At 46.2% G+C, this 72,089-nt stretch overlaps 1 protein-coding gene and 1 long non-coding RNA gene across 5 annotated transcripts; one reads left to right on the top strand and one right to left on the bottom strand.

Annotated features, from left to right (window-relative positions):
• The first annotated feature begins 19,338 nt into the window (after positions 1 to 19,338).
• LOC115150141 (uncharacterized) lies at positions 19,339 to 23,755 on the top strand. The gene is made up of 3 exons (XR_003867052.1): positions 19,339 to 19,506; positions 23,467 to 23,566; positions 23,668 to 23,755. It is a non-coding gene; the product is annotated as an uncharacterized LOC115150141 (long non-coding RNA).
• Positions 23,756 to 25,375: 1,620 nt separating this feature from the next.
• LOC115150138 (histone-lysine N-methyltransferase SETD5) lies at positions 25,376 to 50,655 on the bottom strand. 4 transcript variants are annotated; one of them, XM_029693099.1, is made up of 23 exons: positions 50,531 to 50,655; positions 48,471 to 48,573; positions 47,177 to 47,445; positions 46,928 to 46,986; positions 43,990 to 44,177; positions 42,308 to 42,346; positions 38,577 to 39,001; positions 38,281 to 38,398; positions 37,786 to 37,895; positions 37,322 to 37,625; positions 36,923 to 36,997; positions 36,655 to 36,801; positions 36,197 to 36,547; positions 35,728 to 35,985; positions 35,365 to 35,488; positions 34,645 to 34,922; positions 33,744 to 33,800; positions 33,014 to 33,496; positions 31,362 to 31,454; positions 28,991 to 29,274; positions 28,613 to 28,740; positions 28,270 to 28,358; positions 25,376 to 27,944 (listed from the first exon to the last, which is right to left on the bottom strand). In XM_029693099.1, exons 1-23 carry the CDS (start codon positions 50,599 to 50,601, stop codon positions 27,312 to 27,314), a joined length of 4,686 nt encoding a protein of 1,561 aa, XP_029548959.1. In that variant the 5' UTR covers positions 50,602 to 50,655; the 3' UTR covers positions 25,376 to 27,311. The 4 variants fall into 4 exon arrangements, with proteins under 4 accessions (XP_029548959.1, XP_029548960.1, XP_029548961.1 ...); XM_029693100.1 differs by having other exon boundaries at positions 25,376 to 27,938; XM_029693101.1 differs by having other exon boundaries at positions 47,177 to 47,415.
• Positions 50,656 to 72,089: the final 21,434 nt, after the last annotated feature.

Raw genomic sequence — 72,089 nt, 5'->3', positions numbered from 1 at the left:
TATCTCTTGACACAATGATGAAAATAATCATGGCCTCCAAACCCTCAAGCTGCATACTGGACCCTATTCCAACTAAACTACTGAAAGAGCTGCTTCCTGTGCTTGGCCCTCCTATGTTGAACATAATAAACGTCTCTCTATCCACCGGATGTGTACCAAGCTCACTAAAAGTGGCAGTAATAAAGCCTCTCTTGAAAAAGCCGAATCTTGACCCAGAAATTATAAAAAACTATCGGCCTATATCGAATCTTCCATTCCTCTCAAAAGATTTTGAAAAAGCTGTTGCACAGCAACTCACTGCCTTCCTAAAGTCAAACAATGTATACGAAACGCTTCAGTCTGGTTTTAGACCCCATCATAGCACTGAGACTGCACTTGTGAAGGTGGTAAATTACCTTTTAATGGCATCAGACCGAGGCTCTGTATCTGTCCTCGTGCTCCTAGATCTTAGTGCTGCTTTTGATACCATCGATCACCACATTCTTTTGGAGACATTGGAAACCCAAATTGGTCTACACGGACAAGTTCTGGCCTGGTTTAGATCTTATCTGTCGGAAAGATATCAGTTTGTTTCTGTGAATGGTTTGTCCTCTGACAAATCAACTGTAAATTTCGATGTTCCTCAAGGTTCCGTTTTAGGACCACTATTTTTTTCACTATATATTTTACCTCTTGGGGATGTCATTCGAAAACATAATGTTAAATTTCACTGCTATGCGGATGACACACAGCTGTACATTTCAATGAAACATGGTGAAGCCCCAAAATTGCCCTCGCTAAAAGCCTGTTTCAGACATAAGGAAGTGGATGGCTGCAAACTTTCTACTTTTAAACTCGGACAAAACAGAGATGCTTGTCCTAGGTCCCAAGAAACAAAGAGATCTTCTGTTGAATCTGACAATTAATCTGGATGGTTGAACAGTCGTTTCAAATAAAAATGTGAAGGACCTCGGCGTTACTCTGGACCCTGATCTCTCTTTTGAAGAACATATCAAGACTGTTTCAAGGACAGCTTTTTTCCATCTACGTAACATTGCAAAAATCAGAAACTTTCTGTCCAAAAATTATGCAGAAAAATTAATCCATGCTTTTGTTACTTCTAGGTCGGACTACTGCAATGCTCTACTTTCCGGCTACCCGGATAAAGCACTAAATAAACTTCAGTTAGTGCTAAATACGGCTGCTAGAATCCTGACCAGAACCAAAAAATGTGATCATATAACTCCAGTGCTAGCCTCCCTACACTGGCTTCCTGTTTAGGCAAGGGCTGATTTCAAGGTTTTACTGCTAACCTACAAAGCATTACATGGGCTTGCTCCTACCTATCTTTCCGATTTGGTCCTGCCGTACATACCTACACGTACGCTACGGTCACAAGACACAGGCCTCCTAATTGTCCCTAGAATTTCTAAGCAAACAGCTGGAGGCAGGGCTTTCTCCTATAGAGCTCCAATTTTATCGAATGGTCTGCCTACCCATGTGAGAGACGTAGACTCGGTCTCGACCTTTAAGTCTTTACTGAAGACTCATCTCTTCAGTAGGTCCTATGATTGAGTGTAGTCTGGCCCAGGAGTGTGAAGGTGAACGGAAAGGCTCTGGAGCAACGAACCGCCCTTGCCGTCTCTGCCTGGCCGGTTCCCCTCTCTCCACTGGGATTCTCTGCCTCTAACCCTATTACAGTGGCTGAGTCACTGGCTTACTGGTGTTCTTCCATGCCGTTCCTAGGAGGGGTGCGTCACTTGAGTGGGTTGAGTCACTGACGTGGTCTTCCTGTCTGGGTTGGCGCCCCCCCTTGGGTTGTGCCATGGCAGAGATCTTTGTGGGCTATACTCGGCCTTGTCTCAGGATGGTAAGTTGGTGGTTGAAGATATCCCTCTAGTGGTGTGGGGGCTGTGCTTTGGCAAACGTGGGTGGGGTTATATCCTGCCTGTTTGGCCCTGTCCGGGGGTATCATCGGATGGGGCCACAGTGTCTCCTGACCCCTCCTGTCTCAGCCTCCAGTATTTATGCTGCAGTAGTTTATGTGTCGGGGGGCTAGGGTCAGTCTGTTATATCTGGAGTATTTCTCCTGTCTTATCCGGTGTCCTGTGTGAATTTAAGTATGCTCTCTCTAATTCTGTCTTTCTTTCTTTCACTCTTTCTTTCTTTCTCTCTCTCGGAGGACCTGAGCCCTAGGACCATGCCTCAGGACTACCTGGCATGATGACTCCTTACTGTCCCCAGTCCACCTGGCCGTACTGCTGCTCAACTGTTCTGCCTGCAACTATGGAACCCTGACCTGTTCACTGCACGTGCTACCTGTCCCAGACCTGCTGTTTTCAACTCTCTAGAGACAGCAGGAGCGGTAGAGATACTCTCAATGATCGGCAATGAAAAGCCAACTGACATTTACTCTTGAGGTGCTGACTTGTTGCACCCTCGACAACTACTGTGATTATTATTATTTGACCATGCTGGTCAATTATGAACATTTGAACATCTTGGCCATGTTCTGTTATAATCTCCACCCGGCAGAGCCAGAAGTGGACTGGCCACCCCTCATAGCCTGGTTCCTCTCTAGGTTTCTTCCTAGGTTTTGGCCTTTCTAGGGAGTTTTTCCTAGCCACCGTGCTTCTACACCTGCATTACTTGATGTTTGGGGTTTTAGGCTGGGTTTCTGTACAGCACTTTGAGATATCAGCTGATGTAAGAAGGGCTATATAAATAAATTCGATTTTATTTGATTTGGAGAGAAAAAAGAAAAAACGTTATATCGGAGTTGTGCCTGTTATCACATTCCTATCTGCCCTCTCATTGGCTAGAATGGTCCCACCTGCTCTTGCCTCCATCCGACTGCCTTCCATTTTTGAAGACATTTATTTTCATTGTTAGAGCGGCCAATGGAGTATCTGGTCAATATAATGGATAATCTGTGCCTACATACCGGTCTTGAAGAGAATTTAAAAAAACTGTAGGGGTAGGTTCTCTTCTGTATTGTTCGACCAATCCAGTAAATGTGGAGGAGGAGTTATATTGGTGTGTCACCGTGATAACAGGTCATGGCTGGAAGGAAGACAGCTGAAAAAGACATTAACATTGATTGTACTTTTTGTGTTGAGCATCCAGAAACAGTTTCGCATTTATTTTGGCATTGTCTACATATAAAACAATTATGGAAAGATATTCACAGTTTTATCATTGTTAATATTCTTGATGACTTTTGTTTTTTTATGGGAGAATGTGCTGCTCGGTTTCCTTAACCATAATAAAGATAAAGAAAAACAATTTTACCTTATAAATCTAATTGTGCTAATGGAAAAATGTCATATTCATAAATGTAAATTCACTAATAAAAAAACACTCTTCTGTGTTTTCTAGAAGGAATTCGAGCAGTACATTAAGACCATTCTACATTCTTCTAATAACAAAGCTGTTAAAACAATCAATATGTGTGCATCTTTTAAGGTCTTTGTATAATGTGTAATTTGTTGTACCCCCTAGCATATGTTATCATTGTCTGTTTGTATACTTCTTGTATGTATACTGATTTTTCTCCAATAAAATAATAATAAATAAAAAAGGAAGACAGCTTGTGGCAAATTAATGTCAAAAGCTGATTTTTTTTGTCATTTTAGCTAACCCTAACCCTTTTCCTAACCTTAACCTAATTATCCTAACCTGCTAAGTGAATTATTCTAACCTGCTGCATAAATTCTCCTAACCTGCTACAAAAAGTAAAATCTGACGTTAATTTGACAAAAGCTGGACCCTTCTAGCCATGACCTTGCTTTCGTCCCAAAGCGGAAGTCATGTCACAGTCTGTTTCCATTTCCCCTGAAAACTGGAACATCTGGTTGTTAGGGACTCTGCAGAGGCTACAGAGAATGGAACAGCTGGATAGGGGAAACAGCTCTAGTCGCACAAAAGGGAATGTAATGTTGCGGATAACGTTCGGAATGTGTACAACATCTAAAGACCTGCATCAGTATACTGAGAGCTCAAGGATAGAAAGTTTGGAGCGTAGCATAAGGTAACCAGTCCATCCAGTATGCATAATAATACAGTCCACACTCAAAGGCAATTACTCGAATTTGTTTCATTTTGGATTATAGGCTAGACCAATTATGTACCAAAGACATCCTAAATACATTTTTTTAAGTGTTTCTCTGCAATGCGTAATATGCGGTAGGCTATGTATTGTATGATGACTAAATCATTATTTTAATTCAGGGATTTTTTTGGCCTTGGGCTCATATATAGGCATATGCATGAGCTCTAATATGCATATTGGTGTTTTGAATGAATCATCACCTTAGAAAGCGCTGTCCATTTCATTGTGTTTGGCTTTGAAACAACATCCACAACAACCATGTTTTACACTCCGTGTGAACCTGTTGTTGAACCTTTTCTTCAAATTGATCATCACAGTGAGGTGAGTTTTAAAACCACTATACTGTTTTGATGATCAGTGTTTGATGTGATTTTCTATTGCATTTAAGGTTCTAATGTTAGAGGGACAATAGAGCCCTGAGTACCAGGCCATTAGGACCTGATGGAGGGACAATAGAGTCCTGAGTACCAGGCCATTAGGACCTGATGGAGGGACAATAGAGTCCTGAGTACCAGGCCATTAGGACCTGATGGAGGGACTATAGAGCCCTGAGTACCAGGCCATTAGGACCTGATGGAGGGACAATAGAGCCCTGAGTACCAGGCCATTAGAACCTGATGGAGGGACAATAGAGTCCTGAGTACCAGGCCATTAGGACCTGATGGAGGGACAATAGAGCCCTGAGTACCAGGCCATTAGGACCTGATGGAGGGACAATAGAGCCCTGAGTACCAGGCCATTAGGACCTGATGGAGGAACAATAGAGCCCTGAGTACCAGGCCATTAGGACCTGATGGAGGGACAATAGAGCCCTGAGTACCAGGCCATTAGGACCTGATGGAGGGACAATAGAGCCCTGAGTACCAGGCCATTAGGACCTGATCGAGGGACAATAGAGCCCTGAGTACCAGGCCATTAGGACCTGATGGAGGGACAATAGAGCCCTGAGTACCAGGCCATTAGGACCTGATCGAGGGACAATAGAGCCCTGAGTACCAGGCCATTAGGACCAATGCATGTCCAAAGTGCATAAGGGCAGATTACCATGACTCAACAGTCACGTGGAATTTTACTGCGGTCATGACTCATGACTGCTGGTGTGGTGATGAAACATCTCCTCAACAGCTCTACCCGGATGGCAATGTTAAGTCCACACTCAGCAGTCCTACCACTGGACCAGACTCTAGCACCAAAGTTATTATAGTCTAATTCATTATGATATAACAACTGACCCAACTTTGACTTCACATTTCCTTCCACAATCTTTTACAGGGGTCATTGGTGCTGGAACAAGCAAGCCCCCCTGGGGGCAGGCATTATGACAGCTAGCTAACGGTCTGTGGTGGAGTCCCCTCTGGAGGATAGGGGCTGATGGGCGGGTGGTGCTGGGCGCCGAGTGCCATCCTCTGGTCCCATCTGAAGCGGCGGGGTTAGACAGTGTCAGTGGACTGTAACTGATCAACAATATCAGTCATGACCAAGCTGTGTCCCCAGGGCTCCCTGCATTACTGCGGGGGAGGGGGGCTCATATAGCTAGGACCCTGTTAACCCTGTTGGGAGGATAATACCACAGAGGATTGACTATTGTGCATTTGAAGTCATTGTTCCTGCTAGGACACTTGCACTGAGTGAGGTAGGCGACTGAGGGGTAAAATAGTTGAACAATGAAAATCACTGGCTGCTGATCTGTCTTTTCAGGACTTCTCTTTCCAACAGCTAAAGGTCCCAAAGCTTCTGCACATGTGCAGGATTCTCTAATTTACGCACCTTCATAGAGAACCTCCCGTCAAATTTCTCACTATCAATCGTCAAATTTCTCACTGTCAATCGTGAATGACAATTCTTCAACTTTTACCAGTGAAACGTCCATGAGGCATCTAAACTCAGCAAAAAAAAGAAACGTCCTCTCACTGTCAACTGCGTTTATTTTCAGCAAACTTAACATGTGTAAATATTTGTATGAACATAACAAGATTCAACAACTGAGACATACCGTAATTTCCGGACTATTAAGTGCACCCGAATATAACCCGCACCCACTGAATTAAAAAATATATATTATTTTGAACATAAATAAGCCGCACATGTCTATAAGCCGCAGGTGCCTACCGGTGCATTGAAACAAATTAACTTTACACAGGCTTTAACGAAACACGGCTTGTAACGAAAATAAATAGGCTTTAACGAAAAACGGCTTGTAACAAAAATAAATAGGCTTTAACGAAACACGGCTTGTAACAAAAATAAATAGGCTTTAACGAAACACGGCTTGTAACAAAACATAAAAAATTAGCAGTAAACAGTAGCCTACCAAGAAAGTCATTGGTCACTATCTTCCTCCTCCTGTGCACTGAAACCACTGAAGTCATCTCCTTTCAAAAAAAATTGAAAGCGGGAAAAATCCATATATTAGCCGCGTCATTGTTTAAGCCTCGACGTTCAAAGCCTGGGAAAAAAGTTGCGGCTTATAGTCCGGAAATTACGGTAAACTGAACAAGTCCCACAGACATGTGACTAACAGAAATGGAATAATGTGTCCCTGAACAAAGGGGGGTCAAAATCAAAAGTATCTGGTGGGGCCACCAGCTGCATTAACTTCTAGTGGGTTAGATGTCCCGCTGGGGGGACAAATTCCAGTGAAACTGGAGGGCGCACAATTCAAATAAATAATCATACAAATTATGGATATTAAACAGTTAGGTACATACAAGTGTCTTATATCAGTTGAAAGCTTACATTTTTGTTAATCTAACTGCACTGTCCGATTTACAGAAGCTATTACAGCGAAAGCATGCCATGCGATTGTTTGATATCTTTGAAAGACAGGGTCCTGAAAAAGGGACATTTCTTTTTTTGCTGAGTTTACATACCAACCATTTGTTCTCAATCAGCTTCATGGGGATATGCATTTAGATCTTATTGAGTTACACAGTGTTCTTTAGAAGTAGCCTACAGTGTTGTTTTGAATGATGTACAGTGAGCAGATTAGAGCAGATGGTGTTAACAAACTGTAGCAAAGCTTACCAGTGTTTAGTTTCAATCAAAGTGCATATTTTAGGGAGAGTTGGGAGGTGCAAAAAACACATTTCCAATTCACACATGCATATTAATACAGTTGTACATCTGTGAAATAGGACAAATATAAGCGCCCACCAAATTATTATTAGAAAGAAGAGAGAGGGCCTCCCTAGTGGTGCAGCGGTCTAAGGCACTGCATTGCAGTGCTAGAGGCGTCACTACAGTTCCTGGTTTGATCCCGGTCTGTGTCGCAGCCAGCCGCGACTGGGACCCATGAGACGGCGCACAATTGGCCCAGCGTCGTACGGATTAGAGGAGGGTTTGATCAGCTGGGATGTCCTTGTCCCATCGTGCTCTAGTGACTCCTTGTGGCGGCCGGGCGCATGCACGCTGTCTTCGGTCGCCAGGTGTATGGTGTTTCCTCCGACAGATTGGTGCGGCTGGCTTCCAGGTTAAGTGGGCAGTGTGTCAAGAAGCAGTGCGGCTAGGCAGGGTCGTGTTTCGGAGGACGCACAGCTCTCGACCTTCCCGAGGCCGTATGGGAGTTGCAGTGATGAGACAAGACTATAACTACCAATTGGATCCCACAAAATTGGGCAGAAAAAGGGGTAAAATAAATTATAGAAAAATAAAGAGGAGAGAGACAACTGTAGAGGGAATGAGATTCAGTTGAATTTGACATAGTAACGTGCAAAATGTTGTCCTATTTTGGAAGCATCGACAGTACCTGTCAAGTGTTCTAAATGCTATTTTGTTTTACAGCGACCAAAAACATGTTTACAGTGCATACATACTGCAATGCTGCATTGATTGAATTGTGCCCTCAGTCTTTGTAGAGGTTGTACTATACTGTATGATCTGACTGAAACAGAACTAAGTCTTAACCTATAGGTCAGAGGTCACATATACTCTCAAAGCTAAAGCTCACAGCAAAGAACATGAGGCACAAGATGCCATGCGACTCTCATGCACAGGCCTCAGAGACAAACAATCTCCATTTCAGAGGCGAATGCTTTTGTCGGAACAGTAGGTCTTTCCACCCAGGGAGGGAGTGGATACAGAATCAACAAGCAAAGAGAGGAGTAGGTCTGTACTCTGGACATTCTGCAAAACGCATGAACATTAAAACCCAACCTTGTGGAAACATCTCCTGGCACACCACACAAATCACTCCACCCCACTGAATCGGTTAGGGAGCGCTAGCCCCAGCTATTTTTAGACCTTGGCAGAGCGTCTAAAAGATGGCTGGGGGGAGTGTGCAGCACGTTATGTCAGATGAGATTGGTGTTTTTTTGTACAGCAGGGCTGCCCAGACTGTCAGGATGATAACACTGGTATCCTCTCTCTCTCGCTCTCTCTGTATTCTTAGATTTAAGTGCTGCATTCGACACTGTTGACCATGATGTCCTTCTAGACAGACTGGAGAGGTAGGTTGGGCCTCTCCGGTCCAGTTCTAAATTGGTTTAGCCGATAGAGTTTTTTGTCACCCTTGGTGAATATAACTCAGAGAATATACATATCACCTGTGGTGTTCCACATGGTTCCATTTTGGGTCCAGTACTGTTCAGTTTACATATGTTACCTCTTGGCAGCATGATCAGAAAGCACGGCATTAATTTTCACTGCTACGCAGATGATACATAACTTTACATTTCTGTGTCACCAGAGGATTTTAGCTTTTAGATTTAAAAACTTGTATGGCTCACAATTTCCTCCAGCTAAATCAAGACAAGACTGAGGTACTTATTGTTGATAGAGACAGAGATAGACCTTTTATTTCACGGGCAATAAAGATAAAACACCAGGTAAAAAACCTAGTTGTTATTTTAGATTCTGAACTCAATTTCGAATCACACATTAAGAATGTGACCAAAATAGCTTTTTACCACCTGAGGAACATTGCCAAGGTGCGGACGTTTTTCTCTCAGGCTGATAGAGACTCATCCATGCTTTTATTACAAGCAGGCTTGACTACTGTAATGCTCTCCAGTCTGGTCTACCCAAGAAAGCCATTGGTCAACTGCAAAACATACAGAATGCTGCAGCACGGGTACTGACCAAGACCAGATGGAGAGCACACATTACACCGGTTTTAAGGTCTCTGTACTGGCTGCCTGTGAGTTTTAGAATTCATTTTCAGATTCTTCTATTGGTTTTTAAATCAGTCCATGATTGTGCACCCCAATACATGTCAGACATGCTTTTAAGTTATGTACCCAGTAGGTCCCTCAGGTCCTCTGGCACTGGCCTTTTAACTATCCCAAAGCCTAGGACAAGAGGCATGGAGAGGCAGCCTTTAGTTATTATGCCCTCAGCCTCTGGAATAGCCTGTCAGAGAACCTGAGGGTGGCCGAAACTGTGGACATAGTTAAAAGAGATCTTAAAACTAATATTTTTATCTTTGCTTTTGCATTGGGTGCTTTTTATCCGTTCAGTTGTCATTCCTTATGTTTGTTGTGTAATAAATATTTCAGCTTTTATATTTGTTTTATATTTGTTTTTTCTGTATAGCACATTGCGTTGCGTTCCGTGTCTGAAATGTGCTGTATGAATAAAGCTTCATTTGAATTGACCCACAGAGTCGCCCCTCCCTATGGGGTGTGTGCCCAAAGTGTTCAGGGGGTCAACTGGGTTGAGGACAGGGATGATGACACTACATGAGGTCAGGAGCGGTAGAAAAAAGGGACGACTAAAAAAAAGGACGACTGAAGCTGGAGGTGTAACCCTGGGTCTTTCACTTCCTGTCTGACAGACCAAACTTCCTGTCTTCATGTCCGTACTGCCAAATGTCATTTATCTGTACACACATGTATCTGTTTACAGTAGAAGACCCAGTTAGTGACTCAGGTTATCGTTATCATTTTAAACATAAAAGGTGACTGATGCCCTCAAACTAATACAATAGACTCAAGACCCTTACTACTGTATGATCACAACAATGGACACCGCAGTAAACTATCAATTAAAAAGATCTCCACACAACTATTTACTCTATGACTGAAGCTTGAAATGCTGGAATGACACAGTTAAACATCACATGATAGAGCTATGGCTAGAAAGAGGCATGAAGATAAATAGAAAGATACAGAGAGAAAGGGAGAAAGAGCGCAGAAAATGAATGCAAAACTGGGCAAATTGAAAAAAAAGAAAGATGGGAAGAGAGAGAGAAACAGAGAGGAGAAGACCCAGATGGTCAGCCTGGCACTTGGCTGCAGCGGGCCGTCTTCTGTATGCGGGCTGGGCTAATGGGACGGCAGGATTGAGGGGGCTCCCCATGAGATGGCAAGATGGAGGGGGCACAGGCCTGGGCAGTGCCAACAGGCTGTGAGAGGGGCCAATAGGCTGTGAGAGGAGCCAGCTGCCACAGAGAACCCCTGTGGAGGGCCCTTTCATTTTGATTACGGGGCACTGCCAGAGGATGGCACTGCCAGCACCAGCGCTAGCGCCAGCAGAACCAGCGCCAAGGTGTCCTGCTACACACAGTATCATGCCACACTTGCTGGGTGGTGGACGGGGCCTTTTGGCTAGTCAAGAGATTGAGCTGTTCGAATCCCACCAAGGCAAAGTTTTTGAATACTCTTTCAAATGCGTCCTCCCTTTCAAATCAAATGTTATTTGTCACATGTGCAGACCTTACCGTGAAATGTTTACTTAACCATTTTTTTCTTTAAATTTAAGAACAAATTCTTACAAATTCTTTACAATGACGGCCTACCAGGGAACAGTGGGTTAACTGCCTTGTTCAGGGGCAGAACGACAGATTTTTACCTTGTCAGCTCGAGGATTCAATCCAGCAACCTTTTGGTTACTGGCCCAACGCTCTAACCACTAGGCTACCTGCCGCCCCTGACAACCAACAATGCAGTTTTAAGAAAACATTTAATAAATAAACTAAAAGTAAAGTAAGAAATTAACAATAACGAGGCTATATACAGGGGGTACCGGTACCGAGTCAATGTGCAGGGGTACATGTTAGTCAAGGTATTTGAGGTAATATGTACATGTACTTGGAGCTCCGGTACCGCTTGCCGTAGCAGAGAGAACAGTCTATGACTAGGGTGGCTGGAGTCTTTGACAATTTTCAGGGCCTTCCTCTGACACTGCCTGGTATAGAATCCTGGATGGCAGGAAGCTTGGCCCCAGTGATGTACTGGGCCGTACACACTACCCTCTGTAGCGCCTTACAGTTGGATACCGAGCAGTTGCCACACCAGGTGGTGATGCAACCAGTCAATATGCTCTCGATGGTGCAGCTGTAGAACTTTTTGAGGATCTGGGGACCCATGGCAAATATTTTAAGTCTCCTGAAGGGGAATAGGCGTTGTCGTGCCCTCTTCACAACTGTCTTGGTGTGTTTGGACCATGATAGTTTGTTGGTGATGTGGATACCAAGGAACTTGAAGCTCTTGACCCGCTCCACTGAAGCCCAGTTGATGTGAATGGGGGCGTGCTCTGCCCTTTTTTTCCTGTATTCCATGATCAGATTCGTTGTCTTGCTCACTTTGAGGGAGAGGTTGTTGTCCTGGCACCACACTGCGAGGTCTCTGACCTCCTCCCTATAGACTGTCTCATCATTGTCGGTAATCAGGCCTACCACCGTTGTGTCGTCAGCAAACATAATGATGGTGTTGCAGTTGTGCTTGGCCACGCAATTGTGGGTGAACAGAGAGTACAGGAGGGGACTAAGCATGCACCTCTGAGGGGTCCGTGTTGAGGATCAGCATGGCAGATGTGTTGTTGCCTACCCTTACCACTTGGGGGCAACCCGTCAGGAAGTCCAGGACCTAGTTGCAGAGGGAGGTGTTCAGTCCCAGGGTCCTTAGCTTAGTGATGAGCTTCACTGGACTTTATGCAAACTGGAAACCATAAATCCTGTGGCTGCCTTTATTGTAGCTGGGGATTTCAACAAAGCTAATTTGAGAACAAGGCTACCTAAATTCTATCAGCATATCGATTGCTGTACACGAGCGAGTAACATGCTCGACCATTGCTATTATAACTTCCGCAATGCATACAAGGCCCTTCCCTGCCCTCCTTTTGGCAAATCTGACCACGACTCCATCTTGTTGCTCCCCTCCTATAGGCAGAAACTAAAACAGGAAGCTCCCATGCTTAGGTCTATCCAATGCTGGTCTGACCAATGGATCCACGCTTCAAGATTGCTTCGATCACGTGGACTGGGAAATGTTCCAGGTTGCCTCAGATAATAACATTGACGTATACGCTGACTCGGTGGGTGAGTTTATAAGGAAGTGTATGGGAGATGTTGTACCCACTGTGACTATTTAAACCATCCCTAACCAGAAACCATGGATTGATGGCAGCATTCGCGCAAAGCTGAAAGCACGTACCACTGCATTTAATCATGGCAAGGTGACTGGAAATATGACCAAATACAAACAGTGAAGTTATTCTCTCCGTAAGGCAATCAATTAAGCAAAGTGTCAGTATAAAGACAAAGTGGAGTCGCAATTCAACGGTTCAAACTCGAGACGTATGTTGCAGGGTCAACAGACAATCACAAATTACAAAAAGAAAACCAGCCCTCCAGGACACCTACAACACCCGATGTCACAGGAAGGCCAAAAAGATCATCAAGGACAATAACGACTCGAGCCACTGCCTGTTCACCCCGCTATCATCCAGAAGGTGAGGTCAGTACAGGTGCATCAAAGCTGGGACCGAGAGACTGAAAAACAGCTTCTATCTCAAGGCCATCAGACTGTTAAACAGCCATCACTAGCACAGAGAGGCTGCTGCCTACATACAGACTTGAAATCATTGGCCACTTTAATAAATGGAACACTAATGTCTTTAATAATGCCACTTTAAGAATGTTTACATATTTCGCATTACTCATCTCATATGTATATAATGTATACTATATCCTTCACTATCTATTCTTTACTATCTATTTCATCTTAGCCGCTCTGTCACTGCTCATCCATATAGTTTATACTTATATATTCTTATCCTATTTCTTTACTAGATTGTATATATTAGGTTGTTGTGGAATTTTTTGATATTACCTGTTAGATACTGCTACACTGTCAGATCTAGAAGCAGAAGCATTTTGCTACACTCGCAATAACATCTGCTAACCATGTGTATGTGACCAATAACATTTGATTTGATTTGAGCTTTGAGGGCACTATGGTGTCGAAAGCTGAGCTGTAGTCAATGAACAGTATTCTCACACGTTCCTTTTGTCCAGGTGGGAAAAGGCAGTGTGGAGTGCAATTGGGATTGCGTCATCTGTGGATCTGTTGGGGCGGGTCTAGCGTTTCCGGGATGATGGTGCTGATTTAAGCCATGACCAGGCTTTCAAAGCACTTCATGGCTACAGACGTGAGTGCTACGGGGCAGTAGTCATTTAGGCTGGTTACCTTAGTGTTCTTGGGCACAGGGACTATGGTGGTCTGCTTGAAACATTCCAGTTTGGGAATAGCCAATCTAGAGGCACATTTTTTTCATTTGTATTTTTTGCAAATATTTTCTTTCTTAAAAAACAACTACGTTGTTGGTTAAGGGCTTGTCAGTAAGCATTTCACAGTCAGGTCTACTACACCTGTTGTATTCGGTGCATGTGATTTGATTTATATGCATCTACTGGTTCTCCTTCTGGAGACTGGTTGGATGACACAACAAGATAAAATGAGACAGCGGGTTTCATCAGCTGGTATAATTAACCAGGTATGTAAAGGCTCTGCTGACACAGTGACTGCATGGAGGAGGTTCTCCTCGTTTAAAACTGACACATCTAACATCATCACTGGCGATGCACATACAGTACATAGCCAAGTACCCTCCTGGCTTGGATCATTTCCAAAGATCTTGAGGTCGGGCCAGAAGGTAGGATTGCTGCTAATTATTGGTTAGGATGTTGGGTGGGAAATGGGAATAAACACTACTTAATGTGGCCAAAAAAACAGGTCAGGAGCCACCCATGTCCCAGACTTGAATGGAGGAATTGAAAAAGCGGTTGAGTCATGGTGACTGGGTTAGTTTACGGAGGGGCTGTTCCCATTCCGTCTGTTAGCTCTCCAGAGTTTCCCGTCTGAGTGATTGTTATTCAGAGAGTGGCAGTGACGACAGATAGAGGTACAAGACAGCCTGTTCCCACGTAAGACCCCAGCTGTGGTTGGCTGAGTGTGTGTGTGTGTGTGTGTGTGTGTGTTGCCATGTTTTTCATGTGAAGAAGCCACCCAGCGTGTTACAGTACTATACACTTCACCGGCACAGACACCCAGAGGACATTCCTGAAACGGTCCATATTCCACACTTAGCGTTACGATTCCAGAAGCTGTGCTTTGCTCATATAAACCCAATGAGCCAGAAGAAATATCAAAATATTTAGTGGAACTTTTCCCTTTGCCCAGAGCAAGAGCAAGATGGAGCAAGATGGAGCAAGATGGAGCAATACCCCAGTCGACCCGGAGCCAGAGTACTCCAGAATGGAGATGAGCGAGCCAGACAATGAGGGATGGGGGCATAGTAGCCGGAAGTAGGGGTGCGGAGCGTGCTGCGGCACCCCCTGATTAAAAAATAAATGTGTGCACTAGGCCTTTATTACTCCTGTTTGAGCGGAGAAAAATACTCCTCAGCGCCCCCACAACATCTTCGGGGGTGTGGGGTGCTCCCTGGCACAGACAGGAGTGGAATGGAACAGACAGGAGTGGAATGGAACAGACAGGAGTGGAATGGAACAGACAGGAGCGGAATGGAACAGACAGGAGCGGAATGGAACAGACAGGAGCGGAATGGAACAGACAGGAGCGGAATGGAACAGACAGGAACGGAATGGAACAGACAGGAACGGAATGGAACAGACAGGAGCGGAATGGAACAGACAGGAGCGGAATGGAACAGACAGGAGCGGAATGGAACAGACAGGAGCGGAATGGAACAGACAGGAGCGGAATGGAACAGACAGGAGCGGAATGGCAGACAGGAGCGGAATGGAACAGACAGGAGCGGAATGGAACAGACAGGAGCGGAATGGAACAGACAGGAGCGGAATGGAACAGACAGGAGCGGAATGGAACAGACAGGAGCGGAATGGTAGACAGGAGCGGAATGGAACAGACAGGAGCGGAATGGAACAGACAGGAGTGGAATGGAACAGACAGGAGATGAATGGAACAGACAGGAGCGGAATGAAACAGACAGAAGCGGAATGGAACAGACAGGAGCGGAATGGAACAGACAGGAGCGGAATGGAACAGACAGGAGAGGAATGGAACAGACAGGAGTGGAATGGCAGACAGGAGCGGAATGGCAGACAGGAGTGGAATGGAACAGACAGGAGCGGAATGGAACAGACAGGAGTGGAATGGCAGACAGGAGCGGAATGGAACAGACAGGAGTGGAATGGCAGACAGGAGTGGAATGGCAGACAGGAGTGGAATGGAACAGACAGGAGTGGAATAGAACAGACAGGAGTGGAATAACACTGACAGGAGTGGAATGGAACAGACAGGAGTGGAATGGAACAGACAGGAGCGGAATAACACTGACAGGAGTGGAATGGAACAGACAGGAGTGGAATGGAACAGATAGGAGTGGAATGGAACAGACAGGAGCGGAATGGAACAGACAGGAGCGGAATGGAACAGACAGGAGCGGAATGGAACAGACAGGAGCGGAATGGAACAGACAGGAGCGGAATAACACTGACAGGAGTGGAATGGAACAGACAGGAGTGGATGGAACAGACAGGAGTGGATGGAACAGACAGGAGTGGAATGGAACAGACAGGAGCGGAATGGAACAGACAGGAGCGGAATGGAACAGACAGGAGCGGAATGGAACAGACAGGAGCGGAATGGAACAGACAGGAGCGGAATGGCAGACAGGAGCGGAATGGAACAGACAGGAGCGGAATGGATCAGACAGGAGCGGAATAACACTGACAGGAGCGGAATGGAACAGACAGGAGCGGAATGGAACAGACAGGAACGGAATGGAACAGACAGGAACGGAATGGAACAGACAGGAGCGGAATGGAACAGACAGGAGCGGAATGGAACAGACAGGAGCGGAATGGAACAGACAGGAGCGGAATGGAACAGACAGGAGCGGAATGGAACAGACAGGAGCGGAATGGAACAGACAGGAGCGGAATGGCAGACAGGAGCGGAATGGAACAGACAGGAGCGGAATGGAACAGACAGGAGCGGAATGGAACAGACAGGAGCGGAATGGAACAGACAGGAGCGGAATGGTAGACAGGAGCGGAATGGAACAGACAGGAGCGGAATGGAACAGACAGGAGTGGAATGGAACAGACAGGAGATGAATGGAACAGACAGGAGCGGAATGAAACAGACAGGAGCGGAATGAAACAGACAGAAGCGGAATGGAACAGACAGGAGCGGAATGGAACAGACAGGAGCGGAATGGAACAGACAGGAGCGGAATGGAACAGACAGGAGTGGAATGGCAGACAGGAGCGGAATGGCAGACAGGAGCGGAATGGCAGACAGGAGTGGAATGGAACAGACAGGAGCGGAATGGAACAGACAGGAGTGGAATGGCAGACAGGAGTGGAATGGAACAGACAGGAGCGGAATGGCAGACAGGAGTGGAATGGCAGACAGGAGTGGAATGGAACAGACAGGAGTGGAATGGAACAGACAGGAGTGGAATAACACTGACAGGAGTGGAATGGAACAGATAGGAGTGGAATGGAACAGACAGGAGCGGAATGGAACAGACAGGAGCGGAATGGAACAGACAGGAGCGGAATGGAACAGACAGGAGCGGAATGGAACAGACAGGAGCGGAATGGAACAGACAGGAGCGGAATGGCAGACAGGAGTGGAATGGAACAGACAGGAGCGGAATGGAACAGACAGGAGTGGAATGGAACAGACAGGAACGGAATGGAACAGACAGGAGCGGAATGGAACAGACAGGAACGGAATGGAACAGACAGGAGTGGAATGGAACAGACAGGAGTGGAATGGAACAGACAGGAACGGAATGGAACAGACAGGAGCGGAATGGAACAGACAGGAGCGGAATGGAACAGACAGGAGCGGAATGGCAGACAGGAGTGGAATGGCAGACAGGAGTGGAATGGCAGACAGGAGTGGAATGGCAGACAGGAGTGGAATGGAACAGACAGGAGTGGAATGGAACAGACAGGAGTGGAATAGAACAGACAGGAGTGGAATGGAACAGACAGGAGTGGAATGGAACAGACAGGAGCGGAATAACACTGACAGGAGTGGAATGGAACAGACAGGAGTGGAATGGAACAGACAGGAGTGGAATGGAACAGACAGGAGTGGAATGGAACAGACAGGAGCGGAATGGAACAGACAGGAGCGGAATGGAACAGACAGGAGTGGAATGGAACAGACAGGAGCGGAATGGAACAGACAGGAGCGGAATGGAACAGACAGGAGTGGAATGGAACAGACAGGAGCGGAATAACACTGACAGGAGTGGAATGGAACAGACAGGAGTGGAATGGAACAGACAGGAGTGGAATGGAACAGACAGGAGCGGAATGGAACAGACAGGAGCGGAATAACACTGACAGGAGTGGAATGGAACAGACAGGAGTGGAATGGAACAGACAGGAGTGGAATGGAACAGACAGGAGTGGTATGGAAAAGACAGGAGCGGAATGGAACAGACAGGAGTGGAATGGAACAGACAGGAGCGGAATAACACTGACAGGAGTGGAATGGAACAGACAGGAGTGGAATGGAACAGACAGGAGTGGAATGGAACAGACAGGAGTGGAATGGAACAGACAGGAGTGGAATGGAACAGACAGGAGTGGAATAACACTGACAGGAGTGGAATGGAACAGATAGGAGTGGAATGGAACAGACAGGAGCGGAATGGAACAGACAGGAGCGGAATGGAGCAGACAGGAGCGGAATAACACTGACAGGAGTGGAATGGAACAGACAGGAGTGGAATGGAACAGACAGGAGTGGAATGGAACAGACAGGAGTGGAATGGAACAGACAGGAGCGGAATGGAACAGACAGGAGTGGAATGGAACAGACAGGAGCGGAATAACACTGACAGGAGTGGAATGGAACAGACAGGAGTGGAATGGAACAGACAGGAGTGGAATGGAACAGACAGGAGTGGAATGGAACAGACAGGAGTGGAATAACACTGACAGGAGTGGAATGGAACAGATAGGAGTGGAATGGAACAGACAGGAGCGGAATGGAACAGACAGGAGCGGAATGGAACAGACAGGAGCGGAATGGAACAGACAGGAGCGGAATAACACTGACAGGAGTGGAATGGAACAGACAGGAACGGAATGGAACAGACAGGAGCGGAATGGAACAGACAGGAGCGGAATGGAACAGACAGGAGCGGAATGGAACAGACAGGAGCGGAATGGCAGACAGGAGCGGAATGGAACAGACAGGAGCGGAATGGAACAGACAGGAGTGGAATGGAACAGACAGGAGTGGAATGGAACAGACAGGAGCGGAATGGAACAGACAGGAGCGGAATAACACTGACAGGAGTGGAATGGAACAGACAGGAGTGGAATAACACTGACAGGAGTGGAATGGAACAGACAGGAGCGGAATGGAACAGACAGGAGTGGAATGGAACAGACAGGAGCGGAATGGCAGACAGGAGTGGAATGGAACAGACAGGAGCGGAATGGAACAGACAGGAGCGGAATGGAACAGACAGGAGTGGAATGGAACAGACAGGAGCGGAATGGAACAGACAGGAGCGGAATAACACTGACAGGAGTGGAATGGAACAGACAGGAGTGGAATGGAACAGACAGGAGTGGAATGGAACAGACAGGAGCGGAATGGAATGGATAGGAGCGGAATGGAACAGATTGGAGTGGAAAAGGAGAGAGGGAGGAAAGAAACAAGCACTGAAATGTCTGTTTAGTCCCGCCCTCTCCCCCCGTTCGCTCTCTCCCTCTCTTTTTTCGCTGTGCGGTACCTTGGCTGTCAGAGCAGGTGTTGGACAGAGTATAAAGGCCATCTGGAGTGAGGGATCGCTGAGCAGTGAGAATTAAGACCTCCACACTGTGACAGGGCTCAGACGAACCATCTGGTCCCCCCCTCGCTTAAAAAACCTGTTCCCAGCCTCTTCACACACCGACCTCCGGTGCTCATGCTCTCTCACTAAAACATACATGTTCACTCACCCCCCTCGATTAGCATCTGCTGTCGGGAGGTTAGTGGAGTGTAAAGACCTGCTTCTTCCTCAGAGAGATTTCTTTGTTCCTTTTTCTTGTGACTTTTTGGAGTGGAGTCGGGCCGGCATGGCGTGGATGAGACGTGCATTTGGACCCAGCATGTCAGTCTGTCTCTGGGCTTTGTGTCTGTCCCTCAGTCTCATCTGGACTTATCAAGTGACCCAGGCAGCCATCTACAGACTCGCAGGTGAAGTACAACCTTGATTAAATATTCTCTTAGAAAAAGGGTTAATGGAGGGTTCTTCAGGTGTCGCTGCGGGAGAACCCTTTTTGGTTCCAACTAGAAACATTTTACCCAACAAACAACCCCTTAAGAATCCTTTCATAAAAAGGTTCTACCTGGAACTAAAAACAAGGGTTCTGAATCTGTTATGGTTGTAGGTAGCACATTGGTTTACTACCAGAGAAGGCTGACATGTTTCTGGTAACTTGCCATTCATCCTTTGGTGCACAGCTAAGAGTTGTCTGTTTTTAAGAATCTGAGCAATTGGATGATGCAGTCCGAGATATTAAGCACAACAAATTTGTAACATATTGTACAAATTAGATTCGTAACATATAAAAATGTGCAGGACGTAACATAAACTAAATGGATGACGATGTACACAATTTAATGACGTAGTAGACAAAAAACAGGGACCCGATTTGGCTCATGAGTGCCACTTTCAAAACTACTGGTTGAAATTATACAAAAGTTCTGAAGAGTCACTTTAACACAGTAAGATGTTTAGTAATTTCTCCCCCGAAGACAATAAATTCCTTATTTTAAGTGGCTTCCGTTCTATGTTCCGTTCTACCTTGGTGTGAAAGAAAGTAGAAAACCCTATAAATCTAACCTGTCTTTTGTCAAATAGAAACATTCTAACCCTATTTTCTACATTGTAGAATAATAGTGAAGACATCAACACTATGAAATAACACATATGGAATCATGTAGTAAGCAAAAAAAGTGTTAAACAAATCTAAATATATTTTATATTTGAGATTCTTCAAAGTAGCCACAATCACCCGACCTCAACCCAATTGAGATGGTTTGATGACAATGCCAAGAGTGTGCAAAGCTGTCTCAACCAGCTTCACTTGGAATGCTTTTCCAACAGTCTTGAAGGAGTTCCCACATTCTGAGCACTTGTTGGCTGCTTTTCCTTCACTCTGCGGTCCAACTACTCCCAAACCATCTCAATTGGGTTGAGGTTGGGTGATTGTGGAGACCAGGTCATCTGATGCAGCACTCCATCACTCTCCTTCTTGGTCAAATATCCCTTACACAGCCTGGAGGTGTGTTTTGGGTCATTGTCCTGTTGAAAAACAGATGATAGTCCCACTAAGCCCAAACCAGATGGGATGGCGTATCACTGCAGAATGCTTCACGGTGGGAACCACACATGTGGAGATCATTCGTTCACCTACTCTGCGCCTCACAAAGACACGGCGGTTGGAACCAAAAATCGCAAATTTGGACTCATCAGACCAAAGGACAGATGTCCACCGTTCTAACGTTATGTTTCTTGGCCCAAGCAAGTTTCTTCTTATTATTGGTGTCCTTTCTTATTATTGGTGTCCTTTAGTAGTGGTTTGTTTGCAGCAATTCGACCATGAACGCCTGATTCACGCAGCCTCCTCTGAACAGTTGATGTTGTGATGTGTCTGTTACTTCAACTCTGTGAAGCATTTATTTGGGATGTAATTTCTGAGGCTGGTAAGTCTAATGAACTTATCCTCTGCAGCAGAGGTAACTCTGGGTCTTCCTTTCCTGTGGTGGTCCTCATAAGAGCCAGTTTCATCATAGCGCTTGATGGTTTTTACGACTGCACAGAAAGAAACTTTCAAAGTTCTTGAAATGTTCTGGATTGACTGACCTTATTGTCTTAAAGTAATGACGGACTCTAATTTCTCTTTGCTTATTTTAGCTGTTCTTGCCATAATATGGACTTGGTCTTTTACCAAATAGGGCTATTTTCTGTATACCACCCTACCTTGTCACAACACAACCGATTGTCTCAAATGCATTAAATTCCACATATTCACTTTTAACAAAGCACACCTGTTAATTGAAATGCATTCCAGCTGACTACTTCATGAAGCAGGTTGAGAGAATGCCAAGAGTGAGCAAAGCTGTCATCAAGGCAAAGGGTGGCAACTTTGAAGAATCTCAAATAGAAAATATACACTGCTCAAAAAAATAAAGGGAACACTTAAACAACACGATGTAACTCCAAGTCAATCACACTTCTGTGAAATCAAACTGTCCACTTAGGAAGCAACACTGATTGACAATACATTTCACATGCTGTTGTGCAAATGGAATAGACAACAGGTGGAAATTATAGGCAATTAGCAAGACACCCCCAATAAAGTAGTGGCTCTGCAGGTGGGAACCACAGACCACTTCTCAGTTCCTATGCTTCCTGGCTGATGCTTTGGTCACTTTTGAATGCTGGCGGTGCTTTCACTCTAGTGGTAGCATGAGACGGAGTCTACAACCCACACAAGTGGCTCAGGTAGTGCAGCTCATCCAGGATGGCACATCAATGCGAGCTGTGGCAAGAAGGTTTGCTGTGTCTGTCAGCGTAGTGTCCAGAGCATGGAGGCGCTACCAGGAGACAGGCCAGTACATCAGGAGACGTGGAGGAGGCCGTAGGAGGGCAACAACCCAGCATCAGGACCGCTACCTCCGCCTTTGTGCAAGGAGGAGCAGGAGAAGCACTGCCAGAGCCCTGCAAAATGACCCAGCAGGCCACAAATGTGCATGTGTCTGCTCAAATGGTCAGAAACAGACTCCATGAGGATGGTATGAGGGCCCGACGTCCACAGGTGTGGGTTGTGCTTACAGCCCAACACCGTGCAGGACGTTTGGCATTTGCCAGAGAACACCAAGATTGGCAAATTCGCCACTGGCGCCCTGTGCTCTTCACAGATGAAAGCAGGTTCACACTGAGCATGTGACAGACGTGACAGAGTCTGGAGATGCCATGGAGAACGTTCTGCTGCCTGCAACATCCTCCAGCATGACCGATTTGGCAGTGGGTCAGTCATGGTGTGGGGTGGCATTTCTTTGGGGGGCCGCACAGCCCTCCATGTGCTCGCCAGATGTAGCCTGACTGCCATTAGGTACCGAGATGAGATCCTCAGACCCCTTGTGAGACCATATGCTGGTGCGGTTGGCCCTGGGTTCCTCCTAATGCAAGACAATGCTAGACCTCATGTGGCTGGAGTGTGTCAGCAGTTCCTGCAAGAGGAAGGCATTGATGCTATGGACTGGCCCGCCCGTTCCCCAGACCTGAATCCAATTGAGCACATCTGGGACATCATGTCTCGCTCCATCCACCAACGCCACGTTGCACCACAGACTGTCCAGGAGTTGGCGGATGCTTTAGTCCAGGTCTGGGAGGAGATCCCTCAGGAGACCATCCGCCACCTCATCAGGAGCATGCCCAGGCGTTGTAGGGAGGTCATACAGGCACGTGGAGGCCACACACACTACTGAGCCTCATTTTGACTTGTTTTAAGGACATTACATCAAAGTTGGATCAGCCTGTAGTGTGGTTTTCCACTTTAATTTTGAGTGTGACTCCAAATCCAGACCTCCATGGGTTGATAAATTGGATTTCCATTTATTATTTTTGTGTGGTTTTGTTGTCAGCACATTCAACTATGTAAAGAAAAAAGTATTTAATAAGATTATTTCTTTCATTCAGATCTAGGATGTGTTGTTTAAGTGTTCCCTTTATTTTTTTGAGCAGTATATTTTGACACTTTTTTTGGTTACTAAATGATTCCATGTGTTATTTCATAGTTTTCACTGTTATTATAAAATGTAGAAAATAGTCAAAAGACAGAAAAGTCATTGAATGAGTAGGTGTGTCAACTTTTGACTGGTACTGTACATTGATTGAATGAATCTATTTCTCAAGTTTGGGTCACTTCTTTGGTGTGGAAGGCTTTACTGTTCAGCAGTTCAGTATAACATCTCCCTCTACTGGCCAGCTGAAGTAATGCTGGCCAGTATAGTTTGGGATCACGCAGATCTCTCGTGAGTGTATTTGCAAATCCTTGCATTTATGCATGCCATAGCCAGATTACAGTTGAAAGTACAATGCAACAACCTGTACCGTTATCAATTGTTCTCTGTATTCATTTACTGCAGGTCCGTGTATCTACAAATAGGTTTCGTTTGAGCCTGGACAGACCTTCTACACGGGTTGTAACAAGTGCTACTGCCACGAAAATGGCTACTTCTGTCTCTCGTGAGTAAACGGACCAAATTAGTGACAGTAAGTCAAATATATAAACCAAACATGAATTCCGTTTAAACCAATATCACGTCTTTTTTCGTTCATATCCCCAGACCGATGAAACGTGGTGTGAAGCCTACAGCTGGATCTGGTGAAGGCACACACACACCTATGCCCCCCTACAGTCAAAATACACAATCGCAAGACTCTGGCAGTGGACAACCTCTTGAATAAAGTAGTTACCATGCAGAGAACAGACCACATCCAACCTTCAATTTGTCAACTTGTTCAATCAAAGAAGGAACCAATTCCCAAATTGAACGACCCAACTCCAAAAGTTCCGTCCTTCATTTCAATAAATGTGTGTAGGGGGTCAGTGTGTGTGTTAATGTTATTAAAAAGTGGGACCGAAGGATTCCAAATGGGCATAGATTCCAATTCCAATAGATTCTCAAAACACAAGTACCATAAAAAGCAGCAACATACTGCCTGTACAGTAGTATCCTATCATCCCAATATGACTGCTCAGCTTCCTGCCCTCAGCTTCCTGCCCTCCTCTCCTTACTTTAGTGACCACTGATCTTGATCACACCGACAGCGTCATTGTTTTTTGGTACATTCATTTCCAATGGAAAGCTGTGATTGCCCTGCAGCATTGCAGAGGCAGTTGCAGTGTTTTCTGTATATATATATATTCGATTTGTCGAACGTATCCACCAAATCGTATGCGTAGACGGCTTGACATAAATTGTAGCAGAAGGTGAATGTTGAACTTTTGTAGCACACATATCCAGATGATGCAGCGTACCATTTTACACATTGATTAACATAGTTAAAGGTTAAATAAAAAAGAAAGGTGTGATTGAGGTGTAACGCCTAGATCACACCGATAGTGTCATAGCGCAAAATAGTAAGCGGCACCATCTGGATATGTGTGCAACAAAAGTTCAACATGAACTTTCTGCTACCATTTCTATCTACGCAGTTTGACGCATACGTTCAATAAATCCAATTAATGCATCACACACAACACACTAACAGCCTCTGCAGTTCTGCAAAGCAAACTCAGCGTTCCATTGAACATGAATGTACTTCTGGTGTACCAAAATGCAATGACCATCGGTGTGATCGAGGCGTATGCGACCAACAGTAGTTTGATGAGGACTCCGACCATGTTAATATTGTATCACCTGTTGTTTACGAAGCATGTGACAAATAAAAGTTTGATTTGACCTCGTGATAAGCCACAAGACAAACGGCGTGGTGCTAGATGTTGACGCTATTACCCGGCACTGCCCGAGGGTGTCACTCAAATCTCCACCAGATACCCTTCATTACCATGCAGTGTTACAAAGGTCTATCGTTATATCAGTGATATTTTCCTATCGGTTCCTTTGTAGGTGTTCAGTCTTCTGTATGTTACAGACCGCTATGTTTTCAATGTGAGGAAGCGAGAGCGCCATCGGTCAACTTCACAAACCTAGGCTGGGCTTACACTCTACTATGCACGCTCCATACAGGCTCCGCAAACGCTTTGCGACTTCACCCGCACTGAGATTGGAGCTGTGCATGTCGGTGATGAATTGCTCAGCAGAAAGCTTGACTGTGGAGTTTCTCAGCCTTACAGGGTGACTCCCTAGCCTCACCCGTTGACTGTTTGTCAGGCTAAGGAGATATTTCACTGAGTGTACAGTATATAATCAATCATTTCAAATAAAACATGGCAGTGTTATATATTGTGTAAAGAAATGTTCACTATTTCTTCAACAGGTTTTTGGGAACGGGTACCATACCATAGTGCATGAAATATCAACATGGCAATTTTTCTAAATACATTATCATCAGTATTTTATTATGAAAATGCATTACATCTCTTCTGCTTTTTTATCTTTTGGATGGGGGAGTCCACATAGTCACCACTATGTTGTGTAAAAAATAAAACAAAAACGAGTTAAACGTCATTCCCCCCCCAAAGAATGCAGTGTCCAATTTCTCTGGGAGTCAAAAGTGAAGAGCAAAAACAAAGACTTTGTCAACAGACGTAATCATCCCAATCTGACCATCTGTCAGTCCCAGAAAAGAAATATCATGCGTCAAATTTAGTGTACTATATTTCTCTTTTTACAGTTTAACACATTTTATACAAGTACACATGATCATACATTGTCGTTTTTGTTTCATTTTAGGGGTTATTTCTTAACTTAAGGTGCTGGTAATTTTGGGTGACATTTCTCAGAAGTCTTCTGTTAAACATTCATGTAACAAGTGAGTACCTTACGTCTGTGGATGAAGCAATAAGAAGAAAGGTCAAGTGTCCGGTCAAGCTGGCCAGTCCCTCTGTCCGAAGCCCCAAGTGTGGTTCCTGGGGCCCCAAAGACATTTACTCTCAACCAAATTAGAACGTCCAGTCTGAATGATTTCCATCTTCCTGTCACTAGGGTACTACAACTCCCAGCGTGCATCAGCAATGTCATTTAACGTTGATTAAAAGTCCCAATGCTGTGGTCATGGCACATGACTAATTTCGCGTTGTGATTTTCATCTTTTTGTTTAGTATTCAGTTGGTGAGGACCCTAATAAAATGGGGGTACAGCATTCTGTGGAAAGTGAAACTTTTTGAAGCAGCAAAAAATAAGGAGAACACAGCAGCTTTTTTTTTTATACCGTTCAAACCATCCTGTTTTCTTAGGTGGCATACGGAATGCAAGGAATGGTCAGAAGGAGAGAAAAAATATATTCTCAATACGTTTTGATAAAAATAATCCGACAGGATTCAAAAGAGACGACAAACCCAACAACGGAGTAAAAAAAAAATATATATATATATATTCTTACTTCTCACTCTGTCCCTGCATTCCAGCACAAAAAGGTTTTAACGATTACTAGGATGCATTTCTGGCAAAAGTTTGATTCCAAATTACAGATGGCGAGTTCAATCAACCGATTTGTGGGAAACATAACTGGATTTAACTGTAAATAACTTAAAACAACTGCAGCACCATGAATTACAAGATCTGTTTGACTCAAGTAGAATATAGCAAATCTACTGTGAAGTAGCAATAAAGCAAATCAAAACAGTCAAGTGGGGAAGGAAATCAAAGAACAGTGAAATACAGATCAAGAGTTTTCAGAAAAACATTTTACACAAAAAGTTGGAAATCATATGGAATGATTTTTAGGGAGCTCATGACTGCCACCCTCTCTGCATCTTTATAACGTATGATACACACACGCTCTTGCTGGTATGGTTTACCCTTTCCAAACGAAACACATGTATACTGCAGGACTGACCCTGCTGCTGGCCAAATAACAAAAAGTTACCGCAACAAAATCTCTGCTGCCATCTCAGCATTATCAAACCAAGTACCAAAACAACAGGTACATTTCTTCAAAAACACTTTGTCCAGATACTCATGGTTGAGTTTCACCATCTCCTCTGCCTGTTTTACAGTCTGTTCATGTCAGGGTCATTTCAAATTACAAATGATTTCTCTTTTTTGTTGAACATGTATTTTCTTCCTCTTTTTCCAATGATTCCTTGAGGATGTTGAAGTTCCTCGATTAGCTAGACGCAGAACACAGTCAATTGTTTTCCGCAAAAAGAAAGACAGAAAATAAGGAGAAATACAAGAAGCAGAGTCGTGGCTCCTCTGAGGTCTGTACATTTCCCCAAGCCTTGTTTCTCCAGAGGGTTTAGGAGAGGAGGTACGCCATTTCACTCACTCTCACGCAAAAACACACACACAAACACAACATCCTAAAAGCTTCCTGACTGTGTCCTTACACCCGGCCCCTGTATGGGGGGGTGCTGGAACGGACTGAGTGGTGCCCCGCGCTGCGGGTAGTGTTGGCCGGCGGTGGCCACCAGGAGCCTGGAGCCGGCCTGCAGCACCGCCTGCCCGGGGCTGCCTGGTTTCAGGCTCCGGGACGCCAGCTGCTGGCTCAGTCTGGAGGTGTGGTTCCCTGCCACACTGGCGCCCAAGTCTGTTTTAGGGTTGCCGTGAGCCCTGGAGCCAGGGGTAGGAGACCCTGACAACCCGCTGTTCAAGAGGCTGGCTTTTAGCTGGCTCCCGGCGCTGTACGCGTGGGACCCGTCCATACTGCTGCTGCCGCTCGACTGGTGCAGAGCGCCTCCTGGTGGTCTGGAAGCCCCACATAGGGCTGAGTCTGCAGAGGAGGTGGTCTGGTTGGGGAAGGAGGACGGGGAGTTGAGGGGCTGATGTGGATGATGCTGCGAGTGGTCTTGAGACAGGCGAGGGTAGAAGCCCTGAACTGAGGGAAGGGGGGCCGAGGGGCTGTAGGAGCCATGGAATGGAGAGGACGCCCTCTGCTGAAGGAAGGTCGGACTGTCCACTGTCTGCTGGTGGCTCTCCGATAAGGGGGGCTGCACCTTACAATGACAACACATATAAATGACTTATCATTAACCTGACACCCAGTACACACCTCAAACAAATTAACACCCCCCCCCCCCAAAAAAAACCAGGTGTAATCAAAACAGTAACAAAACATTTTTTTTTTTTAATTCTAGCGTTTCTATTGGACAGATTCAGGTAGGTCTCTCCCGGTTTGGTGAGCCTGTCCAACAGAAAGGCTAGTTTTCGTTGCAAAACTTAAGAAATGATTACACCGCCAGACAAAACAAGAACCAGCCCAGACAAAACAAGAACCAGCCCAGACAAAACACTAAATTCTCAAATGACGTAGGACAATACCTGGTACGTGTAGACAGACGGGCTGTATCTCTGTGGGCTCCTCATGGGAGAGGCCAGAGGAACTGTCTGGATCTCATACCGGTCTGTATCTGGGATTACACACAACAGGACACAAGCTTAACAGGAGAACAGATGGTACATGCATGAACATTCCCTGAAACCTCAACCTCTGAATTCAGCAACCGTCTGTGTTTCAAACTAGGCTAGATATCTACATTTCAGACAAGACAAACCTGGACTTTAGCCTAAACACACCTAGAAGTCTATATTTCAGACAATAACGTGGACATCTGGTTATTGAATTTTCTACTAGGCCACATTCATGTGAAAACGAGTACAGTACCAGGGTCCTTGTCAGCAGCCGAGCCATCCGTCCTCTTCAGCACGCGGTCCATCTTGAGGGAGCCCCTCAGTACACGCTCTAAGACGCCCTGGCCCTCCCTCAGCCGCTCTACCGTCGTGGGCACCATCCTGGATCAAAGCACAACACCAACACCGTCATGTACAGTACGTTCAATCACACTCGGGGTTTCTGTTCAGATGAGCTGGCTACGTCTGGAGACACCGCACGGGGCTCAGGCTGCTAATGGTCCCACCTTACCAAGCAAATCGTCTCAAACACCAGTCAACCTCACAACATAAAAAAGGTGGGACAGCAAAGGTGGATATGTCTGAAAACAGTGACAGGGAACAAAGTACTGTGAGAGATATCTAGTCTTACCAGTGGCTGGTGCCCTCCTGATCCCTGGGCTGCTGTTGCTGTGGTGGTCCCAGGGCGTGGGAGGTGGTGCTGTGGTTATCTGGGGGGCTCACCTCCTCCATCTGGGGGGGGGAGGAGAAGGAGCTGTGGGGGGAGGACGAGGGCTGCAAGTGGAGGGAATGGGGGCCTCTGGGGGACTCGGCGCTGGGACAGACGGAGCCGAGGCGGGTGCCCAGGGAGCTGCCACCATTGTCGGGGTCCCTGCTGCTCCCCTGCTTCCTCTTACGGTACTCCAGCAGAGACACCTGAGGAGTTGAGGGAAAAGAACCACTCAGCCATATGTACAGGCTTAGTGCCATGAGGTTACACACGTCATGGTGTCAAACAATACCACTGGTTGCATTGTGACACTTATCAATCACCAGAGCAGTATGGACAGACAACCTCATGCATCATATCGACTATTAAGATGACTCTACCTTGAATGTACATTCGCTTACATGTTACCAACTGATTGTCCAAAAGACCAAACATCCTAAATGTTCCCAAACCCTAAAGGGCTCTCCACAGTGATGTCAGAGCTACCGCGCTCCATCTGAGTGGCGGTCCAAAAATTCAGCAGCACAAAAGTACGTACAACTACGTAACGTAGAGAGCAACGCAAACTAATCTCTGTCGGACCCATTGCGAAGACTGTGTAGAGTCTGGTCAACGATTTAATACTTCTACCATCCTGGAAGTTCTATTTTGTTCTATGATTGGTCAACCTCATCCTCTGTTGGCGTGGTTATCTGAAGTTGATAGGTACAACAAGAAAACAACCTATACCTTGGGAGGGATGACCATTGGAACGAGTCATATGACAAAAGACAAAGAAACTATCCAGTATAGCTTCAGCCCTCTGACCTTACAGTGCTCTGGACAACCCACCTGCAGAACGGTAAACAAAGTACATATTTGTACCAGAGTATTGGTATCAGTGCCATTACCAGGATCGGGAAGCAATCATGTTCATGCACCAACCTTCTGTTTGCTTTTGAAGCCTTTCTGTGCTTTATGGATAGTTAGTAACGGTCAAAACCTAACATCAGCACAGGCAACTGGTCGTTGTCGTCATCATCATCATCATCATCGTCAAATGAAACATCACACAAAGCAACTACTGTGAGGTCAGACACGAAACGGAACCACTACGGTACCCACACCCACACCCACTACGGTACCCATACCCACTACGGTACCCATACCCACACCCACTACGGTACCCATACCCACTACGGTACCCATACCGGTACATATACCCACTACGGTACCATACCCACACCCACTACGGTACCCATACCCACACCGGTACACATACCCACACCGGTACACATACCCACACCCACTACGGTACCCATACCCACACCCACTACGGTACCCACACCCACTACGGTACACATACCCACACCCACTACGGTACCCACACCCACTACGGTACACATACCCACACCCACTACGGTGCACACACCCACTACGGTACACACACCCACTACGGTACACACACCCACTACGGTACACACACCCACACCCACTACAGTACACATACCCACACTCAGAGACAATGAGAGAGAACAGTCCTGTACATTCAGCCACACTCAGAGACAATGAGCGAGAACAGTCCGGCGGAATGTTGTCATGGCAAAGGCAGGAGACTTAAGGAGGGTCCGGGGGATGGGGGGTGAGAGATATGGAGCAGGCTGGCTGAAAAGACACTCTGATATCAGGGCTATCGGGGTGCGGTGAGCTGAACCAAAAGAGGGCTGAGAGAAGGGTAGGGGGAGGCACTCAGTGGGCCCCACCTAGACCCTTAGGGTTGCCATCAGGGCCTTAGGACTTGAAGAATGGCCACGCACTAGGATCTGAGGACCACTGTATTTGTTAGGGCCTTTTGATCCCAATTGGGCCCTTAGAACAGCTTCAGGCTCCAAAGGCTTATTTTATGGGCCTTCTGATTGTCCTTGGACCCTTAGGTATGGTTCTTAGATGGGAATTGGCCATACTGCTGGTATGATCTGACTTGGGCGTGGTCAAGGCTGGTGAAAGAGGATGCAGGTAGAGGAGGACAGAACTATGGATGAGGTGGACCGTAGACGAACGGCCAGTGAAGCCAGCAAGGCCTGGCCCAACCTCGACAGGCTGATGATGATATCATGAACCATCAGCCTCGTATGGCACTCCGAGCCGATGGGGTGACCATGTTTCAGATATAGAGATGTTTAGATAAATGGATGATACTCATGGTACGTTTTTGGAGAGGGGGGGGGGTTTGGCGGACGGGGGTGGGGTTTGTATGCAAATGCAAAACAATATTTACATGCACACTTCTAAATGGTCGTATGGAAATATTCACCATATTTTGTACTGTCTTGTATTCACGTCTTACTGCTATAGCCTGGTAACCTGGCTGTCCTGTCAGCAGACTAACGGATTGCAGGATGGCCCTCTGCCTTGGAAAAAACAGTGGAAGAAAGACTTGGCAAAGGTTTCAGGAGGAGCATAGGGGGAGTGACAGGGTGGACAACACAACCTGTTGGGCTAGCTGCAGTAGGAGACAGTACACATACAGAAAGACAAATGTAGGGGGAGTGACAGGGTGGACAACACAACCTGTTGGGCTAGCTGCAGTAGGAGACATACAGAAAGACAAATGTAGGGGGAGTGACAGGGTGGACAACACAACCTGTTGGGCTAGCTGCAGTAGGAGACATACAGAAAGACAAATGTAGGGGGAGTGACAGGGTGGACAACACAACCTGTTGGGCTAGCTGCAGTAGGAGACATACAGAAAGACAAATGTAGGGGGAGTGACAGGGTGGACAACACAACCTGTTGGGCTAGCTGCAGTAGGAGACATACAGAAAGACAAATGTAGGGGGAGTGACAGGGTGGACAACACAACCTGTTGGGCTAGCTGCAGTAGGAGACAGTACACATACAGAAAGACAAATGTAGGGGGAGTGACAGGGTGGACAACACAACCTGTTGGGCTAGCTGCAGTAGGAGACAGTACACATACAGAAAGACAAATGTAGGGGGAGTGACAGGGTGGACAACACAACCTGTTGGGCTAGCTGCAGTAGGAGACAGTACACATACAGAAAGACAAATGTAGGGGGAGTGACAGGGTGGACAACACAACCTGTTGGGCTAGCTGCAGTAGGAGACAGTACACATACAGAAAGACAAATGTAGGGGGAGTGACAGGGTGGACAACACAACCTGTTGGGCTAGCTGCAGTAGGAGACAGTACACATACAGAAAGACAAATGTAGGGGGAGTGACAGGGTGGACAACACAACCTGTTGGGCTAGCTGCAGTAGGAGACAGTACACATACAGAAAGACAAATGTAGGGGGAGTGACAGGGTGGACAACACAACCTGCTGGGCTAGCTGCAGTAGGAGACAGTACACATACAGAAAGACAAATGTAGGGGGAGTGACAGGGTGGACAACACAACCTGTTGGGCTAGCTGCAGTAGGAGACAGTACACATACAGAAAGACAAATGTAGAAATCATTCTAGAAGCCCCGTATTATTCCTTTCTAAAGACAGCTAGCTGAAAGTCCATGCAGCCAACTGACAGACAATACAAAAGATAAATGTAACAATTTGTCAAAATAAAACAAACCGATGTAGGTTTTTTGGAAAATAATTACCCCAGGTCTATTTTGATTTAATTATGTTGATGTGGAGTCACTGAGACCAATTCATCTATTTGACACATAGTGAATAGAAAACACAAAGCAAGTAAAGACCACACAATGAATGAGTATCCTTTCAATTTTCATACCACAGTCTCAATATCCCTCTCCACTCAAATTCAGACTTTATTCCAATAAGCATGTAGGCACTACTTCCACACTACCACTACAGACATGACTTACCTATCGTACCCCCATTTGGAAATGTATTTCGAACAGAAATATCTTCATTAACAGTTTCATTTCTGAGGGGGAAAAAAACTAAAGCAGGAAGATGTTGAGCGAGTTGGAGGACTTGCCTTCTTCTTCTGTGGTGGGTTGCTGGTGTGGTGGGGTGGCGTGCCTCCATCCGGGTAGCTGCCGCCATAGTGCGGCTCGCCGTAGGGCGACAGCGAGTCAGACCCCGCCTCTGCCAGGATCCCCTGGCCACTCACGGTGCTGTAGAATGACTCGGCCGGGGAATAGCTGCCCTCTGATTGGCTGATGCGCCTGTCGGTGGGGGCAGCGGGGTTTCCCAGGTTGGCGTTGAGCGGAGAGCAGGTGTAGATGAGGTTGAACTCCGTCCTGAAGCTCTGCTCTCTGGCCTGCTGGGGCGATTCGGACGGGGTACCCGGTGCCAAAGGGGTGAGCGGCCCCTGTGTGTCGGGAGGAGGCCCCGTTGCCGAGAGGAGAGTGAAGTCATCCGACATGGCGGGCACGGGGCTCTCCAGGCCCGAGGACAGGGAGAGGTCTGGAAACTGCAGGGCGCAGCACTGGGCGTCAAAGTCTGGCCGCAGGCACGGCTATAGGTGGAGCAGAGGAGGACAGAGTTACAAGATGAACACTGGCCTCACCGGCCCGTGTTCCCTGTCCCGTGAGACTAAAGTGAATGTCATGTAGCCCTGGCTTCAGTGCTCTGACAGCTGCTCTGGCTCTGTGGGGTACCTACCTCTGGAGAGATGGACTCCGGCCCGTGTTCCCTGTCCCGTGAGACTAAAGTGAATGTCATGTAGTGCTCTGACAGCTGCTCTGGCTCTGTGGGGTACCTACCTCTGGAGAGATGGACTCCGGCCTGTGCACAGGAGAGGCCTCTGGAGACGATATGTTCTGGATGGGTAGGAAAGAAGGAGACATTAAATACTACTAGAAACAGATAGGTAGCACAGTGAAAACAACCATGTATATGCACTGTAGTTCAATGCTGAATTTTCCTGTTCGGGTGGCCCATCGTTTTGTATGTGTGTGTGTGTGTGTATTTCAGTATGTCATATGTGTGTGTATTTCAGTATGTCATATATATGTGTGCGTGTGTGTATTTCAGTATGTCATGTGTGTGTGTGTGTGTGTGCGTGTGTGTATTTCAGTATGTCATGTGTATTTCAGTATGTCATATGTGTGTGTGTGTGTGTATTGCAGTGTGTCATATGTGTGTGTGTGTGCATTGCAGTATGTCATATGTGTGTGCATTGCAGTATGTCATATGTGTGTGTGTATTTCAGTATGTCATATGTGTGTGTGTATATTTCAGTATGTCATATGTGTGTGTGTGTATTTCAGTATGTCATGTGTGTGTGTGTATTTCAGTATGTCATATGTGTGTGTGTATTTCAGTATGTCATATGTGTGTGTGTATTTCAGTATGTCATATGTGTGTGTGTGTATTTCAGTATGTCATATGTGTGTGTGTATTTCAGTATGTCATGTGTGTGTGTATTTCAGTATGTCATATGTGTGTGTATTTCAGTATGTCATATGTGTGTGTATTTCAGTATGTCATATGTGTGTGTATTTCAGTATGTCATATGTGTGTGTATTTCAGTATGTCATATATGTGTGTGTGTGTGTATTTCAGTATGTCATATGTGTGTGTATTTCAGTATGTCATATATGTGTATTTCAGTATGTCATATGTGTGTGTGTGTTCTAGGGGCGTTCTCCGTGTCCCCAGTACCTCAAACTGCAGCGGCGTGTTGCAGCGGCTGGTGGGCAGCGAGGGCAGCGGTGAGTAGCCATTGGACAGCCGGTGCTCCTCGTCGCCGTAACGACCCAGCAGGGCGGGGGCGGTGTAGGAGGCGGGGCTGCGTAGGGGGTGGTCTGAGGGCAACGGGGGCGTGATGGGTGACAAGGGCCTCAGTAGCAGACTGTGTTCTTCTGAGCCGGGAAGTGGTGGAGCCGCCTCCGCCTCCGGGCCGTAAATGGACCGCCGCTTCTTGGGGGGCGCCGCCAGTTCTTTTTAGCGGCGAGCGGAAAGAAAGCAATAGCCTCAGATTATCTCTGTGACAGGTGTCAGCTTATGCCGATGATTAAAAGGATCTTCATTTGGTGTTAAGTTAATTTAAATTAAATGACGTGCATGGCTGACTAATTAGGACAAAGTAGGTAAAACAATTGGTTATTAAACTATGTTGAATCAACATTTATTTTGAGATCAATTTCACATAACCTCCAACTGCAAGAACACTACACCAGACGTGGCTTCAAAAAACGATTAAAAATCCTTTCAAATATTGTATCTGTGCTTCATTGAGTTTGCCTGTTGAAGTGGAACCAATAGAAAAGTTCAAAAAGTGCAAACCCAGCCTAAAACGAATTCTCAACGTATTTGAAATCAGATCTGTCCTAGATTACAAACCCTGCTAGACTTGTTAGGAGACCAAAAAGTGGCAGATACCTGCTTTGAAAGGGTTGGGGGTGGAGCTGCTGCTGTTACTGTGGTGAGAGGAGGTGGACTCGGTGCCGTCCTCCAGGCCTCCCGAGCACGGCCCACTCTCGCACTGGGCCTGTTGGATCCATCTCTGAACACAGATACAAATAGATATCAGCCTGAGACAATATACTGAAAGTCTTTCACATTTATGAAGGGAAGTGAACAAGTGCACACTTTAGGGGAAAGGAGAGATTATTGGGATGCATACACTTCCAACAGGCCCCTCCTTCTCGAGCACCTGCTACACTACATTTCCCCATCTACCCTATTCTCCATTCAACCCATAACCGACTTTATGACAACTCCCACAACTGTCTCCCCCGGTACCTTCTTGAAGGATCCGTAGGCTGCGTCCACGCTGACGGGCCGGCGCCGGCGCTCAGGGTTGAAGGGCGAGCCGAAGCGCACGTAGTGCTTGGGCGCTGTGCAGATGAGCGGCGAGGCCGTCAGGCCCGGCAGCATGTTGAGGGTGGTGGCCAGCACCGTGGGGTCGGTGGTGATGCGCAGCTGCCGCTCCACCGTGGGCACCTCCTGCTGGGCTGCTTTGTCCAGCACCTTGTCATTCAGCCACTCTGTCACCAGATACTGGAGGGTGGGGGGAGACTTTTTAGGGACAAATTGTCAAGTTTGTATGTGATATTTGTATTGTGTTGATATTAGCCTATAAATCTGTAATTCAGAAAGGAAAAAGAGGTTCTTAACCTCAAAAGAGTTCTCCTGGTTTAATAAAGGGTCAATTAATAATAATGATTAAATCCCCAAAAAGGTGGTTGGAAGCCAGGCCCATCCCTCTCACCTTCTTGGTCTTGGGCAGGTTGCCCTTGTTCAGAGCACTCAGGCCTTCTCCGTCTAAGACCTGCCCGACTCCCAGTGCTCCGTCCACCAGGCCCAGCTCTGAACCAGGGGCCCCCAGGGGGCTCTCCTGCATCTCAGCCGCCGCCCCCTGCTCCAGGGCCGCCTGCTGCTGGGCCAGGGCCTGCCGCTGGCGCCGGGCGCGCTGCGACGAGCTGGAGCGGTAGCGCGAGATACGGCTCTTAGGCCGGGGTTTGGAGGAGCGGGCCGGAGGAGGCTTGGGGGGAGCAAGGGGGGCCGGGAGGGGAGCGGCGGATGTCTGGGTCTTGTCTGCGTCGGCTGCTAAGGAGGGTTCCTGGAGACCGAGAGGGAGATTCTGTTAAGGGATAAATTAAATTGGATAATTGGACACAAAGTTCAAAAAGAGAATGTGGCGCTAAGGGGGAGGGAAGTCCGACTCACAGTGGCGTAAGTTGCACGACGGGTGCTTATCCCCACCCCTGCTTGGTGGGGTGTGGGGTTACTCCCCGGGTTCCCTCTGCTCCACTCCTCGCACTCCAGGCCCTCCTGTTTGGGCTCATCTATGCCCCCTGTGGTAGACGTCTTCTTCTACAGAGAGAGAGAGGGTAGATTACGAACTGAAGACTAATACTACGATTCCATATTATGACAGTGGGTTGGTCAGTGTAACAGGAATTGATGTCAAAGCGGTGATGTATGCAGCATATACCTGTCTACTGGAGATGAGGACTCCGTTCTGGTCCAGCTCGCCCTCCTCTCCTTCCTCCTGCTTGAGGAGGCCCTCCTGTAACACACATACACAGTAATAAGACTCTTCCCTGTAATAATCCATTTAAAAATAGCAGCCCAGCTTACCAACCCCCAAATGTGTTCTAGAATCAATTTTAGTATTTCAAAATCCAGTGAAGTTATTTTTTCTACGACCGGTACCAAGGCCCTTTGTTGGGTCATGTGAAGGTTAAATGTGGGACATTTTCACTACACAGTGGATACACCCCAATGTGTCTTAGTGGGACAGCACCACATTCCATTACAAACTGCCACACCACACCTCACCATTAACAGCCTGTATACACACACACACCTTTGCACCAAGATTCACACATACCTCAACATCGCTGTTGCCCAGGCTGCCGTTGCCCTGCAGCGTCTCCCGGACCTCACCAGTCTCCTCGGGTGGCTGGTTACTGTCATCCGACATCCCGCCCGGTCCTGGGCCGCCGCCTGACCCTTCTATCTCTCTCCGCCGGGCCTTCCGCCGCCGCGTCTCTGCCCCCGTGTGCCCTGGGAGCTGGGAGGGTAGTGACCCCGTGACGGGGCAGCCTAGGGACTCGCGCGGGTTCTGGTTATGCTTCTGCACAGGGCAGTTCTGCTGGTTGTCCTTGTGGCAGGCACAGTCCACCTTATAGTTACTGTAATAATGATAATACATAGGATTTTGATCACACTTTTCTGAACCCCAAAGATGCTGGACACTTTGGAGTCAAGAGACAGACAAGAGAAACAGTCTTTTGTGTGATTTGTGACAACTGCTGATGTAAAAATGCTTTTATAGATATAATTGACACTGACCAGCTATTGAAGTCATAGTCAAAGCCGATGGTGACCTCTGCGTCTCTGGGGATCTGCGTGACAGCGTAGACACAGAGGTGGATCATGCCCTCGGCGATCATATGCCGAACCTGGAGAGGAGACAGAAGGCGTGTCTTCTAGCTAGGAGATCATAACTGTATCCATTTCCCTCAAGAAGGGTACGTCTCAATAGTCCTGAGTGGCCTGCTCTCCTAATCTCCTTTCCTTCATCTACGATGACATCAGAGATCTGGATAGGTGAGACCTACATCTGCATTGCTTGCTGTTTGGGGTTTTAGGCTGGGTTTCTGTACAGCACTTTGTGACATCTGCTGGTGTAAAAAGGGCTTCATAAATACATTTGATTGATTGACTGACCTAAATTCACCTGAGATGAGTGAACTGAACTAACGACCAGAGATGAGAGGGAGAGACGATTGAGATGCACCCAATGCCTTTCTTGAAGAAAACAAAACCAAAACCAAGATGGCTGACCTCTGCGTTGGGCGTGCAGGACCTCCGGATGAAGCGTGCATCATTCCCAAACGTCCGCGCGTCCACGCACATCTCCACCTCGTTGAATTTGGAGTAGAACAGCACAAAGGGGTAGGGCCTAAAAAAAGTCAAAATAATGTCAAAATGTGCATTTTTGCATAATATTTTACAGTGCTAATGTTTATCCTGAATACAGCATACATTTCCTCCATAAAACATTTTTAAAACACTGGCGCAGTTTAACACAATTCTTCCACAGCGTATGAATATTTTGCCTTATTTCAGAGAACGCATACTTTTTGAAGAAGTGTCCGTTGACCTCAAACTGCTGTTTCAGCATGACCTTGCCCCGGTACTCGATGATCAGGGTGTCTGGCTCTAGATCCCTTGCCGCCCGCAGGATCTTCCTGTGGTTCTGCACACGCGTCACCCGCCCCAGCTGTAACTGCATCTGAGAGCCCAGCACCGTATTGTTGCACGCCAGCTCTGTACGGTTAATTGTGTCCATGGCGTCCGCCGAGGCGTTGACCTGGGCCGGTGAGGTAGTCTCACTCGCCACGCCCTCGGCGGTAACGGCACGGTGCAGCTGGAGCAGCATCTGGACATCGGCGCTGTACTGGTTGGCTGTAGCCTCCTCGTACTGGTCCGTCCACTGGCGGATGCGGCTCTCCCAGCCCTCCACTGTAGTCTCGTCCACTGCGCTGGCCTCCGTCGTGGAGTTCTGGGGGAGGGTGGGAGGAGAGTGTTTACTCCAGAGCAGTGTCGTGTTAAAAATAAACACACTTAAAAAAAAAAAAATATTCACCTTCGTACAGGGAAGACCTTTTTCAAAAATGTCCATTTCAGGTCTACAACGTGTTTCTTCTTGCTTTGGAGCCATACCATGTCAAAGTGTTTAGAGACGCATGTGTTATCATGGGTGGGTGCCTGGGTAATGCACTGTGTTCTAGATCACATGCACCGTGTCATAATAAGGTGACGGGTGTCTTTGTGTTATGCTCAATGGAACATAGGTCACTCAATAGATTCCTGGTGCAACACAAAGTGGCACTGATGACAAGATTTAGTCCTTACCCCATATAGTGCCTTGCAAAAGTGTTCATCCCCCTTGGCCTTTTTCCTATTTTGTTGCATTACAACCTGTAATTTAAATGGGTTTTTATTTGGATTTCATGTAATTGGGACACACAAAATAGTCCAAATTGGTGAAGTGAAAAATAAGTTGTTTCAAGAAATTGAAAAAATATTTTCTGCGGAAAAGTGGTGCGTGCATATGTATTCACCCCCTTTGCTATGAAGCCCCTAAATAAGATCTAGTGCAACCAATTACCTTCAGAAGTCACATAATTAGTCCACCTGTGTGCAATCTAAGTGTCACATGATCTCAGAATATAAACTCAGCATAAAAAGAAAAGTCTCTTTTTCAGGACCCTGTCTTTGAAAGATAATTCGTAAAAATTCTAATAACTTCAGATCTTCACTGTAAATGGTTTAAACACTGTTTCTTATGCTTGTTCAATGAACCATAAACAATTAATGAACATGCACCTGTGGAACGGTCGTTAAGACACTAACAGCTTACAGACAGTAGGCAATTAAGGTCACAGTTATGAAAACTTAGGACACTAAGGAGGCCTTTGTACTGACTCTGACAAACACCAAAAGATAGATGCTCAGGGTCCCTGCTCATCTGCATGGCATGCTGCAAGGAGGCATGAGGACTGCAGATGGGGCCAGGGCAATAAATTGCAATGTCCGTACTGTGAGACGCCTAAGACAGCGCTACAGGGAGACAGGACGGACAGCTGATCGCCCTCGCAGTGGCAGACCACGTGTAACAACACCTGCACAGGATCGGTACATCTGAACATCACACCTGCGGGACAGGTACAGGATGGCAACAACAACTGCCTGAGTTACACCAGGAACGCACAATCCCTCCATCAGTGCTCAGACTGTCCACAATAGGCTGAGAGAGGCTGGACTGAGGGCTTGAAGGCCTGTTTTAAGGCAGGTCCTCACCAGACATCACCGGCAACAACGTCGCCTATGGGCACAAACCCACCATCGCTGGACCAGACAGGACTGGCAAAAAGTGCTCTTCACTGATGAGTTGCGGTTTTGTCTCACATGGGGTTATGATCGGATTTGCGTTTATGGTCGAAGGTATGAGCGTTACACCGAGACCTGTACTCTGGAGCAGGATCGATTTGGAGATGGAGGGTCCATCATGGTCTGAGGCGGTGTGTCACAGCATCATCGGACTGAACTTGTTGTCATTGCAGGCAATCTCAACGCTGTGCGTTACAGGGAAGACATCCTCCTCCCTCATGTGGTACCCTTCCTGCAGGTTCATCTTGACATGACCCTCCAACATGACAATACCACCAGCCATACTGCTCGTTCCGTGCGTGATTTCCTGCAAGACAGGAATGTCAGTGTTCTCACAGCAAGAACGGGCAAATCTGGTGCAGTCCATGAGGAGATGCACTGCAGTACTCAATGCAGCTGGTGGCCACACCAGATACTGACTGTTACTTTTGATTTTGACCCCCCCTTTGTTCAGGGACACATTATTCAATTTCTGTTAGTCACATGTCTGTGGAACTTGTTCAGTTTGTCTCAGATGTTGAATCTTATGTTCATAGAAATATTTACACATGTTAAGTTTGCTGAAAATAAACGCAGTTGACAGTGAGAGGACGTTTCTTTTTTTGCTGAGTTTATACACCTGTTCTGAAAGGCCCCAGAGTCTGCAACACCACTAAGCAAGGGGCACCAGCAAGCAAGCGGCACCATGAAGACCAAGGAGCTCTCCAAACAGGTCAGGGAAAAAGTTGTGGAGAAGTACAGATCACTGTTGGGTTATAAAGAAATATCAGAAACTTTGAACATCCCACAGAGACCCCAAAATCTATTATTAAAACATTGAAAGAATATGGCACCACAACAAACCTGCCAAGAGAGGGCCACCCACCTAAACCCACGGACCAGGCAAGGAGGGCATTCATCAAAGAGGCACCAGAGAGACCAAAGATAATCCTGAAGGAGCTGTAAAGCTCCACAGCGGAGATTGGAGTATCTGTCCATAGGACCACTTTAAGTCGTACACTCCACAGAGCTGGGCTTTACGGAAGAGTGGCCAGAAAAAAGCCATTGCTTAAAGAAGAAAATAAGTAAACACGTTTGGTGTTCGCCAAAAGGCATGTGGGAGACTCCCCAAACATATGAAAGAAGGTACTCTGGTCAGATGAGACTAAAATGTAGCTTTTTAGCCATCAAGGAAAACGCTATGTCTGCCACAAACCCAACACCTCTCATCACCCCGAGAACAACATCCCCATGGGAAACTGGTCAGAATTGAAGGAATGACGGCTGGCGCTAAATACAGGGAAATTCTTGAGGGAAACCTGTTTCAGTCTTCCAGAGATTTGAGACTGGGACAAAGGTTCACCTTCCAGCAGAACAACAAGGAGGGGAAACATCTAAATGTTTTGAAATGGCCTAGTCAAAGCCCAGACCTCAATCCAATTGAGAATCTGTGGTATGATTTAAAGATTGCTATACACCAGCGGAACCCATCCAACTTGAAGGAGCTGGAGCAGTTTTGCCTTGAAGAATGGGCAAAAATCCCAGTGGCTAGATGTGCCGAGCTTACAGAGACATATCCCAAGAGACTTGCAGCTGTAATTCCTGCAAAAGGTGGCTCTACAAAGTATTGACTTTGGAGGGGTTGAATAGTTATGCACGCTCAAGTTCAGTTTTTTTGTCTTATTTCTTGTTTGTTTCACAAAGTCAAATATTTTGCATCTTCAAAGTGGTAGGCATGTTGTGTAAATCAAATGATACAAATCCCCCCCAAAATATATTTTAATTCCAGGTTGTAAGGCAACAAAATAGGAAAAATGGCAAGGGGAGTGAATACTTTCACAAGCCACTATACAATAACGCTGTGAAGTTCAAATGTGTAGTAGTATACATTGGTAAATAACTAAACAGAAGATCCTCAGGAATGAAGGAATCTTACCTTCATCCTCATGGACTTTCTAGAACCCTCTCTGAAGGCCTGTAAAGACAGACGCTTGTTTACTCAACGTATTGACCACATTTCAGAGTCCACTCACAATGTTTACACAGTTTCAGAGAGTCTGTATTCAACGTTTAGACATTTGAGTTTAATCTAAAATAACGTACCAAAAATAACTATTTCTGCCACTAGAAAAAGACTGCAACTCCTCTCTTGGCTTCTAGAGGTCGATAATAGGGGTGTGCCAAGCTGGGGTGTGCCAAGTAGTCATTTTCCTGATACGATTTTTACTCAGTAATTACCTGTGATCTTAAAAAAAAAAAGAAAACTTTCATTTTGACAACATCTACTTGGGCATATTAAAACCCTTCAGTTTTTTCCGGTCACGAGTATCATCTGATCAAACTATGAATTACATATACGAGTACGGTCAGATCAGCCTTCTCAGCAAGTTAAATAGGAAACTTTGCGATCTTGGTCCTCTTGCTAGCTGCGAGTTATGCATTTGCACACTCAGACCCTTTTCAAACTTTGCTCGTGTGGCATTTGTCAACACTTATCGTTGCTAGCACTACATTTAGCCCACGTGGCGGCTGGCACCTTCCACTAGCACTACATTTAGCCCACGTGGGTCTGGCACCTTCCACTAGCACTACATTTAGCCCACGTGGCGGCTGGCAACTTCCACTAGCACTACATTTAGCCCACGTGGCGGCTGGCACCTTCCACTAGCACTACATTTAGCCCACGTGGCGGCTGGCACCTTCCACTAGCACTACATTTAGCCCACGTGGCGGCTGGCACCTTCCACTAGCACTACATTTAGCCCACGTGGCGGCTGGCACCTTCCACTAGCACTACATTTAGCCCACGTGGCGGCTGGCACCTTCCACTAGCACTACATTTAGCCCACGTGGCGGCTGGCACCTTCCACTAGCACTACATTTAGCCCACGTGGCGGCTGGCACCTTCCACTAGCACTACATTTAGCCTACGTGGCGGCTGGCACCTTCCACTAGCACTACATTTAGCTCACGTGGGTCTGGCACCTTCCACTAGCACTACATTTAGCTCACGTGGGTCTGGCACCTTCCACTAGCACTACATTTAGCCTACGTGGCGGCTGGCACCTTCCACTAGCACTACATTTAGCTCACGTGGGTCTGGCACCTTCCACTAGCACTACATTTAGCTCACGTGGGTCTGGCACCTTCCACTAGCACTACATTTAGCTCACGTGGGTCTGGCACCTTCCACTAGCACTACATTTAGCTCACGTGGGTCTGGCACCTTCCACTAGCACTACATTTAGCTCACGTGGGTCTGGCACCTTCCACTAGCACTACATTTAGCCTACGTGGCGGCTGGCACCTTCCACTAGCACTACATTTAGCTCACGTGGGTCTGGCACCTTCCACTAGCACTACATTTAGCTCACGTGGGTCTGGCACCTTCCACTAGCACTACATTTAGCTCACGTGGGTCTGGCACCTTCCACTAGCACTACATTTAGCTCACGTGTGTCTGGCACCTTCCACTAGCACTACATTTAGCCCACGTGGGTCCTGCACCTTCCACTAGCACTACATTTAGCACGTCACTTTTGCCTGGCATGCCTCGCATTTAGCACACAGGTGGGACTCTTTGCAGTGTTAATTGGGCCCTCGCTTCCTAGTACCAACCTTGATCTTCTTTCCCTTGGGCGCTACATGGGCCTTCTCCGTGCTCTTCTTCCTCTTCTTGGACTTGTTCCGCTTGACGCGGTTGACAGTGAGCGTGATACTGGTGGGCGTGTGCTGTGTCGCCGTGTAGGACACTGTGGCGGGCGACACCTCCTCGTCGCCGCTCTCCGTGGCACTGCTCTCGCCCACTAGAAACAAGAAGAGAGACTTGAGCATGCACAGGTACCTGGCCCATCAACAGTGATCACTTCGGTTTCTCGGACTAATATTAAGCCTAGTCCAGTACTAAAAAGCTACTTCAATAGAGATTCTGCTTTGATCTTCTTAGTCCAGGCCTATGCTTAATCTGTGTCCAGGAAAACTGGCCCATGGCGTTTACATGAGGTTGAGGCCAAGTGGAAAAATATATGTACAGTTGAAGTTGGAAATTTACATACACCTTAGCCAAATGCATTTAAATTCAGTTTTGCACAATTCCTGACATTTAATCCTGGTAAAGATTCCCTGTTTTAGGTCAGTTAGGATCACCGCTTTATTTTAAGAATGTGAAATGTCAGAATAATAGTTGAGAGAATTATTTATTTCACCTTTTATTTCTTTCATCACATTCCCAGTGGGTCAGAAGTTTACATACATCAATTAGTATTTGGTAGCATTGCCTTTAAATTGTTTAACTTGGGTCAAACGTTTCAGGTAGCCTTCCACAAGCTTCCCACAATAAGTTGGGTGAGTTTTGGCCCATTCCTCCTGACAGAGCTGGTGTAACTGAGTCAGGTTTGTAGGCCTCCTTGTTCGCACACGCTTTTTCAGTTCTGCCCACACATTTTCTATGGGATTGAGGTCAGGGTTTTGTGATGGCCACTTCAATACCTTGACTTTGTTGTACTTAAGCCATTTTGCCACAACTTTGGAAGTATGCTTGGAGTCATTGTCCATTTGGGAGACCCATTTGCGACCAAGCTTTAACTCCTGACTGATGTCTTGAGATGTTGCTTCAATATATCCACATAATGTTCCCAAGCTCATGATGCCATCTATTTTGTGAAGTGCAACAGTCCCTCCTGCAGCAAAGCACCCCCACAACATGATGCTGCCAACCCCGTGCTTCACGGTTGGGATGGTGTTATTCGGCTTGCAAACCTCCCCCTTTTTCCTCCAAACATAACGATGGTCATTATGGCCAAACAGCAACATTTTCTTTCATCAGACCAAAGAACATTCCTCCAAAAAGTACGATCTTTGTCCCCATGTGCAGTTGCAAACCATAGTCTGGCTTTTTTATGGCGGTTTTGGAGCAGTGGCTTCTTCCTTGATGAGCGGCCTTTCAGGTTATGTCGATATAGGACTCGTTTTACTGTGGATATAGATACTTTTGTACCTATTTCCTCCAGCATCTTCACAATGTCCTTTGCTGCTGTTCTGGGATTGATTTGCACTTTTCACACCAAAGTACGTTTATCTCTAGGAGACAGAACGCGTCTCCTTGAGCGTTATGACGGCTGCGTGGTCCCATGGTGTATATACTTGCGTACTATTGTTTGTACAGATGAACGTGGTACCTTCAGGCGTTTGGAAACTGCTCTCAAGGATGAACCAGACTTGTGGAGGTCAACAACAAAAAAATTCTGAGGTCTTGGCTGATTTCTTTTGATTTTCCCATGATGTCAAGCAAAGAGGCACTGAGTTTGAAGGTAGGCCTTGAAATACATCCACAGGTACACCTCCAATTGACTCAAATGATGTCAATTAGCCTATCAGAAGCTTCTAAAGCCATTAAATCATTTTCTGGAATTTTCCAAGCTGTTTAAACGGACAGTCAACTAACAGGCTGACTACACCGCCCGCGTCGCGTGTGTGAGCGTTGCAAAAGAAATCTGTTATTCAATTATTGCACCCACACTGCTCGTGCGCACCAACGAGCGTCTGCGTTGCCAAGGGCTAAAATAGAAGATCGCGCTGAAAGTCCTGCCTCTCCCATCTCCTCATTGGTTTATAGAAGCAGGTACCCACGTGCCATCTCCTCATTGGTTATACCCACGTGGGTGACTGAAAGACGAACGAGGTCAGTGGGGGTAATGCACCTAATTTATGAAAGTTGCCAATCGCAACATAAAGTCAAGAGAAGAAAAAGCCTGGAAGGAAGAGAGATGACTAGAAACGCTTCGGTTGACCGTTTTATGTGTGGATTGGCGGAGTAGAGGACCTTGTGCATTTCAGGTAAAATAACAACCTAATGTTTATATCCCAGGACAAATTAGCTAGCAACAGCAAGCTAGCTAAATAGGGCAAATTAGCTAGCAACAGCAAGCTAGCTAAATAGGGCAAATTAGCTAGCAACAGCAAGCTAGCTAAATAGGACAAATTAGCTAGCAAGTGCAAGCTAGCTAGCAACAGCAAGCTAGCTAAATATGACAAATTAGCTAGCAAGTGCAAGCTAGCTAGCTAAATTGCCATAAATATTTAATGCTTTTCGACCTGTCCCTAAATTAATGTAATTGGTTTAGAGTTTGTTTTGTTATTTTAACCTGCGTGTCGTGATCTTGTTTGGTGTCGGGGGACAAAATAAAATGTATGCACGATGGCGCACGCACGCAGCCGGTTTGGGTTCCGTGTTAGCGTATGTAAACTTCTGACCCACTGGAATTGTGATACAGTGAATTATAAGTGAAATAATCTGTCTGTAAACAATTGTTGTTAAAATGACTTGTGTCATGTACAAAGTAGATGTCCTAACCGACTTGCCAAAATTATAGTTTGTTAACATGAAATTTGTGGAGTGGTTGAAAAACGAGTTTTAATGTCTAAGTATGTAAACTTCTGACTTCATCTGTATGTACTGCCAAAGCATTAATGTTGTGGCTGTATGTGTGTTCCATACTTGGAAGACGGACATTAAGATGTATGTAATGCAGTCTGTTTCAAGTAACCTTCACAATACCTGATACATTTTCTGGTTTCCTGCGTTGGCCATACAGTCCTTTCCTCCTGTCCAGCCCCCTGAAATCACAGAACAATATTACAAACAGGAAATTGCAGATCTGCTATATCAATATATGACTTATACTATGTCTGTGTATTCATGTAAGACAAATAGAAGAGGTGACGCACACAAATATAGCTAACATGTATAAAATCACCTGGCACTTCTACACATCAACAGAGTGTATTCAGAAACACGTTCTCTCACCTGCAGCTCTCGCACTTGATGAGGAAGCCGTCCTGCGTCAGGCTGCAGTGGCACCAGCTGGCCACAGCACCGTCCTCCTCTGACGAGCTTTCGCTGTCGGCAGAGTTCTCCTCCTGGCCGCCATTGGTGGCGTTGTCATGGTAGCGGGAGGCGTGGTTGAGCTCCATGCGGGGAATGATGGTTTGGGAGAGCGGGGAGGCGGGTGGGGTGGGGGGAGGGGGCGCGCCATAGTTGTGATCCTGACAACACACAACGGAAGACTGTTGCATCTTCAAACAACAGGTGTTCAGGCACAAAAAAAGGAGGAAGAGGAAACGGAAAATGGAAGACGAATGAAAATGAGGACAAACCAAATGGTACATGACAATACAACCTGTTAGCTGAAAACGCAAGGTGGCGCTGTGTGAAAGGTCAAGCAGCTTTACAGTTCCAACATTGCTCTGACTTTAATTTGTTTGGTTTGTCTAGATACGTGAGACTGCCGTGTTGTGAGGGATAATCCTTCGTCTCTGACCTAAGATTCCACATGCAGCCGTACTGGCTTTACATGCTCGTACACTGACTAATTCATTTAGTTTTCTGCAAAAAGTCCAGAAGTATTCTCTTACAAAAAGGTACTTGACCGAAATATTGATAACTAAGTGTATAACAAAGACTGGCCTATAATTAGAGTGAAGGTAGATATTTAAGTATAGAACAGAGAATATAATTAGAGTGAAGGTAGATATTTAAGTATAGAACAGAGAATATAATTAGAGTGAAGGTAGATATTTAAGTATAGAACAGAGACTATAATTAGAGTGAAGGTAGATATCTAAGTATAGAACAGAGACGATAATTAGAGTGAAGGTAGATATTCAAGTATAGAACAGAGAATATAATTAGAGTGAAGGTAGATATTTAAGTATAGAACAGAGACTATAATTAGAGTGAAGGTAGATATTTAAGTATAGAACAGAGACTATAATTAGAGTGAAGGTAGATATTTAAGTATAGAACAGAGACTATAATTAGAGTGAAGGTAGATATTTAAGTATAGAACAGAGACTATAATTAGAGTGAAGGTAGATATTTAAGTATAGAACAGAGACTATAATTAGAGTGAAGGTAGATATTTAAGTATAGAACAGAGACTATAATTAGAGTGAAGGTAGATATTTAAGTATAGAACAGAGACTATAATTAGAGTGAAGGTAGATATTTAAGTATAGAACAGAGAATATAATTAGAGTGAAGGTAGATATTTAAGTATAGAACAGAGACTAATAGTGATAGAGGAGAGCCGTGTACTCACAGTATATGGTAGTCCCCGATACCCATGACTGTGTGCACTCCCACAGTTGTGGTTGGGGTAGTTTTTCTCGTTCACAGCAGGACTTGCTTCCACTGACTCAGGGCTGAGAGTGCGAGCGAGAGAGAGCAGGAGAAAGTAGAGAAGTTAAAGATAGAAAGACAACCAGATAATGGGACAAGTTAGAAGAAACATTTTATCTAGAAAGACTAAACATTTAGTCTAACTATGGTGAAAGCCATTTTGTCAACCACTTATACAGCAGCTAAGCTTGTAAACAACCAGCAGGTGAAATCTCCCAGGCCTGTTCTGTACACTAGATGGCACCACAGCCCAAAACATCCCCCAAGAACCAAGGAAAGCCTGGGAGAATGATGACCATTCAGGAAATGGAATGTCGGCCGCCATGATGCCTGGCGCGTTATGCACCTCCCCCCTTGCCCTTTAGCAGAGGTCTCGGTGGGAGAGGAGAACAACCTCGTCTTTCACCTAACAACTATAGTCCAGGTGCACAAAGTGCTGCATAACTATCATCTCAAATGTCATAATGATCCATCTCAAACAAGAACATATTACATCCCAGCAGGAGATCTTTTTGTAAATGTCTTGTCTGCTTATCATTGTTTTCATGTGAAGTGAAATCCCCGAGTCAGGTTGGCTGGGGAGAAGAAGGAGGAGAAGACATGTATGGAGAGGGGGAAGGAGGCCTGATCCAGCTACATTCCATAGAAGCTCAGTCATCTGTCTCACCTACAGCAGTGCTGGGTTCAGGTCCATTTCATCTGTCCCACCTACAGCAGTGCTGGGTTCAGGTCCATTTCATCCGTCTCACCTACAGCAGTGCTGGGTTCAGGTCCATTTCATCTGTCTCACCTACAGCAGTGCTGGGTTCAGGTCCATTTCATCTGTCCCACCTACAGCAGTGCTGGGTTCAGGTCCATTTCATCTGTCTCACCTACAGCAGCGCTGGGTTCAGGTCCATTTCATCTGTCCCACCTACAGCAGCGCTGGGATCAGGTCCATTTCATTCGTCTCACCTACAGTGTAGCAGCAGTGCTGGGTTCAGGTCCATTTCATCCGTCTCACCTACAGTGTAGCAGCAGTGCTGGGTTCAGGTCCATTTCATGTCTCACCTACAGCAGTGCTGGGTTCAGATCCATTTCATCTGTCTCACCTACAGCAGTGCTGGGTTCAGGTCCATTTAATTCGTCTCACCTACAGTGTAGCAGCAGTGCTGGGTTCAGGTCCATTTCATCCGTCTCACCTACAGTGTAGCAGCAGTGCTGGGTTCAGGTCCATTTCATGTCTCACCTACAGCAGTGCTGGGTTCAGGTCCATTTCATCTGTCCCACCTACAGCAGTGCTGGGTTCAGGTCCATTTCATCTGTCTCACCTACAGTGTAGCAGCAGTGCTGGGTTCAGGTCCATTTCATCTGTCTCACCTACAGCAGCGCTGGGTTCAGGTCCCTTTCATCTGTCTCACCTACAGCAGTGCTGGGTTCAGGTCCATTTCATCTGTCCCACCTACAGCAGTGCTGGGTTCAGGTCCATTTCATCTGTCTCACCTACAGCAGCCCTGGGTTCAGGTCCATTTCATCTGTCCCACCTACAGCAGTGCTGGGTTCAGGTCCATTTCATCTGTCTCACCTACAGCAGCGCTGGGTTCAGGTCCATTTCATCTGTCCCACCTACAGTGTAGCAGCAGCGCTGGGTTCAGGTCCATTTCATCTGTGGTTTCTATGGACATTTCTTCACAGTGTTCAGCAGAACAGTGGACTGTTGGGCTCCTATTTCAATACTTGTCTGATTTAGCCTTGGCATCATCACTATTCAGTTACAGTATGTGATGTATGTGGTGGTTGAGTGCATCAGTTCAAGGTTTTTCCACCTTGTTTATTTTTACAATGCAAGAGAAAGACTTTCACCATAGTTGACAAGTCTATTTCTAGAAGGTGAAGAAGGATGCGTGCATTCTCACCCTCACACCTCCTCTCTCCTCCACCCGCCCGGTACACCCTCCACCCCGCCCGCCCGCCACCCACTCCACCCCGCCCGGTACTCACTCTGATCCAGCAGCCATATCTGAGTAGGACGTTTCTGGTGTGGTGACTCCCAGCGCGATTACTATGCTCATGACGTCCTGCACAGCGATGAGGAGGGGAACGGGGGGAGGGAGGAGGAGGGGGGGATGGGGATGGGGAGGGAGGGGGGGGGGCAGGAGAGGGGAGGGATCACGGGGTCCGAACTGCAGCTACAGACCACTCTAGGGGTGGGGTGCCGCAAAGCCGCAGCCGACGGCTCACGGACATGGGGAGACCTGGGAGAAAGAGAGGTAATTCGTGAGACACAATCACCTACACAGACATAGGGTTGGCACAATTACCATATAACAGACGGTTATGGATGAAGGCCATCATGAATATAAACTAAACGTAAACATATATATTTTTTTATTCTAATAAATGTGTGGAGTGACCAGGTGCCTGGATGAACAGGTGCCTGGATGAACAGGTGCCTGGATGAACAGGTGCCTGAAGTTGGGACGCCCAGGCATTTGTGCAGTTAAGTCTGTTTCTGCTGTAACATGGACTAGACTCTCCAACGTGATGAAACAGTTGCTCCTTCCTGAAACAAGCAAGGTGTTTTAGCAAACAAGTTCTCACCCCCCCCCCCCCTGCAGCAGCACATGCAGTCAGGAGCTGAAGAGAGTGTCTATTAATCCAACATTTCCATGACCGTCACAGCCCTAAAACACAGACACCAAAAACACAGACACCAGACCCACACACAAAGTAACAAGTGAAAAGTCAGCAAACACAGTTCTGACCCCATGAACCTGAGGGAGTTGGGTAAAGCACCAGCAGGATACAGGCAAAACCTCCATGGTCAAAACACCATTATAGATACAAGCTGGCAACGAATCATGAAGCTGCATTCCCCGCGGCTGACACCCCACTGGACCATTTCATTTGGATTCTCAATGAACTATCGTGAGTCATCCCAACTCAGAGGTCATACTAAATCTTTGCGAGTCTAAAAATTACTACAGAGGTAGAAGCAGCATTACTCAGCCTCAAGTAAGAAACAACACTCTCCAAAAAAAATGTAAAAACAGTTGGCAAACCCCTGCTCATGTTCTGTAAGTGTGTGTGAACAATGAATGTGACTTTCTGGACCATGGGTTGGTACCTAGGCCTTCGTCTGAGGCAAGCTGGATCAGAATGGTAGCAGCAATGACACGGTGAAAAATAACATCTGATACTTCAACAGCTTCATAGAAAAATAGTGTCCCAAACTCAAATCAGATGAGGAACCAGTGTTCATTAGAAGAAGCTCTCTTTGGCATTTGTTCCCGTACACACTCGCATGCAGCACAGCCACACACAATCACAGCCACATTTACATGCACAAACACACAGGGTGAAAGTCAAAGAGCCACCTATAATACTTGACATAGAACAAACAGTATGCTGAGTCATGCAGGCTGCTCCACCTAGATTGGCCTTTTTACAGCAGCAATGACTGCCTGGAGAGGAGTCGGTCTGCATGGCACACTATTCCCTATATAGTGCACTACTTTTGACCACAGCCCGATGGGTTACTGACCGTAAGCTGTGGATAAGAGGTTTTGCTAAATGACCAACATGTCATAGTGACGCCCAGGCCAGTGGTGCTAAATATCCAGTGTGGAGAAAAACAACAGACAGATTCCCCCAGTCACCACCTCCACCACCCCTACAGTAGGAGCTTTAACTGGGCCTCTCCTCCTCACCAGGTGCAGTACCAAGGAGAACCAGCGGGGGCAGTGTTTGCCCAGACACACCACAAGGGTGAGTCATCCAGCCGGCTGTCATATGATCCATACACCATGACAACAACTCTGGAACACTGACCAACACTCCTCCGACTCTCTCGCGCTCTGTCTCATCCGCCCAGCCACCTCGCAGGCAGGCAGGCAGGCAGGCATGCAGGCAGGCAGGCAGGCAGGCAGGCAGGCAGGCAGGCAGCAGACTGAGGCTGCAGAAAGAGGAACCAGCCCTAGGAGCGTGTGAACCCAGCAGCAGAGAGAGGGAGAGGATCTGGCATAGAGCAAGGTCATCTTAAAACTCAGACTCTCACAGTCATGAAATTACGTGAACATACTCAAAATGTACATACACTGTCGCACACACACAAGAGGAAGTGGTTTTAACACGTAACGCTGGTGGTAATGCAGATAATATTGGTTGGCACAATGAAGACGACACTACACGTAGACTTTATGACCCATCCTTGTATAAAGCGCATTGTTCTACTGTGGTGAGTCCAGTAATTGGTAGCCTGGTCAAAGTACTGAGATGCATGGCATTTCTGAACTGGTCCCTTAGCTACGCTAACTTGCATGCATACCCAGTGGCTAGTTACCAGCATCTAGGCAACAACAATGGATTACCTAATAGCCTAGCTCCTTCCACTAACGTCAAGGTCAGTTAACTCTGGGCAGTTTCTAGCCGAACAGTGACGACTGCGGAAAAATATGCACTCTTCCTCAGAGTGGTTGTTGCCCAGAAAACATCAATCCAAATACAATAGTGGAAAGGTGTGGCCCTAGACGTGTGTGCTGATCTGCTACAAACAGATTCAAACCTTGTGTTTGGTTTGATAAGAACAATATACAAAGTGTTTACGGTACAGAACATGCCAATTTTACACTTCTAAGTTGAAATCCCCTTTAAATCTGAGGGACTTTGTTACTTTTCTTTTCAACAAAAGGCTTATCTTGTGCAAATACAGTAGGCTGTAGTAAGAAAAGCCGTATTTTGCTTGGATGTGGACTCAGTCTATGTAGTACGTACAATCGTAAAATTGTACTTTAGGGAAAAGTTAGGTAATATGTAAAGTTATGCAAGGTCACACAAAGAGTTAAGAGTAACTGTGACTTTAAGAAGAAAAAGAAAATCCCATAGCATATGGCCAGAGTGCCATAGAGAGAACAAGAGCTTACTAGAAACAACTTGACTGTTAGTAGAGAGAGCTGTACAAGAGATACATTTTTGGGACAGAAATAGCCGGTTCCCTGCAAGGCCTCAAAGGGAGTTCACCATTGGGCCTCGTTCCAAAACGACAATGAACCGAGAGGTATATTCCAGAAGGGCCTCTCTTACCTCTCCCCCTTCCTCCCTCCCTTGTTTGCTCCCCCCAGCCTTGAATAGCAGGCTCAAATTACCAGCGGGCTCAAAGTCTTTTCACTTCACTAGAACAGAGGCCATTTTGGAGGAGTCCGTGAGGGTGATAAAATGAACAGCACAGAGGAATCCTTTACCTCCCTCTTCCTCTTGTTTCTCTCTTCCCTGCCTGTCCTTCACTCCCCTCCTTCTCTTTCAGTCTCCAGACACAGTTGAGCTCTGCTAGACGTGCTTGTACCATCTGGTAATAAATTATTTTAATATTTGAATGATTTAGGTGCTCGCGTGTCCCTGGAGGGATATAGTGTACATAAGCCGCCACAAGAAGGGAGAGAGGAAACAGGATGTTTACAGACAAACACTCACACAAACAGCTGTACACCTAGAAACAACCTAGCAGGCAGAGTAAGCCATGCACCGCTTGACCAAAACACACACACAGACAGACAGACCCCCGCCATAACAAACCGAAGTGAAGCAGCCATGCAGCTCACCCCGCACACAGCCAGCCATATTTCAGGAAATAGGCTGACTGAGGATAAAAATAAGTCTGTGTGTACGCTCATTCAATAGGCCCTAGACATAATTAACATGTTTTTTATTTTATTTTTTACAATTGGCAATTCCCTCGGCGCTGTTTTAGGAGTCTAGGTTCAGGAAAAGGGGAATTGACAGGGTGAAAATTCCTTGGGCAATGTGTTCTTCGATTTGTAAATAGTGCCACTCCCTGCAACTCTCTGTTGCCATTGAGGAGCATTGGTGCTGGGTTTCGGGTGCTTGCCCAATTGACAATTAGCCTATACAGAAAAGCAAAAAGCACAGAATAAATTATTGTCAAGCGTCAACTTTTTGATTTCTGTCACATTAGAGATTTTCCCCCTTCCATTGCTCAACGGATGTCGCAGCCAGGGTTAAAAATGAAATTTGAGCTTTTTTTTCTACTTACAGAGAGGTGTTTGTTGAAAGTATTATTTAGCATAGGGCTTTTCTGTCGCACAGCAATCATTGTGCAAAACACTATCACGGAGTAGTAGACCTGCACACATCCATGAGACCCTGTCGGCACCTTGTCAAGTCATGCCCCTGTTCGGGTGCCAAAGATCAGCCTACACCAACCCTCAGTCACCTCAGCTCCCAGCTGTGCCCTGGACACCATAAGTGAATTGATTGACCCCCATCTATCGTCAGAGTTCGTACTGCTAGGTGACCTAAATTGGGATATTTAGGCCGGATACACCTCGGCCGTCCTACAATCTAAGCTAGATGCCCTCAATCTCACACAAATGATCAATGAACCTACCAGGTACAACCCCAAATCCGTAAACATGGGCACCGTCATAGATATCACCCTGACCAACCTGCCCTCTAAATACACCTCTGCTGTTCTCAACCAGGATCTCAGTGATCACTGCCTCATTGCCTGCGTCAGTTATGGGTCCGCGGTCAAACGACCACCCCTCATCACTGTCAAACGCTCCCTAAAACACTCCTGCGAGCAGGCCTTTCTAATCGACCTGGCCCGGGTATCCTGGAAGGATATTGACCTCATCCCGCCAGTAGAGGATGCCTGGTTGTTCTTCAAAAGTTCCATCCTCACCATATTAAATAAGCATGTCCCCTTCAAAAAAATGTAGAACTAAGAACAGATATAGCCCTTGGTTCACTCCAGACTTGACTGCCCAGCACAAAAACACCCTGTGGTGTACTGCACTAGCATCGAATAGTCCCCGCAATATGAACGTTTTCAGGGAAGTCAGGAACCAATACACACAGTCAGTTAGGAAAGCTAAGGCTAGCTTTTTCAAACAGAAATTTGCATCCTGCAGCACTAACTCCAAATAGTTTTGGGACACTGTAAAGTCCATGGAGAATAAGATCACCTCCTCCCAGCTGCCCACTGCACTAAGACTAGGAAACACTGTCACCACTGATAAATCCACGATAATCGAGAATTTCAATAAGCATTTCTCTACGGCTGGCCATGCTTTCCACCTGGCTACCCCAGCAGTCGCACTACGCTTCACTCCACAGGTAATATTACACTTCACTACATTACAACGGTTTGATTTGTTTGATCCGAGCAATTATTTTCTTAGCTAGCTACATAGCCGTCTTTGTATCAAAGATAATCGTGTAGCTTAGAGTAATTATCGAAGTTAGCTATCTTCGTCCTCCTAACGTAGTCATCACTGCTAGCTAGCTAGTCAACACTGCTAGCTAGCCAACCAGCCAACTTCCACCGACTAGCTGCACTGTAGAATCTATTACATTACAACGGAACGACTTGACTAGTGTAGTGTTAGTGAGCCAGCTACATAGTTGTCTTTGCATCTAAGATAATTGTGTAGTTTAGAGTAATTATTAGTAAGTAGCCAGCCGCGACGCCAGACGTAGTCAACACACCTAGTCATTATTAACCCACTGCTAGCTAGCTAGCCAACAGCTAGCCAACCGTTACCGACTAGCAGCGCTGTAGATACCAATACTTTACAACGGAACGATTTGACTAGTGCAGTGTTGGCTAGCTAGCTACATAGTTGTCTTTGTCATAGCTTGATAATTGTGTAGTTTAGTAATTACCGAGGTTAGCTAGCCAGTTATTGCCGTCCCCCGCGACGCCATTTTCCCAAACCCAGCCAACTAGTAACACTGTAGAAACTAAAATACATTACAAAGGAACGTCTTGATTAGTGTTATGTTAGCTAGCTACAAAGTTGCTTTTGTATCATGACAAGGTGTAGTACTGAAACTATCGAGGTCACCTAGCCAGCTACACCTAGCCAGCTACACGGTCAAACAAAGTCAACAACGCAGCCACTGCTAGCTAGCCTACTCCACCAGCCAGCAGTACTGTATCATTTTCGTCATTTTAGTCAATAAGATTTTTTGCAACGTAAGCTTAACTTTCTGAACATTCGAGACGTGTAGTCCACTTGTCATTCCAATCTCCTTTGCATTAGCGTAGCCTCTTCTGTAGCTTGTCAACTATGTGTCTGTCTATCCCTGTTCTCTCCCCTCTGCACAGGCCATACAAACGCTTCACACCGCGTGGCCGCTGCCACTCTAACCTGGTGGTCCCAGCGCGCACGACCCACGTGGAGTTCCAGGTCTCCGGCAGCCTCTGGAACTGCCGGTCTGCGGCCAACAAGGCTGAGTTCATCTCAGCCTATGCTACCCTCCAGTCCCTAGACTTCCTGGCGCTGACGGAAACATGGATCACCACAGATAACACTGCTACTCCTACTGCTCTCTCCTCGTCTGCCCACGTGTTCTCGCATACCCCTAGAGCATCGAGCCAGCGGGGTGGTGGCACTGGAATCCTCATCTCTCCCAAGTGGACATTCTCTCTTTCTCCCCTGACCCATCTGTCTATCTCCTCATTTGAATTCCATGCTGTCACAGTTACCAGCCCTTTCAAGCTTAACATCCTCATCATTTATCGCCCTCCAGGTTCCCTTGGAGAGTTCATCAATGAGCTTGACGCCTTGATAAGTTCCTTCCCTGAGGATGGCTCACCTCTCACAGTTCTGGGTGACTTTAACCTCCCCACGTCTACCTTCGACTCATTCCTCTCTGCCTCCTTCTTTCCACTCCTCTCCTCTTTTGACCTCACCCTCTCACCTTCCCCCCCTACTCACAAGGCAGGCAATACGCTTGACCTCATCTTTACTAGATGCTGTTCTTCCACTAATCTCATTGCAACTCCTCTCCAAGTCTCCGACCACTACCTTGTATCCTTTTCCCTCTCGCTCTCATCAAAGACTTCACACTCTGCCCCTACTCGGATGGTATTGCGCCGTCCCAACCTTCGCTCTCTCTCTCCTGCTACTCTCTCCTCTTCCATCCTATCATCTCTTCCCTCTGCTCAAACCTTCTCCAACCTATCTCCTGATTTTGCCTCCTCAACCCTCCTCTCCTCCCTCTCTGCATCCTTTGATTTTCTCTGTCCCCTATCCTCCAGGCCGGCTCGGTCCTCCCCTCCTGCTCCGTGGCTCGACGACTCACTGCGAGCTCACAGAACAGGGCTCCGGGCAGCCGAGCGGAAATGGAGGAAAACTCGCCTCCCTGCGGACCTCGCATCCTTTCACTCCCTCCTCTCTACATTTTCCTCTTCTGTCTCTGCTGCTAAAGCCACTTTCTACCACTCTAAATTCCAAGCATCTGCCTCTAACCCTAGGAAGCTTTTTGCTACCTTCTCCTCCCTCCTGAATCTTCCTCCCCCCCTCCTCCCTCACTGCGGATGACTTCGTCAACCATTTTGAAAAGAAGGTTGACGACATCCGATCCTCGTTTGCTAAGTCAAGCGACACCGCTGGTCCTGCTCACACTGCCCTACCCTGTGCTTTGACCTCTTTCTCCCCTCTCTCTCCAGATGAAATCTTGCGTCTTGTGACGGCCGGCCGCCCAACAACCTGCCCACTTGACCCTATCCCCTCCTCTCTTCTCCAGACCATTTCCGGAGACCTTCTCCCCTACCTCACCTCGCTCATCAACTCATCCTTGACCGCTGGCTACGTCCCTTCCGTCTTCAAGAGAGCGAGAGTTGCACCCCTTCTGAAAAAACCTACACTCGATCCCTCCGATGTCAACAACTACAGACCAGTATCCCTTCTTTCTTTTCTCTCCAAAACTCTTGAACGTGCCGTCCTTGGCCAGCTCTCCTGCTATCTCTCTCAGAACGACCTTCTTGATCCTAATCAGTCAGGTTTCAAGACTGGGCATTCAACTGAGACTGCTCTTCTCTGTGTCACGGAGGCTCTCCGCACTGCTAAAGCTAACTCTCTCTCCTCTGCTCTCATCCTTCTAGACCTATCTGCTGCCTTTGATACTGTGAACCATCAGATCCTCCTCTCCACCCTCTCCGAGCTGGGCATCTCCGGCGCGGCCCACGCTTGGATTGCGTCCTACCTGACAGGTCGCTCCTACCAGGTGGCGTGGCGAGAAGCTGTCTCCGCACCACGTGCTCTCACCACTGGTGTCCCCCAGGGCTCTGTTCTAGGCCCTCTCCTATTCTCGCTATACACCAAGTCACTTGGCTCTGTCATATCCTCACACGGTCTCTCCTATCATTGCTATGCAGACGACACACAATTAATCTTCTCCTTTCCCCCTTCTGACAACCAGGTGGCGAATCGCATCTCTGCATGTCTGGCAGACATATCAGTGTGGATGACGGATCACCACCTCAAGCTGAACCTCGGCAAGACGGAGCTGCTCTTCCTCCCGGGGAAGGACTGCCCGTTCCATGATCTCGCCATCACGGTTGACAACTCCCTTGTGTCCTCCTCCCAGAGTGCTAAGAACCTTGGCGTGATCCTGGACAACACCCTGTCGTTCTCCACTAACATCAAGGCGGTGACCCGATCCTGTAGGTTCATGCTCTACAACATTCGCAGAGTACGACCCTGCCTCACACAGGAAGCGGCGCAGGTCCTAATCCAGGCACTTGTCATCTCCCGTCTGGATTACTGCAACTCGCTGTTGGCTGGGCTCCCTGCCTGTGCCATCAAACCCCTACAACTCATCCAGAACGCCGCAGCCCGTCTGGTGTTCAACCTTCCCAAGTTCTCTCACGTCACCCCGCTCCTCCGCTCTCTCCACTAGCTTCCAGTTGAAGCTCGCATCCGCTACAAGACCATGGTGCTTGCCTACGGAGCTGTGAGGGGAACGGCACCTCCGTACCTTCAGGCTCTGATCAGGCCCTACACCCAAACAAGGGCACTGCGTTCATCCACCTCTGGCCTGCTCGCCTCCCTACCTCTGAGGAAGCACAGTTCCCGCTCAGCCCAGTCAAAACTGTTCGCCGCTCTGGCACCCCAATGGTGGAACAAGCTCCCCCACGACGCCAGGACAGCGGAGTCAATCACCACCTTCCGGAGACACCTGAAACCCCACCTCTTTAAGGAATACCTGGGATAGGATAAAGTAATCCTTCTAACCCCCCCCCTTTAAAAGATTTAGATGCACTATTGTAAAGTGTTTGTTCTACTGGATATTATAGGTGAATGCACCAATTTGTAAGTCGCTCTGGATAAGAGCGTCTGCTAAATGACTTAAATGTAAATGTAAACCCCGGTCAAAAGCTCTGCACCCCCCCCAGCAACTGGCCCAAGCCCCCCCCCCCCCCCGCTGTTTCTCCTTCACCCAAATCCAGACAGCTGATGTTCTGAAAGAGCTGCAAAATCTGGATCCCTACAAATCAGCTGTGTTAGACAATCTTAATCTTCTCTTCCTAAAATTATCCGCCGCCATTGTTGCAACCCCTATTACTAGTCTGTTCAACATCTCGTATCTTCTGAGATTCCTAAAAATTGGAAAGCGGCCGCAGTCATCCCCTCTTCAAAAGGGGGAGACACTCTAGACCCAAACTGTTACAGACCTATATCCATCCTGCCCTGCCTTTCTAAAGTCTTCGAAAGCCAAGTGAACAAACAGTTCACTGACCATTTCGAATCCCATCGTACCTTCTCCGCTATGCAATCTGGTTTCCGAGCTGGTCACGGGTGCACCTCAGCCACGCTCAAGGTCCTAAACGATATCATAACCTAAATCGATAATAGACAGTACTGTGCAGCCGTCTTCATCGACCTGGCCAAGGCTTTTGACTCTGTCAATCACCGTATTCTTATCGGCAGACTCAACAGCCTTGGTTTCTCTAATGACTGCCTCGCCTGCTTCACTAACTACTTCTCAGATAGAGTTCAGTGTGTCAAATCGGAGGGCCTGTTGTCCGGGCCTCTGGCAGTCTATGGGGGTGCCACAGGTTTCAATTCTCAGGCCGACTCTTCTCTGTATACATCAATGATGTCGCTCTTGCTGCTGGTGATTCTCTGATCCACCTCTACGCAGACGTTACCATTCTGTATACTTCTGGCCCTTCTTCGGACACTGTGTTAACTAACCTCCAAACAAGCTTCAATGCCATACAACACTCCTTCTGTGGCCTCCAACTGCTCTTAAATGCAAGTAAAATGAAATGCACGCTCTTCAACCGATCGCTGCCCGCACCCGCCCGACTAGCATCACTACTCTGGACGGTTCTGACTTAGAATATGTGGACAACTACAAATACATAGGTGTCTGGTTAGACTGTAAACTCTCCTTCCAGACTCACATCAAGCATCTCCATTCCAAAGGTAAATCAAGAATCGGCTTCCTATTTCTCAACAAAGCCTCCTTCACTCATGCTGCTAAACATACCCTCGTAAAACTGATGATCCTACCGATCCTTGACTTCGACGATGTAATTTACAAAATAGCCTCCAACACTCTACTCAGCAAATTGGATGCAGTCTATCACAGTGCCATCCGTTATGTCCCCAAAGCTCCATATACCACCCACCACTGCGACCTGTGTGCTCTCGTTGGCTGGTCCTCGCTACATATTCGTCTCCAAACCCACTGGCTCCAGGTCATCTATAAGTCTTTGCTATGTAAAGCTCCGCCTTATCTCAGCTCACTGGTCACCATAGCAGCACCCACCCGTAGCACGCGCTCCAGCAGGTATATTTCACTGGTCATCCCTAAAGCCAAGACCTGCTTTGGCCGCCTTTTCTTCCAGTTCTCTGCTGCCAATGACTGGAACAAACTGCAAAAAAATCACTGAAGTTGGAGACATATCTCCCTCACTAACTTTAAGCGTCAGCTGTCCGAGCAGCTTACCGATCGCTGCAGCTGTACACAGTCCATCTGTAAATAGCCCATCCAACCACCTACCTACATCATCCCATATTTGTTTTTCTGCTCTTTTGCACACCAGTATTTCTACTTGCACATCATCATCTGCACATATATCACTCCAGTGTAAATTGCTAAATTGTAATTACTTCGCCACTATTGGTCTATTTATTGCCTTACCTCCATACTTCATTTGCACACACTGTATACAGATTTTTCTATTGTGTTATTAACTGTACGTTTGTTTATCCCATGTGTAACTCTGTGTTGTTTTTGTCGCACTGCTTTGCTTTATCTTGGCCAGGTCGCAGTTGTAAATGAGAACTTGTTCTCAACTGGTCTACCTGGTTAAATAAAAAAAATAAAAAAATCTCTGTCAGCCAAAAACCATACCACAACGGCTGTGCGTATTCCTCAATGCCGCATTCATATTACCGATTCAAAAAAAAAAAAGTCAGACAGGACGGCATGAAACCTCACTGGTTTGGCTGGTTTGAAAAACATCCTAGCTTAAGTCCAAAAATGTGAAACTGAATAAGTACAAAGCTTTCAACCTTGGTGATGTGGATGAGGCATTTTGTTAGCAAATGTATTTTTGCACCAGAAACTTTTAATAGAAGCAGAAGACAATAGCCTGGCACAACGCAAGCCACTTCACACACACAGAACGTTTGAGAAATAGACTTGAAACGACAAGGTGGATCAGCAAAACTCATCTGGTGTTTCAATGCATCGAAACTTCAGTGCTTCAGTACTGGGCGTAGCCTAGCAATGCATGTTTTACTGGGGGGGGGGGGGGGGGGGGCTTTTTAACTGCAGCTACTTGACATGGAAAAAATCTGATTCTTGCGGTCATTGTTTTAGCACTATACACTGCGTTTTTAAACTACGGCATACAACATGGTTTAAATGTCCCCACAAATCAGCACAATCTACTTTTTTCAAAGTGCCATTGGCTTGAAGCCAACATTGGGATCATGTATACTCTGCTGATAACCATACAACAACAACAAAGAGTAAAAGAGAGCAAGGTACAATACGGCGAACTTAGCAAAACGAGGAATTTGTGGAAAATGCATGGGGGCCGCCATCTTCATGCACCTCTCCTATTGACTAGAATTTAAATTGACCTCAAACATGGAGCTTACATTTTGATGCACATGGTACTGGCTGAGTTGCACTGAAATAACATCTGTGGTGGGAGATGTGAAGTTTTAAAAAATACATCACTAACAGAACATTGATCAAAAGAGGAATAGCTAGCTTCTGGGAAACTAGTAGGAAATGAAGGCCTCAATAAGAAATATTTTTCTGTTTTAGAAAAATAGAAAATAAAAGAAAGAGTCTGAGGTTCTTGAAGCAGGTAGATAGTAAAGCTCCTCTCTGGAATCCCACACCATATTTGGCAGAAGTCGCTCGTCACTTATGCAACATGAAAACAACAGGGGGGAAAGAGAGTGAGAGAGATAGAAAGATCGAGAAGGAGAAATAGAAAGTGAGATAGAGAAAGGAGAGAGAAAGTACAGTATGCATGATAACAGCTCCTCCATCAATCTCATCCTCTTTGAATGTCACAACTGTCTGCTATACGCACAACCCAATTGTTCCCCAAAGAGACAGTCTCCTAGTCTCACAACACAATTACAAAGCAGAAAAACATTTCTGCATCAAATAGGACCCCACCCAGCCTCCTGCTAAAAGCAACCCCCTGAAAGTAAACATGGGATACTGAGACAAGGTAGCATGTTAATAATCCCACAAACTGAGTCCCAACACTCACTCTTTTTTCATATTGTGATATAGGCTAGCCCTAGTTGAGACAGCACCTCAAAGTCAAATGGCTAAACTACAATTTTGGTCAGCCATCGTGTCGTCAGATTAAAACACCGATATCATGATCTGACGGTTCTCACGCCATGCGGTCAAGCAGCGAGAAGCGCATTGCAGCCTGCCATTAACACAACAATGTCCAGCTGTCTGAATGGACCGGAACCAGAGTGGGGATGAGGGGGACACAATGGAAAAACAAAAGGGGGAGCAGTCGGACAGAAGGGCCAATGCGTCACAAAATCAATCATCTGTTTCGGAAGCAAACAAACCAAGCCACTGTCCACTGGGGCAGAAGAGGAGAGAGAGAGAGAGAGCACGAGGGAAAGGGAAGAGATGCTGGTTTGGGTTCACAATAGAACTGGGACGATAACAGAAGATTATCGACACCGACCATAACAATCACATATCACAGGCATTTTGCTGATGTCGTTCATTATGGGTGATTGTTAAATGGGACAATTGATGGGTAATAGTTTAAAGGGTAATTAAAATAAAAACTGGCGCACATGAATGTTATTACTAACATTCTCGCATCAATTCAGGCGATTTAATCGCCATATTGATTTTTGTCCATGTCGCCAATTTCTCGTACACATCATCTGTCTGACCTATCACTTTCTATTAGTCAGACTGACACAAGAGCTGCTCATTGAATAAATAAAGTCTGCTTCTTGTCGTTGAGGTAGCAAACCGTCTGTTTAGCGTAGATGTTAATAGGGCCGTACAAAGCAACAGTCGACATTCATCATGGGATGGTTACTTTCTTACATTTGTTGGAACTTGTTGGCTGGGTACAGTGCTTGACTTGTGGTCACTTCACTAATGTATGCCTTCTATTTTTGCATCAGCCTTCTTCATGGGTGTCAGGGTGGAATTTTCACATCAAAACAGGGAGAAATGAAAATAAATGAAAAGGGCAGTGAGTCTGGGTAACAGTCTCTTTAGCTAATACACTCCCTGTACTTCATGTAATAGTCTGCAGAATCCTGAGCAAAAAAACTAAACAAGGGCCTGACCACTCATTGTCAGATAAGCCCGTGTTCCAGCATAACATTAAGCAGTCTCTCTCTTTCTCTCCCATGACGAACACATTTACATGACATTTCCATTTCCTCCTTTAGCTGATGCACTTACGCAGCGAGACAGACGGTCAGCCTTCACTCCACCTCGCGCTGATGTTCATCAGAAAACGCATACGTATGCTAACGCTAGACCAAACGCAGCGTCACACAGACAGAGCGGCCATTTTGACATGCCTTTGGGTTCCTGGGTTTAGCCTATCAAATTCATTTTTATTTGTCAAATGTGCCGAATACAACAGGTGTTGTATACCTTAAAGTGAAATTATTACTTACAAGCCCTTAACCAACAATGCAGTTAAGAAAAATGAGTGTTAAGTAAAAAAATAGATAAGTAAAAAATAAAAAAACACAAATAATTAAAGAGCAGCAGTAAAATAACAGTAGTGAGGCTATATACTGGGGGTACCAATGCAGAGTCTGTTGCCCACCAATTCTACTCTGTTTTGGGCTCAGGAAATGCAACGATACAAATTATTTAAAACAGGCACAAAAATTACAATATACAGTACTCAGTAAAGTAAGCATGGATGAGTGAAAACATTTAGACCATTGCTTGGTGAAGAGGAACTAAATGGAACAGCTAGTGCTGCCTAACCTCCAACTCAGCCATAACCAGTTTTGGGAGGGGAGGAGAGAAATCTGAAGGAAGGCAATAAAAAGGCACCCCTCCCCCCAACAGGAACCTCAGTTCCAGGTCACAGGAGGCGGCGGCTAGAGCAGGAACAACTTGGCAGCAGTGAGCCATTTTCCCATTTGTTTTCAGCTGCGTATTACAAAACTGGGCAGCTGCAGTGGGTAGGTAGGTGTTGAAGGGTCTGACTCCTATTTAGTTTATTCATCTCCCTTATTTGCTCTCCGCGGTGCGACAACACCCTTCGTGTAAACACATGTCATAAATATGCACAAGGTTTTGCAATGTTTCAGCTGGCCAAGGCAAATCTGTCACTACTCTGACTTTGAGCTTGTTTTATTGTCCCCGACACACATTTGAGGGGAAAACACTGCATATACCAAAGTATGTGGACACCCCTTTAAATTGGTGGATTTGGCAATTTCAGCCACACCCATTGCTGACAGGTGTATAAAATCGAGCACACAGCCATACAATCTCCATAAAAAACATTGGCTGTAGAACGGCCTTACTGAAGAGCTCCGTGACTTTCAATGTGGCACCGTCGTAGGATGCCATCTGTCCAACAAGTCAGTTTGTCAAATTTCTGCCTTGGTCATCTGTAAGTGCTGTTATTGTGAAGTGGAAACATCTAGCAACAACAGCTCAGCCATGAAGTGGTGGGCCACACAAGCTCACAGAAGGGGACAGACTGGAGATGAAACGCGTTGCGCATAAAAATGGCCTGCCCTCGGTTGCAACCCTGAATACAGCGTTCCAAACTGCCACTGGAAGTAATGTCAGAACAATAACTGTTCGTCGGGAGCTTCATGAAATGGGTTTCCATGGCCAAGCTGCCGCACACAAGCCTAAGATCACCATGCACAATATCAAGCATTGGCTGGAGTGGTTCAAAGCTCACCGCCATTGGACTCTGTAGCAGTGGAAACGCATTCTCTGAATCACGGTTCACCACCTGGCAGTCCGACGGACGAATCTGGGTTTGGCGAAAGCCAGGAGAACGCTACCTGCCCAAATGCACAGTGCCAACTGTAAAGTTTGGTAGAGAAGGAATAACGGTCTGGGGCTGTTTTTCATGGGTCGGGCTAGGCCCCTAAGTTCCACGGAAGGGAAATCTAAACGCTACAGCATACAATGACATTCTAGACAATTCTGTGCCTCCAACTTTGTGGCAAAAGTTTGGGAAAGGCCCTTTCCTGTTTCAGCATGACAATGCCCCCATGCACAAAGGGAGGTCTATACAGAAATGGTTTGTCGAGATCGATGTGGAAGAACTTCACTGGCCTGTACAGAGCCCTGACCTCGACCAAGAGAGACAGAACAAAAGAGAATGGAGTGCGAAGGACGGAGCATGAGAGCGCAAAAGCAAAGAAAAGAGAACATTAGAGAAGGGGAGGGAGTGAGGAAACAGCCAGAAAGAAGGAGAGAAAGGGGGAGAATGAAGAGTTTGAGTGCAAGATGATTACGTAGCTCGCTCCCCCGCCTTGTTTTTCCCCACCAGCCACCTCCTCCAACACAGCTCCCCCAGTGCAGTGGTTGGGCTGAGGAATCGGCGGGCGCCATTGGAGCAGCTTCAGAGCCCCTGGGCCAATCAGAGAGCCAGGCATCCCAGCGACTTGTTTTTAACCCCATTGTGCAAGATGAGCCAGCAACACAACACAGAGCAGCTGCCAGAGAGCAGTGGAGAGAGGGGGGAGGAGAGAGAGCAGGGAGGAGTAAGCGAGAAAGAGAGTGACATATGCAGGCCGTTCCACACACACACACCCTTGCGCAAATACATATTAAAATTCAGGCAACCTTCACTGGCATGGACACGAGCAAAACAACCAACGTGCCAAAGGCAATCAATATCCAACTGGTACAGTACAACACACATCCGGTCAGTAAAAAAGGTGCAGAGACAGGAAAGGCAACTGTGGTTGAGACCCATTTACTATTAGGCAAGGAAGAGGTAATGGCTTCACTAAAAGCAAATCACTAACAAACAAGGAAGTAGCTAGGTACAAACCACAGAGGTCTCTCACAACCAAGCTTCTGTCGTTCAATTCTCTGAGCGGTGAATTCGATCCGTCCATATAACGACACGTTTAAAACAGGGACTGCAGAAACACATTACCATGTCAATGGGCACACCTGTCCTTCATGTAATGACACAGTGTGCCATCAACATGTATATGGTCAGTGGAAGACTTCATTTCCCCGGCCTAAAGCAGTCTATACAACGGAGCTGGAATCTTCCTCTGTGGGAAACAGGCCAGTATTCTGTCTCTGACATACACAGGCTGGAAAACCTAGCTAATCTACTCGCATGATAAGGTGTTCAACATTCCAGGAACATTAATAAATCAGCAACTTCACCTTCCATTGATTGGTTTTATATAGACGGATTTGTTGTTTAGCGACAAAAATCGACGGGTTTGGATTAGATTGTTGAACAAGTATATTTCGTCTCCAACGTTTATTGGAAACGTAAAAACATTTGCACAATGAACACTTGTCTGTCAAATACATTGTTAGAGTTGTTGGTTAGCTAGCTTGTGAATTTCTGCCATATTAGCATTGACATGAAATCAGTCAAAACACCTCAAAACTAGACATGGTATCAAGAACAAGATTAAAGTAGCTGAAATGAATCACAATTCCCCACATGGCAGTTTCTTGTCATTGTTGGTTGTTATCTGACCAGCCAGAATTACAACAACTCAGATTTCTGCCCCATTGAAGAGTGCACATCGTTTTCATGACGTTGTCAGCTAACCCATCTATTAGTGACAACGACACATTGTTGCCCAACAGTTATTGATCACTTGCAGTGCTTTTAGGGCTGTGTGTATAGCTAGCGATCCACTTTAATAGGAACACAGAATGAGGCCAGACTAACCTTGCCTGGCTAGCCAGACTCCTTGCGGCAGCCAAATGCTACACCACGCCCACAGATATTAGTTTCTCCTCCACAATGGATCTGGATCTGAGTATCTACACAACCCTTGACCGAATGGGAACACATTCGGGGCCATCTGATTGGTCCAAAAACCGATGAAAGAACACACTTGGGTAAAGCAGCAGTTTGAAAATTCGTCATTGGTTAGATACTCTGATTGGTTAGATACTCTGATTGGTTAGAAACAATCCAATCGCTGATGACTTTGTTTTGTACTGCGCCCTCATCACCACAAACAACGTCAATGATGGCAGTCTCAGACTGAAGTATGTAGTGATCAACGGAAGGATTTAGTGTGAGTCGTCAGGCTAACACTAACCTTGCCCTTCTGCACATTCCTTTAAATCTCCGACAGTTGGAGAGGCCCACTTTTGGGGGGAATTCCGCAGCCTCCAGACACACACAAAGGGAAATCCAAGCAGGTTATTCAACAGTACTGTCGAAGGAAGACACACTTGCCAAGGCTAAACACATTAACAGTGTAGGCTACTGTGTACAGCTGAAGCCATTTTCTCTTCCTGAATCACTCATTCAACCCTTCTACGTTAACTCATGTATGTTGATAGTGTTATATTTTTACATTTATGTAGGCGAACTTCATGTAATGCGGTAAATGTGAGCCTGTTTTATAGAGGTCGACAAATAGAAAATGGGAGGCTATATGAGGCGGGTCAATGAAAGGGCCAGGTAGACCACGCACACATTACACAGTATTTGCAGATTGGGTTAAGAAAGCGAGCCCTTGTGTGTCCGTGTCCCAATTCTCCATGAGTTTCTTAGGAACTGGTGTGTTTGTCTCGGTGAGCACACAGTTTGTTTTAGATAAAAAAGAAGGGTCAGGCGAGGGAGAGCGGCAAGGTTATTAAAACACGTGAAAACATATTTCAGAGAATGCGAGCCGGAACCAATGAAAACGAGTCCAGGCTGTGCGCCGTGCCAACCGCCAGGCAGTCTTCTAGACCAACAAAAACATTCACATCCAGCCTATTCTGTATGAAATAGGATGGGTCGTGGTAGCCGAACGGATCGATCAGTGACATTTCCATTTTATTTCTGGAAAACTCCTGTTATATGGAACAGGAACACTTGATGTGTAGTTAGGCCAATCATGCTGTGTTGTAACAATGGGGAGGTTTCTAAGCAGAGCTAGCTCATCAACAGCAGAATACATTACCTTGCATTCACCCACACAACTACCCAATCACATTTTTACCCACACAACTACCCTGCTCTCGGTCTGGGAGCTCAACACTGGAACACGATGAAGCGGCTCCCCACAAGCAGTGGCCCTTTTCTATTATAACAACGCGTTAGTGAAACAGTTCAACAGCTGCCAGCCAATACACAAAATGACATGATAAGATCAGTAAGCATACTATGCAGAACAACTACGTCAACAAGATAGCTTCATCCGGTTAGATCTAAAAATAAACTGGGCGGGCTTGTCCAAATCAAGTCTCTTGAAAGATTGTAAAGACTAATTAGTCTACATTGGTGGCAACTAAGTGAAACAATTGTCCCTCGAATTCCTCATATCGGTCATTACCAGTGTATTCATTGTCCAACACAGACGGACGGTTAAACATGCCAAAACAAATGTTAAATCAAATTTAGCAAAGCTGAAAGCTCGATATCCGAGTCTACAGCCATTCCTTTTCTCTCGCAACAATTTTCGGTCCAAAGGAAACGCGAGCTCCACTCAGATACCACCAATTTCTCTTATCCGCCACAGAGGTTGGGGGTTGGCAAATTACAAAAATAAGTCACTACTCGAGATATGGCTTTCTATTAGCTTTAATCCATTAAGTAAAAAAAGTGAAGTGGCCCAATCTTATGTAGCGCATATATATATTTTAAGACAAAACAAATAAAACACACTTCACACGCCATGAACTCCAACGCATCTAGTGTTAGACTGACGACAGTAAACGTTACAGTATTGGCTAACTGTGAATACATAACAGGAAAGGGGGATAGCCTAAATCAATCAATGCAAAGCTGTAAAAATATGCACCATGTCACAACTCGGGACAGATAACGAAATACTGTGAATCAAGTGTGGACACAATCAACTGGAAAATGTCCCAACAGCCTTACTAGTCTGGTCAACTAGGTAATTATCTACCTTAGGGACATTTACCTCTAATTTGTCTCCAAAGCTACTCCTAAATATAGAGATAGCTGCCAAGAAAAGCAACGCATCAAGCTGATGATTCCAAGCCACACGCAGCCATCTACGCTACCAGTCAGTCAAGCAGCTTGTAAGCAACCTATTTTGCCAATCTTAGTTGTTTAACTAATAAGCACCAGACCACGGGCAATAAGAAGAATGTCCTCTTGAAGTGTGGTTTACTCTAATGTAGTATAAAACCAATCACTACGTGGCCAGTAACTTAGAGAAAATGTAATATAACTAATAATACCTAAGTTAGTTAAAATAACTAGATATAATAGTAAAGCTAAAACAAGGCAATAATACATTTAGTGAGAACAAGAAAGGTGATGTTATTCAGCTGTTCAGACATCGTGGGAACCAACTAACGTTATTATTACAGTTGAAACCTTAGGTACATTGGAAATGGTGTTAATGAATACAATGCATTCATTGCTGAGCTAGTTCAGTCAAACTCACGAAAAATCATAACCGTATAACTAAGAATACAATGTTTCAGGTGATCATAAAACAGGAATGAACATTGTTTATAATCAGGTAAACGTTGGTTAGCCTAGCTAGCTAACTATCAAATAATTGCAATGAATGTGGCTAGCTAAGTAACATGGCCAAAACCAAGGACAACCATTGCATACATCAACTGCTTTGCGACATAAGACAATAACAGGAATATTAGCAAAAGAAGGATTAACAAAGTGAACAGTTGCATTTGATAAGTTAACAGGTTTAGCTAGCACAGAATTTGTGATGACGTTATGATAGTGAAAGACAGCAAGCAATCCAATGTGTTTCAACTAAAACGTTGAAAATGCATAAGTAAATCAACCTATAATACACATTTAACATGACTAAACCACTCACCTAGTGAGACATTCCAACCCAGTACGAACTAAGTATCCTCCTGTGTTGTCTGCAGATCTTCGAGTATTCCAACATCAAATTGAACCAGGCCTCCAACTCGGCCTCGGAGTCTCCTGTATGCTTTGCCCCCCTTGGTAGCTCCCTCTTCTGGGGTAGGAAACAAACTTCTAAATCTCCCTCACGTAAAGGTTGAAAGTTTAATTCCCTGTCCTGCTTGGGCACCGTATTTCCATCGAGTGTATATGTTGAGTCCAGGGTGGTTTAATCCATTTATTATGGTGTTGTATATTATTTACAATCGATATTTTATAAAGGGTATATGCAGCTCTATGTGGTAGTAGTACAGGGCTATGATTCTGTCTCGGGTCCTAACATTCGCAGTGGCGCCCATCCCCCTCCTCGCCGGCATAGATCGCGGGTCCCAGCGAAACTGTCTGACACACAACGGTGCCACGGGGTTTCACAGGCAATGATGCAGGGGCTCACTACTAGGGCGGGTTTTGCACTGATGTCCTACCTCCAATATATTATTGGTCAGTGAAGTGCCTGTCAAAGGATAACATTGCTGTACGAGCAAGCCATTGGTCAAATAGGGCGCCGAATTTTGCTGTTGTCTATGCCAAGAGGGCGTGACGTTTTTGTAGGAAGGGTTGCTGAAGCGCATTCGGATTTTGCCATGTGTAGTTGTGGCACACAGGAGTGATCGCAAGTGTCGGTAGAATGGATGGATTCGGGAGAGAATTTTATACAAAAAGCGGACCCGTGTCTACAATATGGGGGAAATGCTCAAGTAATTAAATGAAAAGGCCGAGGATTTATTTGATTATTTTATAGAGGGATTATATTGCTTGAATGTCTTTTTTATGTATGTATTCTCAACGCAAAGGGAAAAAGCCTTCGTTACATACCGAAACAGAGTAGCCAACCTTAGCTACACGGGGTCTTCAGTGCCCCATACCAGGGAATACGACAGAGGTCAGCCCCACCTAAACTGTCATGAATGGAATATGAGGTGTCGTTCTTGTAGGATCTGGCAAGGGATTGGACAGGGAAATTGACCAGGGTTGTTCGTATTACCCCTGGTCTCTCATACTGCGCAGCCCGAATTCAAAACCACTCTTGAGAGGGGATAGGCAAGGACACACTTCACGAACATTTCATCTATTCCAATGGCTTGTCATTATCAATAAGGGAGTTTTGGCGAGAAGAATAGGCTTTTCATGTATGTGATCAGATCGTATTTTATTATAAACAACCAACAT

Source organism: Salmo trutta, chromosome 16 (genome assembly GCF_901001165.1).
Source record: "Salmo trutta chromosome 16, fSalTru1.1, whole genome shotgun sequence".
Lineage (NCBI taxonomy): Eukaryota > Metazoa > Chordata > Actinopteri > Salmoniformes > Salmonidae > Salmo > Salmo trutta.
The sequence above is the reverse complement of the archived record's forward strand: the minus strand, read 5'-3'. Positions and strand labels throughout refer to the sequence as shown.

Excerpts from the sequence above, each read along its gene's own strand:
- LOC115150138 (XM_029693099.1), bottom strand. The coding sequence starts at position 50,601 with ATGAGCATAGTAATCGCGCTGGGAGTCACCACACCAGAAACGTCCTAC. Across the intron at positions 47,446-48,470 it reads ATCGGGGACTACCATATACT|ATGCAACAGTCTTCCGTTGT; the intron begins GTGAGTACACGG and ends TGTTGTTTGAAG. Across the intron at positions 35,489-35,727 it reads CCTACGGATCCTTCAAGAAG|AGATGGATCCAACAGGCCCA; the intron begins GTACCGGGGGAG and ends ATCTGTGTTCAG.